The sequence below is a fragment of the Crassostrea angulata genome, chromosome 2 (assembly GCF_025612915.1).
Source record: "Crassostrea angulata isolate pt1a10 chromosome 2, ASM2561291v2, whole genome shotgun sequence".
Taxonomy (NCBI): domain Eukaryota; kingdom Metazoa; phylum Mollusca; class Bivalvia; order Ostreida; family Ostreidae; genus Magallana; species Magallana angulata.
The window spans coordinates 8,358,856-8,430,944 of NC_069112.1; the positions used below are offsets into that span (position 1 = coordinate 8,358,856).

Sequence of the window (72,089 nt, forward strand, 5' to 3'; positions counted from 1 at the left end):
TTAAAACGCAAAAAAACGTTGTCTGCTGTAGGGAAATCACAAAATCGTGCATTGAGATTATCCATTAAGTAATTGTGTTGCATAATTAATTACAATTTTTCATATTTTAATTGAAAAAACTGTCGTATGCTTTCATTTAACTTGCACTATTTGAAGCACGCGGAGGAATAAACCGAAAGTAATCTTTTGAACGTCATAACAGAAAGTTGTCAAACATCATTTTTTAAGCTAATATAATGCAAGAAAAATAATCATTCATTATAAACTCGTGTGGGATAGTGAAATTCCACCTAAGGGCCAAGATTCACGGTCTAGGACTCGGCAAAGCCTCGTCCTTGACAGTGAATCTTGTCCCCGAGGTGAAGCCTCGTCCTAGACAGTGAATCTTGTCCCCGAGGTGGAATTTCACTATCCCACACGAGTTTATAATGAATGATTCTACTAATCTTGGCTCGACGGACACAAAGTTGGTCGGCCAATTAAAACATTAAAAAAGATGTCGATACCGACCAAAACAACGACTGATGAACTGCCGACTGTCCCCCGAAATTCTAACCTTTGCTTTAAAAACCATCGGCCGGTGGTCATTTTTGAAAATGTGACTTGGGTTTAAGGTTCAATGTTTGCACTACATTATATACTTCATGTTTCATTTACGATGTTTATATCTATATTATTCTTTTATATGTTTGCAGTTCAGACTTGGAGCTTAAAAAGAAAGCTAGTATTTTATTTGGAATTCGATTCGATGATGACATGTATGAAACATTAAAAGAGCAACTAGACAAGATTTACGAAGGAAGAGACCTGGTCAGTCACACTATTATTTTTTTACGTTTAACACAAACAAGCATATTTATCTTTTTTGTTTACCTGTTTAACCCTTTTTTTAGTCAAACTCAAGACATGGCATTACATATGTAGGACCCCAATGTGTAATGTGACTTTTTAAAAGTATAATGACCACGCCAAAGTTCGATGGTCTGTGACACGCCAACTCCGATGGTGAGACACGCAAAAGGCTGATGTTTGTAATTAGACTATTAAAACAGAACTATTGTTTCCGTTGTACATATAGTCAGTATGCATGCGTCACGTTGAACTACAGTGAGCAAATACATAAGTGGAATATAAATACATTCAGATTAAAGGAGAGTAAACCAGAAAAACATCGTCTATTGTGAATTTTGGGAGTTGATTTTTAATCAACTCTCCTATGCAGTCACTCGGACAAACCGAAAGTGAAACAGTTTTTGGACCTCAGCACAAATCATTGCTCCTGACAAGACTTATTTCTTGAAAATAATTGATGAACTCGATGTAATGTATGCTAAGCATTGTTTTTCAAGGAAACTTATTTACAAATACCTTAAAAATAGTCAGATTTTAAATGGTACGAACAATTTAAATATTTTTTGTAGTCGTATGTATTCCTACGCCAGAGTTCAATATAGTCTCCGTAAACCCTTGTCGGAGATTTACGGTGTCAGCCGAGCGTTTGGTTGAACGAGACTAGAGTTCAATATTGCTTGAATCCATACAATTTTCGAGAAATATTTCTACCACTGATACATAGTTTGATTGAATTAATTTTATCTTTAAATATTATTTAACATGTTTGTCGACATTCTAGTCGAAAAAGTTTAAAAGTTCATATTATAAAAATATGCGTAATTCAAATTAGAAACTACGTATACATGTACTTGTCATGCAAAATAACATATCATTGATTTTAAAATAAACATCGACAAAATCAACTCCCGTCAGTTCTTCAGTACTTTGATTAAGTATTTTGATCACACAGCTCTTCTACCATGTTCACTTTAAGATCAATTCTATGTAAGAATCAAAGATTTATAAAATGGTCTGGCCACGCATAGCCACCATTTTTCCTTATATTTCATACATAGACACACCTAGGTGTAGAACGCAAAAAACCACCAAAAGTTGGTTGCTAGGGGTAACAGTTGCGATAGCAATCGAGGCTTATGATGGAAAAATAGCAAAACGTACCTTCTTTGAATCTATATTAAACTGTTTTGCCCACTTATATAAACTATCAAAGACATAAAACAGCCTTTGTCATATTCTCAATTAATTAATCATATCAAAAAATTGATGGAGAAACCGATACTTTAAAAATGTTACCATGGAACCTGTTACAAATTTTTGAAATCAGTTTTTTGCGGTTTTTTAATAAGCCGAAATGGGAAATAGGTAAATGTTCACATCCATATTAATGTCCATGCTCTCTCTCTCTCTCTCTCTCTCTCTCTCTCTCTCTCTCTCTCTCTCTCTCTCTCTATATATATATATATATATTATAAAAATTGACATCCGTTGCTATTGCTATTGCAACAAGGCCAAGAAATAGGAAAAACTGAGAAATTAAGGATGATTTTGATATGCTTTAATTCCCAATTTTTTTACAATTGTTTTAGTAAATTGTAAAAATATATCTAAATTTACATTATATACCACAAAAAGCTTTGTTATGTATAGAGAAGTGTTATTGCTATGGAAAATTAAGTAAAAAAGCACACAGAAACTCTTACTGTTTGAAAACTCCATAGCAACGGCAGTTATTTTAAGAAAATATCAGATTGTTTTCAAGTGCCATTAAAGTTAAGGACAAACTTTATTTTTTCTCACCATTTGATTTTATATATTTATTTGTTATACGTGAATAACATCCATTCAAAGATGCCTAAATATATTATATCTGTCCTTATTTTTAAGCTTATTACCATAGCAACGGTTCTCAATTTTCATATTTAAATTCTTAATTGCACAATCATAATTGTGTTTACCAAAAACTACAAAATTTGCACTTTTTATTCAAATTGATTTTAAAAAAAAGATTTTTAAATTTCTGTTTTGTAACCATGGAAAGGCTCTAAAAATATGCTTTTCTCCATGATTTTTTTTCTTTCTTTTAAAAAAAGACAACTATTTGTAATATTATATTCTACCCAGAAAACCTCACGTTCTGCACATTACTCACAATATGTTCTCAAATAAGCAATAAAATGCCATTTATACATCTTTATCCTTGGTTACCATATCAACGGGACCACATAGCAACAAAGAAATGGTGTTAAGCTTTTTTACTTACCAAAGTACATCAAATTGCAAAATAAAAAGAACATCCGTGACTATGTGTGGCCACCGAATTTTTCTTACATATAATTGATCTTAAGTCTGATCGTCATCGACTAATCCAAAGCACATTTTATAATCATACATTCAGTACAGGAAATGCATTTTTCTATGTTTGCGGTCATCTACCCCTAACTCTTTCCTATTACTGATACGCCTTTTTTAAAGTCTCGGTTCAAAGATATAAAAACTGCTCCGAAGTGGGATCGTTTGTCTCTCTTTTTCTCTTTGTTGCCATAACGTGTCCGCTGATTATCTAGATATCCTTCCATCTTGTTCATTTGGAGCGTTAGTTCATAGTTATCAATAAAGTCTTCAGGATGTGACGTCACAAACGTTGTTATTTTGTCACCATCGGACTTTGGCTTTCTTGGGTGCAACAAACTATTGGACTTTGGCGTGACTATCGGACTTTGTAGTCTTACAACTATAATGCGTAAAAAGCATATCTATGTCTACATACGAAGACTTTAGCCACAAAACAACCAGAACTGTTGATATACGTAATATGCATATTGAACGTTTATTTATGCTAAAAGGATGAAGATGTGAACAAACGCACGACTTTTTAATTGCAGAAAATTTTAATCGATGTCTTCCTGTTGATCGTATCAAACCTTTAATGCTACTGCAATAATATTAAACTGAATTTATTTGTTTTAATGTTTCAGATTGGAATTTTTGATCTTGACCAAGATGACCCACTGAAACTGTCAAACATTGTAGGAGAGGCGGTCGTTAGCTGCTGGTCAACAGAAGATCTTAAAACAGACGGTGAGAAAATGAATATCAATTGATATATTATCCGTTTTGAACATTGAATATAATTTTTTAGAACTATTTGATATGGTTTAAAACATGAAGACACATACTGTTCTTTTTATTGTAAATTTGATAATGCACACTTACGAGCTTCTTGTAAACATATAGTTCTATTATAATAACAGCAGTCTCAAAATGGTTCACCATGCATCTACTTACCTTTTTTGCTAGTTTTACACAATCAACCTTCTGAAAGAGCTGTTAAACCTGTAAAAAATGACAACTCAGACAAAAAGAAGTCATTAGCATGGAGACTTCTGCGTCCCAATTCTACCAGTGCGACATTTATTACCCCGCTGTTAGAGGAATTTAAGGAATCTAGACCCTACATCTTGAATCCAAAGTACTCTGCTCCTACTTCTCTTCCGTTATATTTCTTTTTTGGGTATCAGTATTTACAAGAGTCGTCGAATCTTATGGAGGAGTGTGGACCTGTAAGTTAGACACATGCTTCTATCTTTAAATAAACAATATTAATTATTTTTAAAGTTGTTTATGGTGTATACTGTGGTTTCATCAATGTTTGTTTCATAATAATGTTTGTATATTTCGTTGTTAGGGACGTTGTTTATTCAGGGTTTGAGTTCTGAAATCAGGATTGTTAAAAAGTTCAGTCTCATGAGTAAAATTTATTCTAAACACAAAAAGTATCAATGGTTTAAATTATTATTGACATAAAACTCGACATTTTTTAATGGAATTAGGCTCAAACAAAGTTTAACTTTTATCAAAACAGAGGAAATTCGAATTAATTTTTTTTAAAGATTTTGTTTTTCACTGAAATATTTTTGGTTGTGCAATAATATCAAAAGTTAAGGTTTTATGTGTAAGTCTACATAATTTTGCCTATTTTCTGTTGGTTTTATCTTGCGTTTTCGTTAAAATAATCATATGGCAAATCCTACAAAAATATTGAGAAATGTTTAAAAATTATTAATGACACCATATCTCAAAAGTTTGATCATTGACCTCATATAAATTTTATTCCAGCAGGGAAAAGTCATTATTCTCAGTTAAATACTATAAATGTTTGAGCATTATCATTCAGTTTTTTGTTTTATTGAATCAAAAATGGGTATGGACTTGAAAACTAAAAGAGAAAATTCGGACTTGAATGTCTATAAAAATTGTGAATGAAAACGTAATGCTTTGTATCTATTCAATGTTACAGCCATTCATAAAATGTATTTCATTTACTAAAGAGTTTTGCAAATTGAATTATTTTCACAATTAAGAAAATCTCAATCATGGTGTAAAATCTATATGGATTATTCGTGGGTATTAGCTCAAAAAGTAGGTCATTGACCTACTATTTTGAAAGTGAATAATAACACTTCTATGTAAGGTCTATGATATACAATAGTTGATTTTCATTATCATCAGTCCTTAAGTTGATCACCGAAATTAAATGTTAATTGAAGTGCACTTTTTTAACTTACATATGGTATCGATGGGATCATTGCCTACGAATTTCTGTGATTTTTTATTTATTTTATTTGAATAGAAATGAAACTACGGTATTTATACTGGTTTTCATAGAGTGTCTGATTTGTGGTCCGACAATATTATTGAGGGGAAAAAAAACTAATTTGAATAACTGGACACACTTTTAAAATATAGGTCCTTTTACTGGAGGCATTGAAAGCAAATCGTTGTGATTACGTAAGGGTTTTGCTCGACAGAGGGGTAAACTTCGATAGGAAATATTTAGCAGAGTTATATGAACAGGTTTGTTATCTTTTTTAAGTTTTGGTTTTATTTTAAATTTCTAAATGCACCACTTGAAGAACAGATGATATAGTTGTTTTTTTTTCAGACTGTATCTTGCCAGAATTGTAAATTCAAAAAAGACTGTCTCCATATGCAATGGATTTTAAGGGTATGTAGAAGTCATTATGTATTACGTACTGATAAAATAAATTGAAGTGATTTTATCATCTTGATGTTTAAAAATTCATCTTCATCAATTTAGAACTACTACGAAGACTACTAAAGAAACTGTAAAAAAAAAAACAACTACAATTTAAACAGTTTTAGTTTAAATTCTCAAAACGGTGTTGACAATGCGGCCAACCGCTCTAATGTAATAAATCGACTGCCAACATAGCGCCAAATTGAAATCCGACATTTTAAGATGCCTAGTGTTGTTGATTCTATTCAGTGCTTTATATATATATATATATATATATATATATATATATATATATATATATATATATATATATATATATATATATATATTGTTCAGCAAATTAAAGAACAAGAGGCAAGAAATGTTTGTCATACATACAAGTGCTTGCTGAAAAAAAAGAAGAAGAAGAAATTGAAAGATGACGACGAGATTATCTTCAACGGTTTACCAACCTCAGTTGCAAGTGCAGCTAAAAAACTGTGTCGATGTATCCTTCGTTACAAAGGTATATTTTGCATTCTTCTTTTTGAATCCTATGTTTTAGGACACGGGGGACGTTCCTTAATATTATACAATTATAGGGTATATTTTCAATTAAACAAATAAAAAGAGTATCATATAACACAGAGATATGATAATCGAATTACTTAATGAAAATCTTTACGTTGTGGGGAAAGGTAAAAAAAAAAGAAAAGAAAAAAAAATAGGTTGCGTCTGACCTTAATATATATGTACAGCATATATCATAAATATAGTTACATTTTTAAGTGCCAAACACGTGATACGTTCTTCAAATCGAACTGCATGGTTGATGCCATGCATTTAAATGTTATGTGAATGTAGATTTGTACTTCTTCGTATCAATCTTTTGTTCATTGTTTCCCAAAAGAAACAGTATGAATATATAAATATAATACATACAGAATACCTGTTCTATTTATATCCTGACCAGTGGTTCGAGAACTTAAGCATTCTATGCGCAGCAGTATCAATGTTTCATAAATAGTTTCCAATACATTCAATTTTAATAATAATAAGCATAGATTTGAAGAAATTTTTTGTTGATATTTTCTTTCAAATTTAAGTTTTCGTCTTAGAAGGCACCTAGGTATTGATTGCATTTTACAAGGTAAAAAAAAAAGAAAAGAAAAAAAAATAGGTTGCGTCTGACCTTAATATATATGTACAGCATATATCATAAATATAGTTACATTTTTAAGTGCCAAACACGTGATACGTTCTTCAAATCGAACCGCATGGTTGATGCCATGCATTTAAATGTTATGTGAATGTAGATTTGTACTTCTTCGTATCAATCTTTTGTTCATTGTTCATTAATGTTTATTGCATTCGTAGTACATTTTTGTAATTGCCTGTTTTGATCTAAAAGATTGAATACTGTACATATAGAAATAAACGTGTGAGATAGACGTTTTGTCGTTACTTAAACTATGTTCTGAACGTATCTTGTAAGGTTGATGTGGTAATGTTCATTGTTTTAAAGAATCAGACCAAACCCAACAAAACCAAATCAAACCAAATTCAGCCGAAGAAATACCTGTCTATACAGAATCCAACAACAAATCACCCAAATATTTAAGCATCTCTGATCTTTTACTATGGGCAATATTTGCGAATAGAAAGGAACTGGCTGAAATATGTTGGCTTAGAGGGACGGACCATCTCTGTAAGTCTTTTTTTACAGTATTTCGTGTTTTAGAAAAAGGTATATATATTAATGTTTGTCCGAGTGCGTGCGAACTTATCCAAATGACTGTTGGTCAAAATCCTGACAAACTCTCACATCATAAGCAAATTTTCTGTGAAGTAACCAATTCAAATGTTTCTCTCTAATAAATATATGGACCGGACATAATTGCACAGACAGAAAAATGACAGACAGACGGACAAGGCGATTCCTATAAACCTTAAACTTTGATTGCAAATGATATTAATATATAGTGATGCTACTGACGTAGAAATTTTTTTATTTATTTATGTAATCTTGTATGGTTTGTTTATTTTTTCAGTGACTGGACTAGTTTGTGCAGCAGTCTTGGGGAAACTTTCTAAAAAGGCTGGCAATGTTAAGGAACAGGTCTTGTCGAATGATCTAGAGAAACATTCAAAGTAACTAAATACAATTCTTGATCAGTTGGTTTGAACGATAATATTTCTATTTATATTTAATATTTTTTTAAACGTATATATGTTTCATTATACCAAATGTTAACGAATATCGGCAATTTTTACTGTTGTGTTTTAGCTCACCTGAGCTGAAAGCTTAAGTGAGCTATTCTGATCACATTTTGTCCGTCGTCCGTCTGTCCGTCCGTCTTTAAACGTTTTACATTTTAAACTTCTTCACTAAAACCGCTTGGCAAATTTCAACCAAATTTGCCACAAAGCATCCTCATGGTTAGGCAAATATAAATTGCTGAAATAAAAATACCGATCCTTAATCAAACCAGAAAAAACTGTAACCTGTAGAAAAAGGAAGTGCATTTTTAAAGATGGGGGTCAATCAATTTAACTTCAGGCACACTATTTTATATATCGAAAACCAGATAAGAGACAGAGGACTAGACTATGTTCAAAGCAGCCACGTTGAATGCAGATGATTTTGCTTGTTATGCAACAGTTTACATGCAAAGGGAATATTTTAAACATCCAAAATATATTTATTGATGTTTATGTGAAGTAAATTGAGTTGACATTTTCACTTGTGACGGTGGTTTGAGCTTGTTTTGATTTTCGTTTTTTTTTTTAATTGAACAGTTGACAGGAACTATCACCTGTATTTTAGAATTGTTACCTGTATACCGGTAAATCAGACAGCTGATTGTTTACATCTACCTGCGCAAAATATGATGCACTAGCAACATATTATAAAATACCATAATTATGTTGGTACATGTAATTCGGTACGTTCTCTACGTAATGGTTGTTTAATGCAACATGTTTTACTAAGATGATCCGCAATTTCAATCTACACGGAGATTATTATCGCTGCAAGAAATATATAAGTATATGTATGATGAAAAATAAATTGCGTTTTTAATTGTTTCATGCATTTTTCGTTTGTTTTAAATGTTTACAAATTTTCATTTACTAACCTGAGATTTAAGTGTCAAGTTATTGGCAAGATACAAAGCTTTGCGCACAGTGCTACTGTATGTTTTTACACAGAGCTGAGGTCATGCTTTAGCTCCTTTATATTTTAAATGCAGCTATGGTGAATAGGAAAAACCAAGTTTAAAAATATTAAACTATATAACTTCAATTTCAATCCTTATTTCCTTTTTTTCATATCAATTTTTTACATGCTCCCAAAATATATATAAATATATATATATAAATTCTAAAAATATTAGTCGCTGCGAAAAAAAAGTGGGGGGGGGGGATGCTACGTGCCTGAAAATTGTATCCAATAAAGGTAAATATGTCAAAGATTAAGTAAATGCAAAAATAGGTGTAAGATTCTGATCTTCATTTTTGGTTAATCTACCGAGGGCCATATGGCACATTATCCTTTGAACGCATATATAAAGCCAGTGTTGCTCAGGTGAGCAATGTGGCCCAATTGATCTCTTGTTTACGAATTTTGGTTAAATTTGGTTATATTTTTACGAATTGAATATGGCTGTAAAAATTAAAATCATTAGAGGTAAATAGTGATTTCAGTCCTTTAAGTATATATTATGATATGATTTTTTATTTACTTTTATTTCATATAAAATATGCCCTTCACTTATTCCTGTTAATCTAGTTAAAATCATTGTTATACACCATGTTCTCGTCTGGATTTACATTACCGTCATGGTAATTCAGGTGGAAATTGTACGTTCACGATGCATTGTTTCTGACGCATGTTTAAAGTAATGACTATATGCATAACAGCTCAGAAGGGGAAGGGGGCGATCACAGACACAGGTGATTCACTAAGGGTGTTACATATCTTTGACCCAATGCGTAATTGTGCCGTACAAAGGTACAGTGTAATACTTATAAACCACCACCATTCAACCAAAAATGTTTTAACATGATGATGAATTATACATTAACTTATTCTGCCCAATATAAGAGTAATTTGAAACAGATCGATTACCTGCGTCAGTTCGATAAATTGATACACACCTATCGGGAAAACTTAGTTATATCTGTTAACTAGTGAAAACATTCCGAATTAAATTACCGATATTCATAACAATACGATTTATAGTCTGTCCCAAGATATTTTTGCCGCATATTTTCTTAAATTATTCAATATTTATAAATACCTCTTGGTTCAGACGATGTTCATTCAATAGTATGAAAAAATCCCAAGATTTCCCCTTTGAAACGCCCCCTCTAGCTTGTCGGGTATCAGTACACGGCTAAAAATAAAAAGTCTACGAGGTTTTTCCATTGCCAAGGAGATGAAGACGCCCGGATGATAACGTTGAAAAATTGCGCGAGGGGTCCCGAGTATTTCCGAATGGAGAAAAGATGTCAATATTCCCCATTATAAATCTCCGTAGGAAATCTGTTTTCGATCCTGTGAATTTTTACGAGGGAAAAATGATAATGTGTGAATGAAGTTATTTCGGGAATTTTCCCTTTCATCGATTTTAATTGCACTTCAGTCACAGGTATGTGTATTTTTATTAAAAATCGTTCAAATATGCAGCATAATTATCTTGGGACAGACTATAGTTCTAGTTGCGACGTCTATCGGATAAGCTATACTTATTCATCTTTATCGTATAACATAACTTGCATACGTCGCAATACATTACGCATGAGCTTGATTTTATATATTTTGACGTTATAACTTTTTGGATAAAATAGAATTAAATAAGTAATTACTTTATCTAATCGATTGTGTTTACCGGTATAATAAGACAGGCAAAGCATTCCGTATATCGTCTCGGAAAATAAAAATATATAACCATGGAATTAAGAACTGGACTTGCAGACTCCCTCGATGGTATATTTCAATTTTAAATTGCTTTTCAGACCTTGTCAACATCTGCATTAAAAATATATAATCTACTGTCTGGCGAATTAAGATTTCAAACTCGGGCATTTTATAAATCTTAACTCTTTTAGAGAAAAAAGTAGAATTTTAGAAGGAAAGAAAATGTTATGCGCGATAGTTCTTACATTGTCTTACGTCGACTCGATATACCCCAGTGAACTTGAAATGAAAAATACCACATAGTCTTTGTCATCAGTTTTAAAATTTTACTGGAAATGGACATTGATGGTAACCTAACAACAAACTTTCTGATAACCGTGATGAATTCAAGTGTTCTATAGTCACCTTTCCTTACGTCTGTACCAATATACCTTCATCGCCTGAATATGGTGTTTCTGTCTCTCAGTTAATTAAAGTAAATAAGTAAGTTACGTAAATACAATCTTTAACCAGGTCGCATGTTGCCTGACGTTTTTCATAGTAATTGTTAGACAATAATATATTACCTAATTGTCTACAGACTTTTCGTTTTTCTCCAATTACGACAAAGAGTACTAGGCGGGTGTGACCAGTCAGCAGAGGATGTGCACTATTCTTTGGTCCTAATGACATTTTTACCGATATAACATTGCCCACTCCTCAATGGTACCTGATCCTACCTCTTTTGTTATCTTGTGTTTCTCTGTTCTTGTCCTGTAATATTCCTTTAACTTTTGAATTTGAGCGCTGTTAGTTATCACCACATGTCATTACAAACAATACATATTGTGCGAGAGTGCCCTCAGAAAAAAATACAACTACATATCACTACTAGTGATGTAAACAATATTGTAGGGTTATATGAATATAAAGCAAACAAAAATTGAATAAAAACAATTTTGTCATTTAATTTGGCGTCATTTAAGAAAAATGACATTTAAGTAGTTTTGAGTTTTGTTGGCATTATATATGATACAATGATTAAAAAAAAACATTTAAAAAGACTTATAGCAAAGCTGCTTTACTGGCGAAAAAAAACTATACTGGCCTTATTTGGTTGAAGGTTATTCGAACAACGCTGTCTAAGGATGATGGACAGTATGTACGAGGAGGATACCAAACAAGCCATTAAATTAATGGATGATGAGGCAAATGTTTGGGGAATAAACTCAAGTCCATTAACATTTGCTTATGAAAATGTAATGTATGATGTAGTAGCTCACACGTGCTCCCAAAAGTTCATGAACAAGCAGTGGTACAACAAGTTGGCCCCTGACCTTGTTCCTTTCTTAAAGGTATTTGAATTTACAGATAACTATATTTATGATTAAAAAAAATGCATTGCTCAAAATTTTAGCTCCCTTGCTTTTTTAGCTTGAGCCCCATGTTATATTTCTCATCTGTTTTCTTAGTAAAACTATCTTATGAATAGATGATTCCAATTGAAAACTAACTCTCTCTCAACTTCAGATTTGTAAATACATATCACACTGGGAAAATCAGATCTTTTATAATGGATTTGAAAAGAAAATACCTTTTTTAATATATAGTATTTAAATATATTAGAAATAACAACAAATGTATGATTGTTTTCGATGAATAAATATATTTGTTTGCTGTATATCACTACAAATAACCTGCCAATATTAATTGTATCTTTTTAGTCTGCAATCCACAAACGTAAGAAGTTTCTTTCTGCACCATTGACAAAATACGTAGTCAATTACGTAAGTAGATTAATTATGAAATGTATACAGAGGTCACGACAGTTTTAGTTGGTGTACTTTTTCATAGTTTTAATTGCTCCTTTGATTTAGATGCTGTTTTTTTCAATGCTTGTTATGTACAGTGCATTTGTACTTACAAGTGTTGACACCGAATACTACGTGCAGGATATCGCCAAAATTTATGAATACTACGTGTATTTCTGGGGTGTTGGGGATCTGATTGAAGAACTTATCAGCTGTTTCGTAAGTAGTAAAAATTTTACACAACTTACACGTAATAAGGTATTTTTAACTAATGCTGTGCGTATTCTTGAAATAAAAGATTGAAAGATATTTGTTTTCTAACAAGTACTTTTCAAACGTCAAAATTAAAATTAAATTAAAATGATGTTTTGTAATTATATAATTTTGATACATAGGACAATGTTTTGACATAATCCACGACCAAGTTAACCATGACACACATGTTTGAATATGCAAATAAGGAATCTCAAAAAAGCTTTCATTAATTCTTTTAAAATCACCATTCTTACTCTTAATAAAACTATTACTTAAGATATTAAAATCTTTAAAAGTACTGAAATTACCATGAATGTATATAAACACATTGTTTTCTTTATCCCCGACTACCGCCATATTATCATTTTTTAATTTCTATAGTTCTGCTGCCTAATATCCCTGAAAGAATACAAAACCAGTTTTCATCTTTAAGCGAATTCATGTATTTCATTGACGAAAATACGATATATTCGATCATATTTAAGATGGTTGACAGTTGTTTTTGTCATTTTTTCATTGGACTGACATATTGGTAGAAATGCATTTCGAAAATAACTCGACAACCATTGTCCTAGTAAGAAAAATACAATGATAGACGAAACAATGACAGAAGGGGCTAGAACAGGCTGTGCCTTCTGCCAAATATCATTCAATATGTTATATATTGTTTAAACTAAATGTCAAAACTAAACTAAATGACAAATGTGCAGGGGCACATATATTTTGAAAAAAAAGTTTTTTTTTATTGTGAATGCACCCGCCCACACACACACACACTTTGTATTGTAGTTTTGTCATCGCATTTCCCCGAACTATTTGGTTGATCGTGAATTTACTGCTTAGGTGGCAGGGGACAGTTTTTTTGATACAATTCATTGTAGCCAAGGGATGCATGTCTTCGGAACTCTGTAACTAGAATTTCCTCAGTTCCCATTCAGCACAAGACCTTTAATTCACTGTTTATAAGGCCAATCACCAATTTCTAAAGAAAATTACTAATCAAAACCTGTAAAATTCTCTACATACTGGTTTCTATGAGATTTTGACCCTTTCATATTTTGCTAATTTTTCATGATTTTTCAGCTTTTTAGACCTCCCCCAGCTAATTCCCTGCAGAGGGTTGATCTTCCGTACCGCGTGCATGTTGCACTATCACATGTCAGAAACTTACCGGTGTATAGTTTACAATGTCCCATCCGCCTACTTTTCGTGTTATTTTACCTCCCGTCTGTAACTTGCAATTTCACTGTGTAAAGTCAGCACAACAATCACAGCCGCAGGTTTCGCATTTTACTTCTGATTATCATGTACCTAACATAAGGGGCCGACATATTGCATATCAATTTCAACAAGAGACACCCCTCTAACTAATGATAATCATTACAAATCATTTCATGAATTTTAGCAACACTCATAAGCCTTCAAGTACAGCAACTCTCAATTTTACAAAATTATTGACGGGTACTTTATTCGAAACTGTCCCTTGCTACCTTATACTTCATAAAAAACTGTACGACTTACTTTATCTTATTAACGTTGTTGGATATAGATGTTGTGAGGTACAGGTCTACAATAAAACGCTGAATTTTGCATTATGTATCAAAATCAAACGTGTTTGATGTACAAGTAACGAAAGCAGTACTATTTGACCAATGCAATTCAAATAAAAGAATGGTAAAACTTCAAAGGGAACGTATACTACATGTAATACACCGAAAACCCTTATCTATAGTGACTTTTGTTCTATCAATCTTCTCTTTTTAAAAAAAAACAAACATTGCATATTCCATGTATTGATACTAAGTGCAACCTAAATTCCTCACCCGGAAAGCAAACCATTTCAGACCGGTATATAACCCAGAAGCCGGTAAGAAGAGAACATATATATATTTATATATATATTGTTCCTATCCTCTCAAATTGTCGTTTAAAGAGACAGTACGGCGCATCTTATCGAAAATCCGACTTTAAAAAACATTCCGATCGAGTTCGGTATTTTTGAACTCCTCAAGAACGTATAATTTTTTTGAAAATTTCTCCTTAAAATAAAATTACGTATAACATATACATATTTACATCGCAACGAGTTATGGGTTCAGTCTTATTCAGTCTTATCCTATTACGCATCGCAGGATGAAGCTCGGCCATTCAGCCAACTGATTGTTAACTGAATGATTTGGAAAGGTGACTGAATGTCTGCCATTCAGCCACCTTTCAGTGAGCTTATATGACTGAATGGCAGACATTCTTCCTGTGCATGCGTATGTATTGTAAACAAAACACATGTTGGGCTCGCAAAGATTCTTATGGACATGTTTGTTGATAGAAATGTCTTTTCTTCTTCTTCTAGGCAATAAATGTTAAAAGTTATTTAAATAAAAATTATTATTTTGTAAGCATGTAATTTTGCATGTTTATAATTGGAGTTTCTACATCCTTATTTCATTTTTAGCCGGGCTCTGCTGAAAGCAGAGTCCTGGCTATAGGCAGGCCAATCGCCAATGTTACTATAAATAGCACAAATAAATAAAAACCAAACAGCGTCAAGGTAAAGCTTCCGCTATACCAAATAGTTCCCCAAAGAGCCACGTTTTGTCAAAAGTGTTGGCATTTTGTATCTTTTTTAAAATTTCGAATGAATTGTCTCTCTTTTTTATTTTTCTTATTAATAACGTGTTTTTAAAACATTACTATGCATTTTGGACACATACAATGCGCATGAATTTCCATGAACTACTTTCCTGCACGATGAAGAAACGGGGATTGAATATATAATGCTTGTTGCAAAATTCAAGGCAGCAACTGTTGAACTTTTTAACTTCTACTAGACAGACTTATTTTTTGTTTATAGCCGCTTACAAAATTTGGTCGCTCTCTGATGCTTTGCCGACATTAAAAGCATGAGGGAGAGAGAGAGAGGTTTTCAGTCTTTACTACACAATATGCAGAAAGACACACAAAAGAGCCCGGCTTTCAGTACTTCAGTACTTTGATTCTAATTGAGCCCCACTGAGGGTTTTTTTGACATATTTATGTCTGTTTGTTTTAAAATGAACCAAAATTGATAAACCATAAATAAAGTATCGAGAAAGTGATGATGTGTTCCGTTTAGAAAGTTTCTTTTACCTCGTATACCATGATGACCGTAGTTGAACGAAGATCTTGTTGTTTTTAGCATGTGTCAATTACTGTCAATCGAAATCCATGTGGTGCAAATAAACGATATAAGATTATTCCGGTTTGTAAGACCCTTAAATTTCAGGAAGCACAAAATTACGTTAATTAGGTATGTGAAAAGGACTTGTGTGTATTTCAACTTTTACAATCAACGTTATTTTGTTTTTCCTACCGATACAATAGGTAAATCTGAAGTTATTTACACATGTGTTTTCAGCTGTACTGTCTCATTAACTGTGATTTACCTGTATCATGGACAACCGTGTGGTACGCGGCCAGCGCTCTAGAGTCCTTTTGTCAACAATAGCAAGATTTTCGTCTTGCCTAGATGGCCGAATTGTTAGAGCGGTCGCATCTTTTTTTAATGAATTCATGTCAGTTTTGGTATATTAATAGGGTTTTAAAAGTGCCATACTTGGAGGTATGTTTACTATTTCAGTTGATTAAACAGGCATTATTTCTGCTCTTGTTTGCGTTATTTGCTTACAAGCATCACGTATATAGAACTAAAAATGTAGTGTGTTTTTTTTATCTTCTGACGACAGTTTTAGTCATTTTTGGCAGAAACAAGCCAAACGTTATTTTTTTATCCTCAAATGTACAAGATGTTTTAATTGTTTAATGGCTGAATATATATAAATATATAAGTAATGAGGATCTTAAGAGGTGATAATTGCTTTCGAAGCGTGACCAGATCTATTCTGGTCCTTCGGGCTTGATTGGATTTGATCTTGCCCGACCAAAGTGATCCACTAATAATACTTACCGAACGATTCCTAATTCATTAAGAGGGTATTTTTGGCTGAATTAATTGTTTTAGTACATGTACGTTTGACTTATTGTTATATCTAGGGCTGTCTTGAAGCACATGGTCGTTCCCACAGGAGCAATTATTCCCGGATAAAGAGATACCTTTATGACTTCTGGAATCTAGTGGATCTGCTGTCATATGCTTTGCTCGTATCGGCGCTGTTTGTACGTCATTTTTATATTGATGAAAATTTTGTCATCGCCAGACGCATGTTTGCCCTTTCCCTACTGGTCATGTATCTAAGATTCTTGGAAGTGTTTTTAATCCATCGAACACTGGGACCTACACTTATTATGATCAAGGAGATGGTAAATATATTTAGGACCATTTGCAAGGATTTAGAAACAAATTGAGTACGAATTTTGAAACATTTTTTTCCATTAATTATGTTTTGAATAGGTTATAGGGATAAATGTATGTTTGTCCATGTGCTATTATTGAGAATATTCCTAAATCAAAACATATACTGGTAAAATCCATCATTGTAAAGATAAAATCATAAAGCGAAGCATAATAAAAAAAAACATTCGGCACTTTGGTGAACCAAGGACACTTGGGCACAAGTCTAGAATTTAAATCATTATTTTACGGGAAATATCACTATGTTAAAGCCCAAAATGTCGAGAATGCGCAGTTCGATTTTTAAATAAATTTGATATTCAGCATTTATGAAAGCGTCTCTATCGTTGAAAAACAACACAAATGTGTAAATACAAAATAGTTGGGGAGAATTGTGTTTATTCAAGTGAAGAACGGAAAAAAGGGCTGCCCTTTTGATATGCGACTGGCACTACGAGTATACACTCTTTAAACAATATTGCAGTGTGTCACATGAATATAAAGCAAACAAAAATTGAATTAAAACAATTTTATCATTTAATTTGGCGTAATTTAAGAAAAATGACATTTAAATAGTTTTTGGGGTTTTTTGGTAATTATATATGATACAACAATTTATTTCTTTAATCATGAATACTGTCATCTGTAAATTCATATACCTTTAAGAAAGGAACAAGGTCAGGGGCCAACTTGTTGTACCACTGCTTGTTCATAAACCTTTGGGAGCACGTGTGAGCTTCTACTTCATACATTACATTTTCATAAGCAAATGTTAATCGAATGGAGTTTATTCCCCAAACATTTGCCTCAACATCTTTGGTCTTCCATTTCTGGAAAAAACTTAAGATAAGCAAAAACATAATATGTTATTTATCGAGAATGGAAGTGACGTTTATAAAAATGACGTATAGTTTTCTTTCAAATTTTGTCTAAAGTAAGATCCAAAAGATTATAATCGAGGAAAAGAATAAAAGCCTTTGCAAGGTGGTCTTCTGTTACAAACGAAAGACCTTAATAAATCTTAAAAAGCGTGTGTAAGTCCCTTTGAAATTGTTTTTGGATTAGTGAAATAAAAAAGAGTCATGTTATAAACACCGTGTACCTTTTTTGTAGCTGAAAGATCTTCTTAGTTTCCTGATTTTAGCCGTCTTTGTTGTATTGGGTGTTGGGATCTACTACCATGCTAACTTATGGCCAGACCATCAAACAATATGGAACGGAGATTGGACCGATTGGAGAATTTGGAAAATAATATACTATCCATACTGGCAGCTATACGGGGAATTAAATCTTGAAACCCTTGAGGGTAACAATTTGTTTTTAATTTCTGCCTTAATATATTATATATTTTGGTTTTTGTTTGCATTACGAAACAATATATATTTACTTTAAAATATTGATCAAAAGAACTTATTCAAAACTTTATAAATTACCCGTGCTAATAAAAAAAAATGTTTATGAAAAATAGAAAGGCAGCAGTAACTTACTAGAAGGATTCCAATTGAGGCCAATGACATTATAATGTGATAGTGTTTTAATAGCAAATATGAAAAGGATCGATTTTTATTCAGGAACGTTTTGTAAATAAATGTTTTAGCGCAATACCCATTCTTCTCTTTTTTTTAAATACCAAACAACACTTTATGTCACATGAGTCACACAGGTGACCTATTGCTATCTGTTTTGTCCGTTGCCATTCGTATCTTTAATTAGCTTCTTCGCAGGTAGCCCTGAACCAATTACAAACAAATTTGGTATATGAGGAAGAGTGTCAGTTTTAAAATCATGAATTTTATGGCCCCTAGGTCAAGGGTTTTTATGTTCTAAATGTTGGGGCCCTTATGCTTTTATAAAGAATATTGAAAATATTTGAAATTATTTTCCTTTGCTCCTGAATATAAAGCAGATTAACTTTAAAGCTATACACGCTATAATTTGCGTCAATTTTGAATGAAGTGGAAAATGTATGTGTTTGATTACTAATAAAAGTTACCTTTATGCTGTTAATTATAATGCTCAATTCGATCACGTAACAAATACATCATATATTAAACAATAAAAAATATTTATTTTCCTGCCAGGAAAGTAAAGCCTCCTCGTGAATATCAATCTATCACGTGATATCGACAGCTGAATTTAGTCTATGATACCAAAACTGGTGAAAGGTCAACATCTTCATAATTGTGATAGTTTCCCAAAGGAAAGGATATTTTCAGTAAAGCATAAATTTGTCCGATATACGAGTACAAACAAAAGAAAAATAATACAAGCCTGTGAGTAGATATGAATACTTCCTTTAAAAAATGACGTAGACCTGTGTTTTCCCCTGTGTGCTATTTATAGATCCTATAAATGTTAATGCAGAAGTAAGTATATCGTGAATGACAAACGTATTTTACTTATTATACATGTATGTATTTCAAATTAACAGCTGTTAAGCATATTAAAAATCAAGTTGGATATTTAATTAGGCAAACAATAACGACCACCTAGTTCTCTGCGGACATGCGCAATGAGGTCGGTTTGCTCTTCCTTCATCAATATTCATGAAAAGGTATATTTTCCTGGCAGGAAAATAAACAATTAAAAATCTATATCTTTGTAACGAGATGGAATTCACCATTGTAATTTACAGATTAAGGTTAACTTTTATAAGTAGACAAACACATGCGTTTTCACTGTCATTCAAAATTGAGGTAAATTATAGCGTGTATAGCTTTAAGAACATAGTTTTAAATTTTACAAACAAATTAAAGTAAACGATAATGCAAAACTTTATAAAAGAATAGCGATTTATCAAATTTGAATCGATCCCGATTAAAAAAGGAAATCCTGATCAGGTTTTTTTTTTCAATTGAAATTTCACCAAAATATTAAAACATTTTCAAAAGAAATAGAGAAAATGTTTTAAGATATTTCATTGTTAATATTGTTCATTGATGCAACCTAGATTATATGAAAACGTATGTTAAAATCTTATAATTTAAGAGAGTATTAAATACTTTTGAGAATTCAATTCATACATGTAATAAAACATTTTGATATTTTTAAAATTGAATGATACATGAACTATTGTTCAGGTGAGCGATATCTGGCCCATGTGACTCTTGTCTGAACTTCTTTAACATGTTTACAAACAAATGTGTAAATGTATACATGATATCTCAGACAGTTAAACCAGTTTGTGTATATATATATATATATATATATATATATATATATATATATATATATATATATATATATATATATATATATATATATAGTTGTTTTTTTGAAATATGATAAAAGGTACTGGACCAAAAAACTGCACCCTTGTAAAATCTGAATGGGAGGCTGACTCTTCCGTAGAACGATGTCCCGATCAAGACTGGACAGTCCTGGCTGTGGCTGCCATTTATCTTTTGTTTTCCAACCTCCTTTTGGTCAATCTAGTAATTGCCATGTTTAGGTAAAAATGATTTGAAAGCAGTGTGGGTTTATTTAATGTAATACGGAATAAAATACATGTAGCACTATTATGACTATCAACAAATCCATTTGAAAGTATATCATGTTAAGTATATATGTGTGTGTATGTTGTTTACGTTTCATGTTTTCTTTGTATGTTTTCTAATCATTTTAGCTACACATTTGAGAGAGTACAGGAGAACTCAGAAAAGCTATGGCGGTTTCAGAGATATACAGTCATTAATGATTATGACTGGAGAATCCCCTCTCCCCTCAACATCGCATTTCTTCCCTACCGTCTACTTTGCTGTCCAACAAGGACTGATTGCTGTTTACATTGGTGCAAAAGTAAGCTCATTTTAAGATATCTACAACGTAAAAGTTTAAGTTTTTTGATATTTTATTCAAGCACATATTCAAAAATCTGGCAGAGAAATAGTGTTTTGACGATTTTTTGATATTAAAGAAATATATTGTTATCGAAGAAAACGAAGAAAAACGTTCAGCAATAAGGTACAGAACAAGTCTTTATAAAGCATGGTAATATTATTATGATATAAGAGATAAAAATCAAACATTGAAATATATGTATAATTTTACATGATCATTCAATTGTGTCTAAGAAGGTTTTGAGGGCTATAAGTTATTATATAATAGCTGTATGTATGCTACAGTTATTTCTTTGAAAAGAAGAATTTTGTATAAAGATAATAAAGTCTGAACTTTAAGGTCAAGATCTAGTAAAGGATTCCAGAGTGTCTTTTAGGTGCTATAACCATTATGACGTCATTATTGATTGAAAGAATCTTTTTCCCGTACTTAACGGCTTGATAGAAATTATGTAGAGAATGAAACAATTTTTTGACATTCTATGGTAAATCATGAAAAAAGTAACCCTGATACCTATATTTGATATCATTTTAAAGAGGAGATCAGGAGCTCGTTTAATTTCGTTTTTGGAGAGACTGTAGGCATTCTAGATAAATCTCATTAGTAAACAAGAGGCCAGTTGGCCTTAACGGTCACCTGAGTAGCATATAACCCAAATACAAACTTGTCGAGGAGTCTCATATATGCATCTAATTAATTAGGTTTTATACTGGAGTAAAATAGTAGTTAACAATTATATATTTGTAATAACGACGACGTCCCTGCCTGAAATCTTTCAAAAAGAACTGTGAAACCTATAATTTTGGCGAAAAACTGAAAGATCTGGTCTACACAGTTATGAATTCAGTTTTCCTTTCAGATGTGTGGGAGTAAAGAAAAAAATTATTTAACATTAGATGCATAAACACCTATAAATCCATTTTGGTCCTGCCCTAGAGTCAAAACCATTCCTTGAGGGGACATGAAAATTAAAATTTCAGTAGAGGACTTCCTGGTAAACATAATTATTAGTCAGTTTTTTTTTTATACAGATGTGTAAGAATGAAGAACATTTTTACACATTATATGCATTAACACTATATTGCCATATCCCCCCTCCCCCTCATGTCCTGAACCCCTGATCCAGGGGCCATGAATTTCACAATTTACTTAGAGGAGTAAGTGGACATCATGACCATGTATTCAGTTTTTTGCCCACATATGTGGGAGTAGAGAAGAAGGTTTTCTAAGATTTATTACATTTTTACTATATGACCATATTGGCCCCACCCTAGAGCCTGAACCCCTAATCCAGGGGTCATGAATTTCACAATGGTAGTAGGGGGCCTCATAGACATCATAATCATGCGTTTAGTTTTTAACAAATATATACGGGCGTAGAGAAGTAGACTTTCTAAGACTATGTGGCCATATTGGCCCCACCCTAGAGCCTGAACCCCTGACCCAGGGGCCATGAATTTCAGAATTTTGGTAGAGGGCTTCATGGACATCATAACTATGCAACCATTTTTTTCGTCATATGTGTGGAAGTAGAGAAAAAAATTATAAAACATTTTGCTCTTTTTTTTTTTTTTGCATATTTGGCCCCACATGTGGCGCCCGGGGTGATATGAATTTTACAATTAAGGTTACTCTTACCATAGAGATGCCTCACACCAAAAATGGTAACACTCAGCCATGTAGTTTTTAAGAAGATGTTAAAAATGTAAGTTGGTAACGCACGACGAAGGACGAAAACGGATAGCAATAGGTCGTCTGAATTTACTCAGGTGACCTAAAAATGGAAATTTGTTCCGTATTTATTTTATATTTCATTGAAAAATACAGTTCAAAGCAAGATTTTCTATTGTGTTTTTCAAAAATGTTGGCCCTGCTAAACCCAATCAAACAAACCTATTGTTATGAAGCATCACTGAAAGAATTTATATTTCAAATGTTATAAACTTGTTGGCACTTTTCATTTACTAAATCTCTTGATCTTAAAGAAAAAAAAAATGAAATTCTCTTTGAAAAAATTGTCATTACTAGAGACTTTTCAAAAATCTAAGAATCTAAGAAATCTGTGTAATTTTTTATGCAATATTAATTCACTGCAGCAACATTTCTGTGTTGCATTCTAATGATTTTTTGTGGTATATAATGGCTTTAGGCATATGTTTAGAAGTTCCAACAAAAACAATAAATTAAATTGTCTAAAATCAGTAGTTACAGCATATCAAAATCACACTTAATTTTTCAGTTTTTAATCTTTTTCTTAGTCTTTTTATCATAGCAACGGGTATCAATTTTCATAGAAAAATTACCAATATCAACTAACTTTTAGTTTCTTTTTGCATTTAACACCTAGATACATGTATTTTCAGGTATGAAAACTGGTGACTATGAGTAGTCAGACCCTTACATACATCTTTGATTCTTACAAAGAAATTGATATTAAGCAAATTTGCAAAACGAATTGGGTCTGTCGTCCTTAAAACGATTTTTTTTCAGAACAATGCAACAAGAAGAACCATGATGAAAAAATGAAGAAAAGAGAGAAGAAATTGATTTTCCGGAGAAACTTTCAGAAAATAATAGCATTTAGAAATCACAACAAAGTGTAAACAAAATGTGTTTGTTTTATTACTTGACATATTGTATAATTTTTATACTGTCGAAAAACTAGAAGTAATGTTTAAGCAATCAAAACAATATTACAATGTTTGGAGAAAAATGGTGTTTAACAATTTGTCTTATTAGAGTACCTTGTTTTGCCTTTTTTTATTAACCCATAGATTGCGTGAGGTATATTGTGGCGTATGTGTTAACATCTTTTTCTGTGATTTATGCTGGACATTGATCTCGCGTTGATATAGTTGAAACTCTATCGACTTTCGAAAGTTTGAAAGTTTTGCAGAACCATTTAGTATAATCATACTATGTACCACATGCTAAGTGTTAATCTATGAATTTTTTTTTAAAAATATAAAGCTATTCAATTTTAGATGATAATTAGCCGTAAAAAAGATATAAGATATTCTATGTGACATTTGTTTATTGGTTTCTTGTGATTATCAGTTTATCAAATCTGAGTGTTAATGACCTCAATGCGGCTTCAATTGATAAAAAAAAATGATGACGACGTCTAAAATTGTTGAAAAATACATAATCTTGACTACTTATACGGTCAAATAATTCGCTGAAATGTGCTTTGTTTATTTGTCTTAAAAGAAAAGTAATGGTAAATGACTTGTATATTTAGGGACACTTTAAAGCAATGTTCTTGTTTGAGGTTTGCGAACTGTTTTTAGAGGAATATATGAAATCTTTTCCTCTCTTACTTTAACGTTTAATGACTTTTGTTTGACGTGACATATAAATAATTATTAATTTTTGTTAAAATTGTGTTTTATTTTTATATGTAATTGCTGGCCATATTCAATTATTCGGTGGCTGACGAGCGACGGTCAAGGCACTCGTACCATCGACTTTCGACCTCACGGATTTATGTATACGAACTTTGTCGTTTGTTACACGTATACGTAGATAAATTGGTATGGATCTAATATCAGCACCAAAATAATGACATTGTGTAACTCAGGTAACGTTATACAAAATCAAAGACACATTCAAAGTTATTTGTTATGAAGAAAAAAGACATTCAAGTGAGGACTCTTATTTATTGGCCTATAACGCCTTCCAATTTTACTATTTTGGATATTAAGATATTTTTCTTTGGATGGTTTGATTTTTAAAGTGCAAACCTTGTAATTAGGTAATCAATTTGACCAAATTGTGCAAATTTATTAGACAATTAAATTCTCGTGAAACCTCATTTTATCTCTGACATATACAACGGGGGGGGGGGGGTTCTTGTGAAAAAATGCATACGATTCTAAGAAAATAGTGACAATGCTTTTCAGCCATCCTTTGTCATCATACATCTAGTATTTACCGTAAATATGCCATTTTTATCAGATCACCAATACGTTTGTCTTGTAGAAATATTGGGCCCCTAGACATTTGCACAATACATTCAAAAGTTTGATTTTCAATAATAAAACTCTATCACCAGTAAAAAAAATGTGAACGATTTCAAAAATAGTTTTCTTGTACAAAGTGTTCTTTTCTTTCTTATGAAAACAAGTCTCGATGATAAACATAGTAAATATATGTTGTGGCGAGCGCAGTACGAGTAGACAATCATGTAATTGTTCATTACATTTCATGAACCTGACACACCTAAAATAACATTGCTTCTTCCCAAATACTTTTACCAGAACCCTAAGTAAGCAACTAAAATCTTGATTCCAAATTGTCAAGCCATAGACTATCAAGTAACACTTTCTCACAGAGTCAACTTGCACAACATATAACAAGAGGCCAATGGGCAACATATCGCTTACCTGAACAATAGTTCTTGTACCATTCTATTTTGAAAAGGGTTTATTCTAAAGTGAACTCTAGAAAAAAAATATTTGTGAAAATCTAATATGCATCAAGATTTTGTCATACATTAAACACTAAATAAAAAGAAGAAAAAATCATATCATGAGATATAAGATGATTTAACTGACCAATCTTAATGTCCTAGGTATCAGGGCATTATAAAGATAATACAATTCTAAAGTGAACTATAAAAAATTATCAAAAGTTTAAGCATGTCACTGCAATCCTTAAATGCGATATGAAATTATGAGGATGCTTACAGAGAATTTTTTTTTACGGAGAATAGTAATATTAATGTATTTTTTTTAAATCAATATTTTAAACATTTTCCCATATTATTCTACGAAATTTTAGTTTTTCTTGTAAAATTAGTTAAAAAAAATATTGATTGGGATTACTTTTTTTAAATCAGGATCGAATTTCATAATTTGCTTTTTCCTATAATTTTGCATTTGTTAATTTTAAATTTTTCCTAAAATTTTATGGTGTTGTAGCAACAATTTGCAAATTGAAACTAGGGACGATCTCGTTAGAAGAAAGAAGTATGTCTTCTCTGCGGCTTTTTTAATTAAATGATACCATGAAATATTGATACAATTTCAGAATTATACCCTCTTTTAGTAGATGGATAAAAATTCTCAATTACGGTAGATACAGGAGTGTCAATGATTTTTTTTAAAACAAATATTGAGCAATCAACAACTTTGCTTTTATATTGCAAAACAAAATCTTTGTCATTTTCAAGTTTTTTGTAATATACTTTACGAGTTTTTTGAACCCTAATTAAAGGGAGCAGACCTTTTTTTCTTTATTTTATACGAAATTGTTTACGAATGCTAAACAATTTTATTTTTAAACCCATAAAAAATTGTTGTTCATACAGACCCTGAAACGTGCTACCACACCTCTAAAACGAACCGGCGGCCGTTCCGTGCAAGAAACGAACCGTACCTTTCACAAAACGGAACGTAACGTTCACAAAGCGAACCGTACCGTTCACAAAGCGAACCGTGCTGTTCACAAAACGAACAGTACCGTGCAAGATAATTTTTGCAAGACCCGCCCCAAAACGGCCAAAAAAGCGTGCAACTTCCATACACGGCTATTAACTTAATGTTTTTCGATGAATACGGACGGAGATTATCGCTGATCGGATAATTTCAATAGTTTGCCAGATTTTTTTTTATACGGGATTAGATAACATCTTAAAATTTGAGAGTGTTATTTTTATTAAAAGCGTTACAAAAATGTTTTGATTATTTAATTTCCATTCTTTAACTGTAATCATTTCTTTTGTTTTCGACTAAATTGCATCGCCGATTTCTTAAACATTGTAAATATTAATGTTCACACAATTCGTGGTAATGCTACATGTTTTTTTTAATTATTGTTATGAACTATTTTAAACAGTGTGTACATTCTGGACTTTACATAGCTTTAAGTTATTCTCGAGAGAGAGAGAGAAAGAGAGAGAGAGAGAGAGAGAGAGAGAGAGAGAGCAGCTGCAATTCATATTACTATCTCTAAAAATCGCGCATCGTTCTTGTGCATTGCAATAATTTGGATCGCATTAAGTGGCATCTGAGTATTGTGCATGTTCACAATTTTGAGGAGATGCAACGAATGCGAGAGCTCGTGCAACGTATGGAATCGATTGTGTAAAGCCAAAAGATTTCGATTGCAAATTGATGTAAAGTGCTCGTGCGCTAATTATATATAATTGTGAATGGGGCCTTACAAATGTAGTATGGTTAATAACCTCCCCTGTTCCCGAAACACTCGATACCCCAGTGTTAAGTCCAAACGATCAATGTTAAGCAATCGGTTAATGAAATAGAAAATTTATGAATTTTGACATCGATGCTTACTCACGAAGCAGATATTAAAATAATAAATATCGCGCTTGGACAAACAATACATGTGTGTAGTTCTTTGTAAATGATTTTAAACTTAAAACAGATTATAATTATTAGAAATGATAATCCCCTTGCACCCTGCCGTAATTATGTTTTTATCAAATGTAAACATCCAGACCTTTTGTTTTAACAGTGTACATGTATTTCCCCAATGTTTAGATTTGTTTATTTCAGCCTCAAACACATATACACAAGCGGTCACTTTTCACACCTTGTCGCATTCACTCGATCGTGTGTATAGTTCTGTGTGTATACTTTAGAGGTTTTTCTTGATCCAAGACAGACAACAGATTTTCATCTGTACACATGCACAAAAGAAGGAGAAAGTACACCGTCTATAATAAACATGACTTTTTAGCGTTGACTTCCAATCAGTAAAAAATCAATCATTAAACAAAGAATTTTAAATCCTTTAAATCCATATACATTATCCCGAAATTAGAAATAAATATGTTATTTTTGGACGCTAAATGTACATTTAGCTGCTGGTCACATTCTTGCATGTTACCCGTAGTAGTTCTAAGTGTTAATCTATGAATTTTTTTTTAAAAATATAAAGCTATTCAATTTTAGATAATAATTAGCCGTAAAAAAGATATAAGATATTCTATGTGACATTTGTTTATTGGTTTCTTGTGATTATCAGTTTATCAAATCTGAGTGTTAATGACCTCAATGCGGCTTTAATTGATAAAAAAAAATGATGACGACGTCTAAAATTGTTGAAAAATACATAATCTTGACTACTTATACGGTCAAATAATTCGCTGAAATGTGCTTTGTTTATTTGTCTTAAAAGAAAAGTAATGGTAAATGACTTGTATATTTAGGGACACTTTAAAGCAATGTTCTTGTTTGAGGTTTGCGAACTGTTTTTAGAGGAATATATGAAATCTTTTCCTCTCTCACTTTAACGTTTAATGACTTTTGTTTGACGTGACATATAAATAATTATTATCTTTTGTTAAAATTGTGTTTTCTTTTTTATATGTAATTGCTGGCCATATTCAATTATTCGGTGGCTGACGAGCGACGGTCAAGGCACTCGTACCATCGACTTTCGACCTCACGGATTTATGTATACGAACTTTGTCGTTTGTTACACGTATACGTAGATAAATTGGTATGGATCTAATATCAGCACCAAAATAATGACATTGTGTAACTCAGGTAACGTTATACAAAATCAAAGACACATTCAAAGTTATTTGTTATGAAGAAAAAAGACATTCAAGTGAGGACTCTTATTTATTGGCCTATAACGCCTTCCAATTTTACTATTTTGGATATTAAGATATTTTTCTTTGGATGGTTGGATTTTTAAAGTGCAAACCTTGTAATTAGGTAATCAATTTGACCAAATTGTGCAAATTTATTAGACAATTAAATTCTCGTGAAACCGCATTTTATCTCTGACATATACAACGGGGGGGGGGGGGGTTCTTGTGAAAAAATGCATACGATTCTAAGAAAATAGTGACAATGCTTTTCAGCCATCCTTTGTCATCATACATCTAGTATTTACCGTAAATATGCCATTTTTATCAGATCACCAATACGTTTGTCTTGTAGAAATATTGGGCCCCTAGACATTTGCACAATACATTCAAAAGTTTGATTTTCAATAATAAAACTCTATCACCAGTAAAAAAATGTGAACGATTTCAAAAATAGTTTTCTTGTACAAAGTGTTCTTTTCTTTCTTATGAAAACAAGTCTCGATGATAAACATAGTAAATATATGTTGTGGCGAGCGCAGTACGAGTAGACAATCATGTAATTGTTCATTACATTTCATGAACCTGACACACCTAAAATAACATTGCTTCTTCCCAAATACTTTTACCAGAACCCTAAGTAAGCAACTAAAATCTTGATTCCAAATTGTCAAGCCATAGACTATCAAGTAACACTTTCTCACAGAGTCAACTTGCACAACATATAACAAGAGGCCAATGGGCAACATATCGCTTACCTGAACAATAGTTCTTGTACCATTCTATTTTGAAAAGGGTTTATTCTAAAGTGAACTCTAGAAAAAAAATATTTGTGAAAATCTAATATGCATCAAGATTTTGTCATACATTAAACACTAAATAAAAAGAAGAAAAAATCATATCATGAGATATAAGATGATTTAACTGACCAATCTTAATGTCCTAGGTATCAGGGCATTATAAAGATAATACAATTCTAAAGTGAACTATAAAAAATTATCAAAAGTTTAAGCATGTCACTGCAATCCTTAAATGCGATATGAAATTATGAGGATGCTTACAGAGAATTTTTTTTACGGAGAATAGTAATATTAATGTATTTTTTTTAAATCAATATTTTAAACATTTTCCCATATTATTCTACGAAATTTTAGTTTTTCTTGTAAAATTAGTTAAAAAAAATATTGATTGGGATTACTTTTTTTAAATCAGGATCGAATTTCATAATTTGCTTTTTCCTATAATTTTGCATTTGTTAATTTTAAATTTTTCCTAAAATTTTATGGTGTTGTAGCAACAATTTGCAAATTGAAACTAGGGACGATCTCGTTAGAAGAAAGAAGTATGTCTTCTCTGCGGCTTTTTTAATTAAATGATACCATGAAATATTGATACAATTTCAGAATTATACCCTCTTTTAGTAGATGGATAAAAATTCTCAATTACAGTAGATACAGGAGTGTCAATGATTTTTTTAAAACAAATATTGAGCAATCAACAACTTTGCTTTTATATTGCAAAACAAAATCTTTGTCATTTTCAAGTTTTTTGTAATATACTTTACGAGTTTTTTGAACCCTAATTAAAGGGAGCAGACCTTTTTTTCTTTATTTTATACGAAATTGTTTACGAATGCTAAACAATTTTATTTTTAAACCCATAAAAAATTGTTGTTCATACAGACCCTGAAACGTGCTACCACACCTCTAAAACGAACCGGCGGCCGTTCCGTGCAAGAAACGAACCGTACCTTTCACAAAACGGAACGTAACGTTCACAAAGCGAACCGTACCGTTCACAAAGCGAACCGTGCTGTTCACAAAACGAACAGTACCGTGCAAGATAATTTTTGCAAGACCCGCCCCAAAACGGCCAAAAAAGCGTGCAACTTCCATACACGGCTATTAACTTAATGTTTTTCGATGAATACGGACGGAGATTATCGCTGATCGGATAATTTCAATAGTTTGCCAGATTTTTTTTTATACGGGATTAGATAACATCTTAAAATTTGAGAGTGTTATTTTTATTAAAAGCGTTACAAAAATGTTTTAATTATTTAATTTCCATTCTTTAACTGTAATCATTTCTTTTGTTTTCGACTAAATTGCATCGCCGATTTCTTAAACATTGTAAATATTAATGTTCACACAATTCGTGGTAATGCTACATGTTTTTTTTAATTATTGTTATGAACTATTTTAAACAGTGTGTACATTCTGGACTTTACATAGCTTTAAGTTATTCTCAAGAGAGAGAGAGAGAGAGAGAGAGAGAGAGAGAGCAGCTGCAATTCATATTACTATCTCTAAAAATCGCGCATCGTTCTTGTGCATTGCAATAATTTGGATCGCATTAAGTGGCATCTGAGTATTGTGCATGTTCACAATTTTGAGGAGATGCAACGAATGCGAGAGCTCGTGCAACGTATGGAATCGATTGTGTAAAGCCAAAAGATTTCGATTGCAAATTGATGTAAAGTGCTCGTGCGCTAATTATATATAATTGTGAATGGGGCCTTACAAATGTAGTATGGTTAATAACCTCCCCTGTTCCCGAAACACTCGATACCCCAGTGTTAAGTCCAAACGATCAATGTTAAGCAATCGGTTAATGAAATAGAAAATTTATGAATTTTGACATCGATGCTTACTCACGAAGCAGATATTAAAATAATAAATATCGCGCTTGGACAAACAATACATGTGTGTAGTTCTTTGTAAATGATTTTAAACTTAAAACAGATTATAATTATTAGAAATGATAATCCCCTTGCACCCTGCCGTAATTATGTTTTTTATCAAATGTAAACATCCAGACCTTTTGTTTTAACAGTGTACATGTATTTCCCCAATGTTTAGATTTGTTTATTTCAGCCTCAAACACATATACACAAGCGGTCACTTTTCACACCTTGTCGCATTCACTCGATCGTGTGTATAGTTCTGTGTGTATACTTTAGAGGTTTTTCTTGATCCAAGACAGACAACAGATTTTCATCTGTACACATGCACAAAAGAAGGAGAAAGTACACCGTCTATAATAAACATGACTTTTTAGCGTTGACTTCCAATCAGTAAAAAATCAATCATTAAACAAAGAATTTTAAATCCTTTAAATCCATATACATTATCCCGAATTAGAAATAAATATATTATTTTTGGACGCTAAATGTACATTTAGCTGCTGGTCACATTCTTGCATGTTACCCGTAGTAGTTCTCATTCAAATGCTAAAACAGTTGTCATGTACAAATTTTGATTATTAATAATCTAATTTTTTGTAAAAGACAGGTTATCGTGTCAAAGATTTTACTTTATTTTGTTTTTCTTCTAAATTTTATTATAATCATAATACTTTCTCACGGTTAGAATATGGCTATTGTTCAGAAAAAACTTTTGTTATAGTCTGTCCCAAGATATTTTTACCGCATATTTTTTTAAATTATTCAATATTTATAAATACCTCTTGGTTCAGACGATGTCCATTCAATAGTATGAAAAAATCCCAATATTCCCCCTTTGAAACGCCCCTCTAGCTTGCCGGGTATCAGTACACGGCTAAAAATAAAAAGTCTACGAAGTTTTTCCATTGCCAAGGAGATGAAGACGCCCGGATGATAACGTTGAAAAATTGCGCGAGGGGTCCCGAGTATTTCCGAATGGGGAAAAGATGTCAACATTCCCCATTATAAATCTCCGTAGGAAATCTGTTTTCGTTCCTGTGAATTTTTACGAGGGAAAAATGATAATGTGTGAATGAAGTTATCTTGGGAATTTTCCCTTCCATCAATTTTAATTGCACTTCAGTCACAGGTATGTGTATTTTTATTAAAAATCGTTCAAATATGCAGCAAAAATATCTTGGGACAGACTATAGGCTCAAATGTTGGTTAATCTCATTTACTCGTTTATCTAAATTCATGATAGTAAAAACGTCAAATGTCTTAGAGTTTTAGATAATTGAATTTCCTCACCTGCCATCTTAATTTTGCTAAAAGCATTTACAGGCATTATATACTTCAAAGGGAATTAATTGGCTAGGTATTTTACTTAGGGATTAACCCAGGTGTCATGGTCTGAACTATTATTCATTTATCGTTTTATACATGTTACATAAGTTTTGTTTTATATGTAACCAAGCAGTAAGGAAATCCAAAAGACAGCCGTTTTATTTAACATATTAATTTCTCTGAATATGGCCAACTCTACTGCACTGATAACACAAAGGTGGGGAACGAGAATAGTTACGATTTTCCCTTGTTTGCTGGCTGGTCCCGCAGTCTCTGATCAAGCCGGTTAGAGAGTCAATTTGCTTTTGTTGCGCTTCAATGATTTTCAATAGCTGGTCAGTTGTAGGTGAGTCGGTCGTCTGGGTATTTAAATTCTGTTGATCGTTGGTCGTGTTCGGTTTAGTTGAAGTAGCGATTGTATTGTCTCCGGTTTCCTCTTCTTCGCTGAATACGATAATTTCATCTCGAAAGGTGTGAATTTCTGTCAAGTTTTGTCCTAAGTAGTTTCTGTGCTTCTTTTCTGAAAGACAAATCACGTAAGCCATTAGCGAATTTTTCACACAAAGTAAGGTGTTTGTTCGGAAAAACACTATTGTCCTTTCTGACTATGTTTTAGTATAACTCCAGTAAGGCGTACGAATAATGTCTAATGTTTCTGAATCATATTGATTTCTTTCAAAGAATTTCTGTTGTAACGAGGTAACTGATTCCGGATTGCCAAATGCCGAACGGAGACACTCCAATATGGCGTACGGGTCCTGCCGAATATCTGGGCGAAATTTAACTTTTTCTTTTGCTTGGCCTTCTAAGTGTGTATAGATAAGATCCACTTTCTGCAAATCTGTGTATCTTCGTGCTGAGAATACAATTTCAATTTCATCTATCCAATCATCAATAGAAACATCGGATTTTGACATAGGGCGGCCACAAAAAGTCTTTAATTTTCTTGTTTCAGGTATAAAAGTTTGTTTTTCAATTACTTGTTTGGATTGTGATCTGTGTTTTGCTTCTAATAGTTCGATTTCTAATTCATGAACACGATGTTGCAATTCCGCTTCCATACCATTAATAGTACTCACGAACACAATTCACTCCGCGGAAAATATAAGGACTTTAACACAGGAAATCAATCAGCCTGATATTTACTCACTGCCACAATAGAAAGTTCTTGGATAAATTCACTATTACAGATACTTAGCTGCATATTTGGAAAATAAATTCCTACGGTGGCCAATGCTTGAAGATGTTTTCTAGCAGCGCCATGTGTAACCGAGCAGTAAGGAAATCCAAAAGACAACCGTTTTATTTAACAGATTTATTAAACGTTTTAAAGCATTGACCTATAAACAAAGAAAAATACATTAGACAAAATACAATTTTACATGTACATTCAGTATGTTTTAGTTTCGAAAATTCGTTGATAAAAATGCAACCGTTACTTCAGTAGTCATTTGAATAGTAAAAAAAAACCATGTTTTGTAGCAATTGAATATTAGAACTTACAAACAAGTTTCAGAAATTACAATGGCAAGATTAACTGCAAAAATACGATAAAATATAAACCTTCCAATTAAAATAATAAGCCCTAATCACTACTATGGTAATAAAGAAATATATAACTAAATATAATATTAACATACCACAAGACGTAGCTGATATTGACTGGATTGTCCGACGTCGTTGAAAATGAAATACTGCCCAACTTTACTTAGGTTGAACGGTTACTTAAACTATTAGAGAATCAAATTTATTGGATAATAATATGAACCAATGAAATTAAAAACCATACGCGCGCAATTAAACTTTAGATGAATAATATTTAAGAATAAACTGCACAAAACGAAAATAGAAAATCCAAAAACGAATAAATACATACGAAATAGATAGTAATAAATCTGTTCTACCACATATATACTGTTGAAAATCTTTTGTAATTTAGTCGGAATCGGCCAGCCGTCCCGATATCACCGATCTGTATCAAAATTACTGTCAGATCCTTAATAAATGTTGAAACGCTGACTGGACTTTACTCGGTTACTTTTACCAAACTGAGGGCTACTACCCGAGTGTTGGTCGGGTTATAGTACAGCCAAGTGTTGATCGAGTTGTACAGTGGGCACAGTTGGTGGATGAATCCTAAGGCTAACAACAACGCCTGGGGGTGCTGCTACACAAATTTAATACAAAATTGTTACAGGGTCAATATGGGGTCAACTCAATAGTGTAAGTCTGACAAATGAAAAAATAACTTTTGCAATTAAAATGACAGAAACTTTACCGATGAGACAGGATAGGTAACGATGATAAGCTTATTCAAATATTAATAGATGATGATACAGTATGCTAGCAAAAGGAGATCACTTATTTAGAAAGTGAAAGCAATGCTTATGTACATACCGGTGTCTCATAATATTGTGCTTCAATAATACTTACTATACATGTATAATGCTTACCTGTTTTGGTCAACATTATAATGATAATCCAATTAGAGCACAAAATAAATCCCTTTAGCTGATCATCACAAAAGAAATGTTTATGCATGTTAACTAATCCTTTTCTGCATGTGAAAAACACATACATGTATGTATACACCATGTGACACCCATCTAATTGAAGAGCTGGGTAAAACTAGTACCTGCTATTGAGACCTGTAGACCTGTTGTTGTGTACGTCACCTCATACAAAGATCAGTTACTTGTAACATGCATGTATTTTTATGACCTATTCTTCAAAACCCTTTGCACTGTTTTATTAGGTAAATAACAGCTTTAAGGTGGTGAATGACACCTGCATATTGTCATGTATACTTCCTATTGAAATAAACAATAAAGTATAAATATAATATTTCCCCTAAAAAATGTTACACTGAAGCGCAATGGGTTAGAGCAATCACATGTCTGTAAGAGCATTGGAGTCCGACGTGTATTTTTGGTAATTTTACTATTGATATAAATGAATTTTCATTGGGGGGGGGGGGACTGGACCCCTCACTCCCACCCTTTTTCTAAATCCGTGCACATGATTATGTACATGAAGGCACACAGACGCAAATCAAAAGCCGGTGTAATGAAGAATAATGACCCCCGTAGAATAATGACCGGGGGTCATTTTTCTACGCAGAATAATGACCCCCCGGTCATTTTTCTACGCAGAAAAATGACCCCTTTACCTGAAGAATAAGTGTCATTTTCATAAAAATGAGCACACTCCACCTGAAGAAAAGTGACCCCTGTAGAATAATGACCCCCTTGTAGATTAAAGTTTTTCAGCATATTTTTTTTATTATTTCTGAAATGGTCTTTACACTATTGTAATTTTTCTGCTGCAGTTTACAGAAAGTAACAGAAATTATAATTCATATTCAAATAAACTTGTGAAATAAAAGTGAAAGAAGGGGTATTATAATATCTTAGAAAATAAAAATAACAAGATATTGACGTATTGCATCGGGGTATGGTTGTCATCTTAACAATTACATTTACATATATCTATGGTGTTCCGGAATGGCCACTTCGACCTAATTTGCAAGGGCGATAGTGAGAAGGCGAAGGAGCAAAAGTGCGAAGATGTGACGACGAAGCGCGAAGATGTGATGCCTAAAGTGCGAAGGTGCGAAGGCGAAGGAGCGATACTATCGCTCCTTCCCAACTTTGCACTCTGGCCTTCGCATCTTCGCACTTTCGAATTCGCCTTCGCCTTTGTTATTGCATTCAGCAAGTCTCGGTCGATTACATATAATTTAATACAGGCACCGTACTCGCCAAGGTTTTCCGATTAATCCATGCTTTTATTGGTACGCATGCGCTAGGCCATCGCGCTTACTATGAATGTTAATAAATATTTTAATGTGTACATGTAACATATATGTTTACCAGTGCTGGCTATGCCTAATCATTATCTACTCCACACAAAATTTAATGTCCGCCATAATGTGTACATATGCACTTTTAGACTCCTGTCACTTACCAGCCGTCTGTTTACCGTAGACCAAACACAGTAACATTCTAATTTCATTATGCGACACTCCTCGCCCATGCATGGATCTAGAGGGGGAGAGGGGGTCCGCCCCCCGGAAAATTCAATATTAATAATTTTACGCAGTAAAACGGTAGAGGGAGTCCGGACCCTATCCCCCTGGATAATTTATTAATTTAAAAAAACAACAACCAAAATATGCCTCGGAACCCTTTAAACGATGGAGAGCTCTGCAATTATAAAACATAGTTAACCACAGATTACAAAGCTCACCGAGACGAGGCATCACCTTTATGAGACCACCTTATCATATTATATGAAAACCATCCTTTATGATCCTGGATATTCATGGAGTCTATTTTGACACAATATCGTATATCATCTGTTAAAACATTGTATGATAATCATATGTTCATATGTCAATCAATACTATAATATAAATCCTACTTACAATATATATCATACAATACCATAAAATACCGTAAAATACCATAAAAAAGCCGGTCAATATCAAAAAAAATATTGACCGGTCAATATTTTTCGGACGAGCTAAGATTACAATTATTGACTATTCGTCTATATGGAGTTATATAGTGAGAATATATTACTGAATATAACAATATACAATATCGTATGATACGATATTTTATAATACTGTATCATAAAACTCAATACTATACATAACAATATCACGATACAATATCATATCATAAAATATAAAAAAAATGATACAATATTTCATCGTATCATATAACGTTTTACAATATAACATATGGTATTATATTGTATCCTATTAAACAATAGTGTTTCAAATCATACAATACTATATCATAGGCATCATGTTACATCATATAACAACAACCACATCTATCTATCAAGCACGTTTGAGTGAGGTAGGAGATTTCTCTAGCATCCTTGATAATTGAGATCAGGCTCTGCATCTAAAGCAACCTCTGCGTTTCATTTATAATATAGTTAAATCAACTATGCAAGCTATCATCTATATAACATGTGACCTGTTCCAAAAAACTAAACCTCATCAAGAATCATAAACCTATGGCTCTGATTCAGCATTCAAGCCTGTCAGGTGCATCAGTATCATAAGACGCACCATCCATACAAGTTTAATTAAGTTAGGACCAGTAGTAACTAAGATATAATCAGTAGAGGGCACCTGCGACAAAAACTTTAACCATCCATGCAAGTTTGGTGAAGTACGGACCAGCAGTAACTTAGATATTGCTATTAAAGGGCACCTGCAACAAAAACTTTAACCTGCTCCAAAAACCTTAACCTCCTCCAGCATCTGAAAGTTAGGAACCAGATCCAGTAGGTCCAGATGCATCATTCGTGTAATTTTGGTGAAGAGAGGACAAGTAATTGCTTAAACGCCGACGCCGGGGGTATAGCATATGCTCCCATTGACTTCGTCTCGGTCAATCTAATTAAAATTAGACCTTTCATCTCACTCTCTGTTATATATGGATACCGCTCTTTCACGAGCGGTATATCCATATATAACAGAGAGCGAGATGAAAGGTCTAATTTTAATTGATTGCTTCTCGGTGAGCTAAAAAAGCGAAAGCGCGAAGATTCGAAGGCGAGAGTGCGAAGTTGCAAAGGCGAAGAAGCGATAGTAGTATCACTTCTTCGCCTTCACATCTTCGAGCTTCGTCGTCGCATCTTCTATATTTTTCATATTGTTCATGCATTATACTTGCATTGAGGATTTCCACAATACAAACTGCTGGGTATACAAGTTCATCACCGAGAATTAATGATGAAACCAAATTTATGAAAAGTTTACTCCACTGTTAGGCATTATAACCAAGTTGAAGTTAGTAGGCACTGACAGCAGCCATTACGCCAGTAGAAGTTAACGGCCAACAAGGAAAATCGTCAAAGTACTGAGAGTACTCGTACAGAAAATATATTTTACTTTATCCTCGGCATACTTTAGCTTAGTTGATATCAAGATGATTAATGCTTCAATAGTTTGTATGAGCATTGGTAACTTTGGATACAATAAAGATCGTGTGATCAAAATCAAGGGGGTTATAAACCCCTCACATGGGCCCTAACCTCTTATCAACGCTTTTAGAAACAATCTTTTCTTATTATAATCGATCAGTGTTTATTATCTATTAAGATTTATTATAGTCAGGTACTCTTCACAAATTTGTTCCAAAAGAATAAAGTCTATTCATGATCGCAAAACAACATTACAACAAATGTTTAGAATTTTGATGTTCATGTATTACGTAGAAGAAAACAAAACTAACGCGGAATTATTCTTTAAAAAAATCACTTTCCCCAAGAAATGTAATTAAGAAGTATTCATAATCCTACGTTACCTGCCCCTTAGTCTTTTTCCATAAAGATATATACATGAATCATTCTTCGATTGACAATTCATTCACCGATGCATATTCATGATATTGCTTATATCATTACAAAAAATTATCCTCTCATAATTATTGTTCGTTAATTATCACACGATATCCTCATTGTGTATGGATTTTACTTTATATGCGCCATTTCCCGCCGTATGTCGACGAGAGAAGTACCGTAACTACGAAAGCCGAGAAGGATCATTCGAGATTCGAGATTCAAAATACGAGATTCGAAATACGAGATTCGAGATTCGAAATTCGAGATTCAATATCTAAATTAACCAATCAAATCAAGGATCTTAAAATATGTATCCTAGCGACATTAAACTGTTCTAAATAAAAACCATACGTATATGCTCTTATATACAAATAAATGCTATGTTCACTTCTCCCTACCTAACTAAATAATTATTTGTATTTAATTTAACACAGAATATCTAAGTAGACTAGTAATAATGCAGTGTGCTTCGCGGATCTAAGTGATTTTGTTTGCCCTGGTGCATTTCCACCTGATGCGTTTGAACCCTAAGGTATTTCACCACCAGTAATAGTTTAAAACCCGGGTTTATTCACCCCTTTTGTGTAAAAATGCGGTTATGGTAGAGAACTTCATAAGCGGAGCTAATTTTTTCTGTAGGGGGTCCTAGGCCAATTTAAAAAAAATTTTACTATGTAAATTTAATAAGCTCCAATTTTCCCGAGGAGGGGGTCCAGATCCCCTGACCCCCTCCTTTTTAGATCCCCGCATGAAGATTAGTACATGTATCTAAATAATCTAAATATAAATAATCTGTCCCGTTTCACTAATAAATATAAGCATTACTTATCGTTTTTATGTATGCATACAGTGATACACTAGTACTATGATTATAAACAAATCATTGAGATATTATCACATCGTACGGAATTATTAATAAATACAATTTTTTTTCCTTTTCCTCAGTAAACAACTTATTATGAGTCTTACTTTTGGAATTGTTTTCAATATAGAAGGATACCTACTCTCTACAATTAAAGGTAGGGATGATAGGGTGCCAATTTGTTCACATTGCCGATTTCTTGTGCAGAGAACAGTAAAACTTTTTATTTGATTGTGCATGAATATTTCAAAATTAATTGTTGTACATGTATTTTGTTATAATTCACTAGACTTTGACCCGTGCGTGCACATTGCATGATATGATATCGGACATTTACAAAATAGAAAATACTTTATGCTGAGTTGGAATAATCTAACTGTGTCTCGGGAAATGCCTTCATCACAGTTAAAATGCCTCCCATATACCCGTAATGTAGCAGAAAATTGCAGAATCGCTCCAAAACGATTTTCGATTTAGAGTTATCGAGAAAATTAATAAAGTTGCATTGAAAATAACAGTCAAATTGATCACAACAAACCATTTTGAAGCTGTATATACCTTTCTTTGAAAAGTTTAATTCTATAATTGCAGAATTCAACATATTTCATCAACGTTTTTTTACACGCCATGTTGACATTCGAAACTCTCGGGAATTTTTATAGTAAATGCACTGTCTTAGAGTTATTTTCCGTATTTTCTTTGATGAACAGAAAAAAAATGTCCAATGAAAATTAGCACACATTTGTTTTATCGTTTCCAAGTTTATCCACGCAAATGTGATATTGTAGAAACATAAAATAAAGAGCCTCCCGTGATTTAGTGTGAATGTAATGCGCACGCGCAAGATTGTAAAATCCAAAAAATTCAGATGATTTCCGGAATTTTTTTTAGAAATTTTCGTTGATTATTAATTTATGAAGCTTGATTTAGAAAAAATAAAATTAAATTGGTAATCTTCAAGTACCAATTATGTTTAAAATGTATAAAACAAAAGACAGTACTCTTCCGATTTATCGGTATTAAAGCTAAAAAATTCGAGTCTACTATTTTAATATAGTAGTATAGATTCATTGATATATCAACAAGAAAGAATAAAAGCATATGTTTCACAGCCAAGTTAAGTTTCTCTGTAGTTCCCCCCCCCCCCCAAAAAAAAATTGACAATAATTACATATAAGTCATACAAATGTTTACTTTTTTTGTAAGTAAATCTCTAAAGATGTAAATAAGCACTGCAAACAAAGATGTGTGTATTTAATATACTACTACATTACACTTAGCCAGATTAAATGTAATCAGGATGGAGCTAGAAGGGGTGAGTGCTGCAAATTTACCAATTTGTCGCCATACACACAGAACACCAAATAAAGAAACTGTGAGTGGTGTGTGGAATGCATAAAAGATGGCGGCAGATTATCTCAAATAATCAGTGCAAAAACCCACAAATAGGCTGTTATTTGTTACATATCCTGCAAAAACATTGATAAAAAATGTTATCGTCCCATAACATAGCCGATTAAGTTAATGTGTACATATGGTCAACGTACATGTAATTCTAATATACAAGAAGGCGGACGTATCAGGCGGGGATCCAGAAAATTAAATTTCAAAAATGATCGGTTAAATTACATTAAATGCTTTGAAAATTGTTTTAAACTACCGCACGGGTCAAAATGCATGATAGAAGCTATGTACAGTGTAATTGGAAACTTTCATTTTATATCAATATGTAGTATTACCTATTATAACAAATGAGAGTATAGCACAACTGCCATATGCAATACATGTTCCTTACCGGCACCACCTCCCTCCCCATAAAAAATGAAACAATTGTCGTTTTATTTGCTAAAATGTGTGTGGTTCAAGATTTTTTTAAAGGACATACCCGATTAGAATTGAAAAAGAGTCGTAAGTTTAAAACTAATTTTGTCAAATTTTTTAGATTCATTTGGTTATATTTTGGTCCATTTGTGTAAATATATGCACCAGCGCAGCTCTAATTTATATATAATCAGGCCATAAATTCAAAATATTTTCAAAATAATAGCTTTAAATCCAGTGGATGAAAAAAAAAGGAAAGCAAGTCGAACTCGATGAGTGCTAATACCTGTGTTGAATGAATGGTACAGTAGGATATGCGCAAAAAAGTCCCGTCTACTCTTTCCTACCCTATATTTATTGGAATATTAAATCCGATTAAAAGAGTCAAATTAAAAATCAAGTACGGATATGTACCTGTTTATCAAAAGTAAAACTACTCATAATTTATCTACAGTGCATCGTTATGGAGCTACACAGAAAGTTTTATATTAATTTGCCGAGCCAAATAAAAAAAACCTGGAAAACGAAGAGAAAACAAAGTGGGGACAAAATAACTGGCAAACTAATTAGGACTATATAGCCCCCCCCCCCCTCTTGAAATGTACTGAGTATATACTGAAAACAGATTATTGGCGTACAACATCCGCACACAATTTAAAGAAAAATTCATGTTTTTTTATCATTTTCGCTAGCTAATGTAAGACATCACAAATACCCCAAACCCCCTCACGGAAAAGGAAATGCTAGGTGATGAGAGAGAGAGAGAGAGAGAGAGAAGAGAGAGAGAGAGAGAGAGAGAGAGAGAGAGAGAGAGTCGATGTCAATCACAGATGCGCTAACACCTTGCTAGTTGGTCCGCCCTACCCTAGCTACCTCCTCTCTTTTCTCCTTTTAGAAGCTTGTAACAAATCAAATCAATTTCAAATTCTAAATCAAAACTGAATTTGACACTACAAAACTCTCTCTGTGTCTGTCTGTCTGTCTCTCTCTCTGTCTCTCTCTCTCTCTCTCTCTCTCTCTCTTTCTCTCTCTCTCTCTCTCTCTCTCATATCGACAATAGCATTGCCATACCCTACAATACACAATTCTTATCTGGATTTTTGTCTTTGAGGTTGTAAATCATTATATCTTCTATGGTTTAAAACTTTATCATAACCTATATTTTGACATGTCGATTATTTCATTGAGTTTCGTTTCATAGCTAAAACATTTAGATTAAACAGATCTTTCTTCGCGAGCCGATTTTTACACAGTTGGGGCGAATACACTTCGGGTTAAAATTGTTCGGGGGGAAATACATACAGGGCAAACAAAACCACTTAGATTTGCAAAGCCAACAGTGTTATTTCTAATTTAATTGTTTATACTGTGTGGGGTTAATTCATCAATGTTAATTTAACCATTTTATAACCACTATATAAGAGCTATTAAGACATTTATTTGTAGGAAAGAGCATGTACGAATGGTCTTTATTTAGAACAGTTGATGTTGCTAGGATACATGTTTCAGATCCATGATTTGATTGGTTAATTTAGATATTGAATCTCGAATTTCGAATCTCGTATTTCGAATCTCGTATTTTGAATCTCGAATCTCGAATGATCCTTCTCGGCTTTCGTACGTAACTGTTAACAATCAATTTGTGGCAATGTCAGAGTGTTTTGCGTGTGCTTGCTACGGATATGAAAAACTATATACAGCGATTTATTTACAATTTCGGTGTTTATAACTTCAAAATCAGTTTGACAGAGTGAAAAATTGCGTAATTTCTAAGTCATTTTTTGGATACGGGGTAACCAATTTCTATTCATGTTTACGGGAGGGGGGGGGTCATTTTTTATGGGGGTCATTTTTCTTCATGTTTAACATGAAGAAAAATAACCCCTGGGTCTTTTTTCTTCAGAAAAATCCAATTATTCTTCAGCTAGGGGGGTCATTATTCTGCGTAGAAAAATGACCCCCGGTCATTATTCTACGGGGGTCATTATTCTTCATTACACCGGCAACCGTCGCGGAGGGGGGATGTAATAATCATATAGACTATTATACTTTCTATGACATGAAATGTTAAGATTGTTGATTAACTTAAAATTCACATACAGACAGTTCAACCCCAAATTGCACATAAAGTGCTGTTCATGTGTATTATCACATGGGAAGGGTTATGAAAATTATGATTTTTAAATGTATTACCGGAACTTGCATGTGGCCTTCATTTTTAATACAAAACAGTGTTATTTAGGGGCAAACACTTGGTGCGGGTATTACTGACTAATGACAGCATCTAGTTTATTTTAAAATCAACTTATCTTGCATGGCAATTAGTTTCTAGTCTGTATTTGAATTACGCACTTTTTTATAATATGAATTTTAGACTTTTCCGACAAGAATTTCTAGAAATCCCATATGAATCATGATGTGTAATATTCAAAGATAGATTTCAAACTATGTATTAGTAATCGAAGCAGTTCTAAAATTCTATGGATTCAAGCACTATTGATATCGAACTTTAGTCTCGTTCAACCAGACGCTCGGCTGTCTCCGTTAATCTCCAACAAGCAAGAGATCTCGAGCCTCTCTGCTTGTCGGAGATTTACGGAGACAGCCGAGCGTTTGGTTGAACGAGGCTATATCAAATTCTGGTTTAAGAATACATGAGACTATAAAAATATCTAAATTGTTTGTATTATACAAAATCTGACTATTTACAAAGTGTTTATTGGAAAGTTTCCTTGAAAAACAATGCTTCAGCATACATTACATCGAATTTTTTTATCTATTATTTTCAAGAACTAAGTCCTGTCAGCGGTGATGATTTGTGCTTAGGTCCAAACACTGTTTCACTTTCGGTTTGCCAGAGTAACTGCATAGGAGAGTTTATTTAAATCAACTCCCAAAAATGACACTGTTTGGAGGTTTTGACACGCATACGCCTGTTTAAATCAACCTATGCCAAGTATTTTTAAGCATATTTAAGGGTTACAGATCAATGTTATGGTGACTATACATTGTTTTCAATAATTTAGAAAACAATTATGAGATTTGATGATATTTTAATTTTATAGTATCTTATTTATCCTCATTTAGGCACTTTACCCGCCTTATTCGCTCCTTTTCTTTAGAGTTATAACTATTACCAATTTGCATGATTTAACTCATTTATGAATAGGATTCAGTAATTGTTATTTGGTCATCTTTCGTTAAACTGGGTCCAGAAAATCTCTTATCGTCCTACAACCCTCTAGTAAGTTACCTGTAGCTGTCCAGTGAGTTTTTACTTATAAGACGGCCACGACTGACATACTGGCCTTTAGTATGATCAAACACCCATCCGCGTAATTAAGCATTATATTGTTTAACTATAAAAATCGCGTATTTAACTACCAGCGCAAATAACCACTTTTGCAGCGAACCGTAAGTTTGGTAAATCAAGCATCCGCGTCTTTAATATCAAACGCGTATTGTTTGACTATAGAAAAAAGGTCTTTTAAACCACCAGTGTAAATAATCATTTTTACATGATCATGAGGACCTTGTTTACTACAAAAAAATATATTCAACTACATGTAGTTACAATAATAGCATAACTAGCTTGAATGTCAATGAATCTTATCGATTAAAAGTTATAAATTGCATATGTACACATATAATTACAATTGTATTTCATATTACTAGGAATAAATGGGTTATCGCGTACGCAATTATCTAAAGATTTATTTTTTTAATTAATGAGTACATATAATTTAATTTTTATTTTTCAAAAGTACATATCAAATCGGTTATGTACGTTTGAACGTTTCATTTAATCTTACAAAATAGATAGATACTCAGTACTCAAAACACGTGGTTACGTTTATAGTTGTGTTCATGGCGCATGAATTAGCAAAGTGTATTCATAGGAAAATATTTATATACATCTCCCAAGTATTATTCCCTCTATTTCTTACGGAAACTTATAGTTAATTCATAGCTCTGTAGAAACAGCCAGACTGAAATATACACGCCCCATTTATCGATTGGTTGGAATCTATAGCGGCTGAAATTCAGACAAGAAAATGACAGGACAGAAATCTACACGCCCTGTTTATCGATTGGTCCAAACCTATAGCGACCTAGGAAAGATCACGGACTGCACGAAATAATCATGACGATGTCAGACTCAAAGTCTTACAGGAGACGATTTGGCTGTTTCTTTTAGCTAACTTACTTACGTACATCAACAGTAATTTAGTGAATTTTACTTACTTTTCCTATTCAATTTATCGATTAGCTTAAAAAAAGATGTTAATATAAACAATAAAAGGCATTTTTCGATGATTCATTCGGGTTATGAAAGTAGTGGTCATTGCAGAAAAATTTTATATAACCCGCTAACGCGGGTTATGTATTTTTTCTGCAATGTCACTACCTTCATATCCCGAATGAATCACCAAAGAAAGCATGTTATTGTTTAATTGAACGTCGCAGATTTTCAATGTAAACTTAGGGGAAATATACACTGAATGTAAATATACATGTATAATTATCAACAATGATAAGACAGTTTAGCTTACCAGTCAAAGTGTCATGTCGTGTGATATATCTATACACACAGACGTTTCTGTTTTCATGTGTCGTGACCCAGAGACGGTGAGTGCTAAAATCGTAACTTAGGCCCCATGGTGTGAATATCCCTGATGGTCTTATCAGTAGATGTGACAGGAACCGTCCGTCACTGTTTAAAATCTGCACTGTACAGGTCCTAATATCACACAGCAGGATGTGTGATAATGCATCAGTACAGATGCCCCTAGGTGTTATTGCTTTCCCAGATGGATGTCTTTTGTAGGTGAATCGGTATTTTCCTCCACCTGCCGTTACCACTATAGAACTATAGTCTGAAACAAAAATATCCCCATTGGTGTTTTCTGCAATGAAGTGGGGATATTTAAACAGCTTTGTTTTTGTTTTGCTGTATTCTATTTCCTGTGTCAGTTTCCCAGATTAGTTGTACCGCATTACTTTGTCAGCTAGTCTATTTTTAATTGAACTTTCTTTAATTGAATACCTTATATACATTCCGACTGGTAGATCCCCGGTGGATAAGGAATAATGCAAACTTAGTGGTTTCCATTTCATAGATTTTCTTTTCACGAGTACGGTTGTCATAATCATGTCTGTTGACAGTTTAACAATGTTACGATTTGAATCAATATAAATCAGTTTCATCTCATTGTTCACTGTGTGTAGTCCGTTACTCATCGTTTTGTCACCATCGCAGAAATCTTTCAATTGATGAAGAGTGTAACTTGTAGTTTTTGTCAATGTTAGATGATTTTTATCGTCACTGACCCAGGCCCTGTCTGATGTCATACAAGATATATGATGACCCCGTCCAACCTTTCACTTTCAGAGATTGATGCAACTGGGGAACAGGCATCAGTGTCAGCCGAGGCTCAATTTTTACTCGTCGTTTTCCTCTATCTGCAATTTCAATTACCCTCATGGATTCCCCCACATCCTTCTTGTTGAATGATTTAGTCATGGAGAGCTGGCAATGGTGAATAAGATGAGGGATGTCATGTACCTTTGGGAAGTGGGATTTCATTTTTAGGAACTGTACCGGTCTAACGGCTGAATGATCAAAATTGTGTTCATATTCTAATATGCTGTCAAGATACCCGGCCAATACTTTATGTTGTTTTGTACACCTGTGTTTGTAATTGAAGTCACGTAACACATTTTTAACTAAATTCATCATTCTTCGATGCTTTGTAATAGCATCTGTGTTCGAAGGAGGGTAAATTCAGAGATCCTTTTTTTTTATTATCATCTTTGATGAATACCAGGAGAACACTAGTAGACAACAGAGTTTCACTCCTGATAATGTGAATTAATTTTCTTAGGTGTTTTTGCTCTGATATATTTCTAGCATAGATTGTACTGTGTTTATTTTGTTTTACGCAATATGAACAATCATACAGTTCACAAAGTTCACACCATTTGCCATTAACGTTGGAAGGCACTCTAGCATATATTTCCTGGTTTGTGATGTTGTCATATTTCCCAAAATAAACTATAACATTATGATCTATTGTTTTGAGATCTTGTACATGGTTCTCTTTGCACTGGCCACACAGCTCGCATGGACAGGATGCGCAGTAATATTCTGTGTCCCGTGGACACTTGGAGCACTGACGCACTCTACACTGGATGTCTGTCGTGTCCATAATGCCAACGGTTTAAGTCTCAAACACACATCCTATGAAAATACAAAAAAAATGTTTCAAAGAATATGAGACATTATTAATGGAGACAATGATATATTTGTTATTCAAAGTCTAGTTACTTTTCTTCATAGAATTAGATTGATCATACAAAATGGTTGTTATGAGTACATGTAATTTTACGCTTCTAGAAAAGTTAGGGAGAAATATTTCAAAATCAATTCAGCAATAACCATGTAACTAGATAACATATGAATTAATAAATGTAGTCTACAGAAATTTATTTAAACAAAAATTAGAAAAATATCTAGTTTGTATGGAATGTTTTGAATAAATCTTTCAAGCAGTACTGTACATGATTCATGAACGGCATTGTCTGCCATTGTCATAGATGTGTTTTAAATGCATGTGTGTCCCCATACAATTTCTTTTAAACTTCAACTGTGCCTGTAACAGAACTTAAAAGGTTTAGGGATAGTTAAAAGATAGTTAATGTATTGTAGGATAGTGACCTGCTATACTCTCAGCAACTAACTTCCTTATCAACAATTGCAGTGTCATTCCAATGGCATTTAAATGAATAATAAATTTGTCTCTAACACATACGATGCATGCAGCCACGTAGCATCGTTTTTGAAAGGGGGGGGGGCAGACTCATCCAAAAAATCTTGACAAGCAAAAACAAAAGGCAACTTTCCAAAATCTCCAAAATCCTTATCAGAATAATGGGGGAGGGGGCTAGCGTAGTATATCTTTAACTTCAATTTCACTCTTAATTTTCTTATTTTCATTCCAATTTTTTACCTATTCCCAAAAACGTGGGTGTGTGTGTGTGTGTGTGGGGGGGGGGGGGGCACACAACTCCATAATAATTCAATTTTTTATATACATACTTATGAAATTCAGTTCCTGTGAGAAAAAGGAGGGGAGCCCCCCCCCCCCCTCCCCCGATGCTACGTGCCTGGCATGCATTTTCAAAACAATTAGCAACGTAAATATATAATATACAGCGTTTTGTGTCCAGAATGTGAACAGTTATTTTGCATGATCATTTAGCCTTCTTATTACCTCGGGTTTAAATTGGGACGAGTATGGAATGAGTTTTGCTGTTATTTCCGGTGTAATGAAGAATAATGACCCCCGTAGAATATTGACCGGGGGTCATTTTTCTACGTAGAAAAATGACCCCCCGGTCATTATTCTACGCAGAAAAATGACCCCCCGGTCATTATTGTACGTAGAAAAATGACCCCTTTGCCTGAAGAATAAGTGTCATTTTCATAAAAATGAGCACACTCCACATGAAGAAAAGTGACCCCTGTAGAATAATGACCCCCTTGTAGATTAAAGTTTTTCAGTAATTTTTTTTAATTTTTGTGAAATAGTCTTAACATTATTGGAATTTTTACTGCTGAAGTTTACAAAAAGTAACAGAAATTATAATTCATATTCCAATAAACTTAAAGTGAAAGAAGGGGTATATCTTAATAAAAATCCTTCCGTTATAACAAGATATTGACGTATTGCATCGGGGTATGGTTGTCATCTTAACAATTACATTTACATATATCTATGGTGTTCCGATAGGGCCACTTCGACCTTAGTGCGAAGATGCGAAGTTGCAAAGGCGATAGTGCGAAGGCGAAAGAGCAAAAGTGCGAAGATGCGACGACGAAGCGTGAAGATGTGATGCCTAAAGTGCGAAGGTGCGAAGGCGAAGGCGAAGGAGCGATACTTCTATCGCTCCTTCCCAACTTTGCAGTCTGGCCTTCGCCTTCGCCTTTTTGGATTGCATTCAGCAAGTCTCGGTCGATTACATAGAATTTAATACACCGTACTAGCCAAGATTTTTCGATTAATCCATGCTTTTATTGGTATGCATGCGCTAAGCCATCGCGCTTACTATGAATGTTTTAATGTGTACATGTAACATATATGTTTACCAGTGCTGGCTATGCGTAATCATTATCTACTCCACACAAAATTAAATGTCCGCCATAATGTGTACAATGTCATATGCACTACCAGACTCCTGTCACTTTCCAGCCGTCTCTTTACCGTGGACCAAACACAGTAACAATGTAATCTCATTATGCGACACTCCTTGCTCATGCATGGATCTAGAGGGGGATAGGGTCCCCCCCGGAAAATTCAATATTAATTATTTCACGCAGTAAATGGGGAGAGGGAGTCCGGACCCCATCCCCCTGGAAAATTTTATTTTATAAAAATATAATTTCCAAAATATGCCTCGGAACCCTCTGAACGATGGAGAGCTCCGCAATTATAAAACATAGGTAATCACAGATTACAAAGCTCACCGAGACGAGGCATCACCTTTATGAGGCATCACCTTTATGACACCACCTTTATCATATTATATCATAAAGGATGGTTTTCATATAATTTATATGAAAAACATCCTTTATTATCTTGGATATTCATGGATTCTGTTTTGAAACAATATCGTATATCATCTGTTAAAAAATTGTATGTTAATCATATGTTTATATGTCAATCAATACAATAATATAAAATAAAAATTGCATCCTATCATAATTACAATATATATCATATAATACCATCAAATACCGTAAAAATTTTGAGATATGATATTGTAACCTATGATATGACATTGTATTGTGTTATACATTATTGTATTTGATCAAACAATACAATATCATAAAACATAATACAATATAGTATTATATGAAATAATATCAAACTGCAATTTTAATACATCATAACATTGAAACATATGATATTATATTGTATAATTAAGCATTGAATCATTATTGTTTGAAAGATGTGGTCTCATAACTGCAACGGTGTGTGCATACATACGCATTATGAAAATTTGTTTGCACTCATTGTTGCAGTTATGAGACCACATTTTTCAAAAAATAATTATTCAATGCTTATATTTACGTTTTTTAAACATGTATTTCCTTCCCGCAAATATGATTTTTTTTAAAGGCTATGTCTTATTCAACAAGTAATGCGAAATTAATGGCCACTGGAACAGCCACAATATGCTGACAAAAATAGTACGCAGTGTTTTAAATTCTAATAATTCTAATAATTCTAATTTAATGAATTTACTCTTGGTACTGTATCATATTTGATACATAATATGATATTGTATTATATAATACAATATAATTTGATAAACATTGTATCATATCAAATGAAACAATATCATGTGATAAATTAAAATATTATAATAATACAATCATACTATACACATTGTATCATATGAAACAATAATATACATGTATATTAAATTATCATAAAATACAATTTCATGTGATATGATAATATATCATATAAACCAATATCATATTATACGATATCGTATGATACGATATTTTATAATATTACAATATCATAGGGATAATGTTACATCATTTAACAACAACTACATCTATCTATCAAGCAGGTTTGAGTGAGGTAGGAGATTTCTTTAGCATCCTTGATAATGGAGATCAGGCTCTGGATCTGAAGCAACCTCTGCGTTTCATTTAGTTAAAGCAACTATGCAAGCTATCTATCTAGCTATAAAACATGTGACTTGTTCCAAAAAACTAAACCTCATCAAGAATCATAAACCTATGGCTCTGATTCAGCATTCAAGCCTGTCAGGTGCATCAGTATCATAAGACTATATCAATGCAAGATTGGTGAAGTTAGGACCAGTAATAACTAAGATATCGTCATCAGAGGGCACCTGTTTCACAAACTTTAACCAGCTCTTAAAATCTAAACCTCCTCAGGCATTCGAAACCTGTGGCTCAGATTCAGCATTTAAGCCTGTCAGGTGCATCACTATAATAAGACGCATCATCCATACAAGTTTAATGAAGTTAGGACCAGTAGTAACTAAGATATTATCATTAGAGGGCACCTGCAACAGAAACTTTAACCAGCTCCAAAAACCTTTACCTCCTCCTGCATCCGAAACCTATAGCTCAGATTCAGCACTCAAGCCTGTCTGGTGTATCAGTATCATAAGACACACAACATAAAGTTTGGTGAAGTACGGACCAGCAGTAACTTAGATATTGCTATTTAAGGCACCTGCAACAAAAACGTTACCTGCTCCAAAAACCTTAACCTCCTCCAGCATCTGAAAGTTAGGAACCAGATTCAGTAGGTCCAGATGCATCCTCCATGTAACTTTGGTATAGAGAGAGGACAAGTAATAGCTTAGACACAGGGTCTGCAACTAAAACTTTAACCAGCTCCGAACGCCTACGGGGGTGTAGCATATACTCCCATTGACTTCGTCTCGGTGAGCTAAAAAGGCGAAAGCGCGAAGATTCGAAGGCGAGGGTGCGAAGTTGCAAAGGCGAAGAAGCGATAGTAGTATCACTTCTTCGCCTTCGCAACTTAGCACTTTCGTCTTCGCATCTTCGCGCTTCGCCATCGCATCTTCTATATTCTTCATATTGTTCATGAATTATACTTGCATTGAAGATTTCCGCAATACAAACTGCTGGGTTACCCGGTATACAAGTGCATCACCCAGAATTAATGATTTAACCAAAATTATGAAAAGTTTACTCTACTGTTAGGCATTATAACCAAGCTGAAGTTAGAGCCATTACGCCAGTAAAGGTTAACGGCCAATAAGGAAAATCGTCAAAGTACTGAGAGTACTCCTACAGAAAATATATTTTACTTTACCTTCGGCATACTTTAGTAAGTTTAGTTAATATCAAGATGATTAATGCATCAATAGTTTGTATAAGCATTGGTAATGTTGGATACAATAAAGATCGTGTGATCAAAATCAAGCGGGATATAAACCCCTAACATGGGTCCTAACCTCTTATCAACGCTTTTAGAAACAATCTTTTCTTATTATAATCGATCAGTGTTTATTATCTATTAAGATTTCACAAATTTGCTCTAAAAGAATAAAATCTATCCATGATCACCATTACAACAAATGTTTAGAATATTGATGTTCATGTATTACGTAGAAGAAAACAAAACTAACGCAGAATGCTTTTTTTAAAATCACTTTCCCCAAGAAATGTAAATAAGAAGTATTCATATTCCTATGTTACCTGCCCCCTTAGTCTTTTTCCATAAAGATATATACATGTATTATCTTCGATTGACAATTCATTCACCCATGAATATTGCTTATATTATTACAACAATTATTCTTTCATGATTATTGTTCGTTCATTATCACACAATATCCTGATTGTGTATGAATTTTTCTTTATATGCGTCATTTCCCGCCGTTTGTCGACGAGAGAAGTAACGTAGCTGTTCACAATCAATTTGTGGCAATGTAAGAGTGTTTTGCGTGTGCTTGCTACGGATAGGAAAAACTATATACAGTGATTTATTTACAAGATCGGTGTTCATAACTTCAAAATCAGTTGAACAGAGTGAACAATAAAGTAATTTCCAAGTCATATCTTGGATACGGGGTAACCAATTTCTATTCATGTTTACGGGGGGGGGGGGGGGGGGGCGTCATTTTTTTATGGGGGTCATTTTTCTTCATGTTTAACATGAAGAAAAATAACCCCTGGGTCTTTTTTCTTCAGAAAAATCCAATTATTCTTCAGCTAGGGGGGTCATTATTCTACGTAGAAAAATGACCCCCAGTCATTATTCTACGGGGGTCATTATACTTCATCACACCGGCTTTTACATTCTATAATACAAACTGTAAAAAAAATAATATAATCCTTATAATTCGATATAAAATAAATGCAATGCCAAATTGGAAACAAATAATTGTTTTATATTGATAAGTCTATAGTTTGATACCTGAAATTTGTTGTCAATCTTTGTCAATTTTTACTTCACATTGGTTGTCAATATTGACTTCCTTGTTGCGCTTTTTAAAAAAAAAAATATTATTTGTTGTGCGTGTGTTAACTAATAACTCAAAAAGACATACAAAAGACTAACAATACTGAATGAACTGAAATTGTTATTTATAAATGGCATTATATATGTAGTAACTGTTGCATATCGCATATTATTTGACCGTTTGTTATTGTCATCTGTTCATTATAAAACAGGGGTAAAGTGCGTTTTAACATTTATTTCAATGTTACCATAAATAAAGCAAGGGGTCGAACTCTGACCCAGAAAAAAAACTACATGCTCGCTTAAAAAGCCTAATAAATCAATTAATTTTTAAAATATTGGCAATATGCATGTAGTTTTTAGAAAAGAGATGTCTGAGATACACTCAAGCCGAATTTCAAGTTTATGGGCCTTAAAATAGCGGAGATATATATACGTCATTATTCTCTCGAAGTCGCCAGTTTATTTTTACTCGGACATTTACCGGTCCAGGGCTCCCGGTGGGTTTTTGCCTATGACAACAACAGCATCTCGACAAATGGAGAAACATTCGCACCAATCTTTTAAAATCTCATATCAAACGAACGCTAGTTAAAACGGGCTTGGCCCCTGTGCATTATAACAGGATTCCCATACAAATATGTACAATCATGTATGTGATGGTGAGGACCGAATGACAGGTCAGGGTCAAATTTATCACACAGTCATTTAGGAAGGCTGTGCAGTCAACAATGGTAAATTAACCATTAGATCTGATTTAAACTTTGACATATGATATGTTGGGTCATAAACTAACATTTAATTAGTTTAAATTTGCAGTACTTGTTAATTAAAGGTAATAGCCTTAAAATTAAAAGGATGCTCCCGATATAGCTCGGACAACATTGAAGTTCAGAATGTGAAATGATTTATTGTCCAATTCGTGAATTGTGCGGCGCCACAGCATGAAAAAAAAGCATTATCCTACAAATTTTGCACACAGTTCTTCTACATCAAAGCAGTTTTCTATACTGTTTCGCCATTTTTCACGTATTACGCACAGCGGTAACAGGCAAATTCAAAAGAATTGTGTGTGTTATGGGGGATGCTAATCCAAAATCTTGACACCCCCCCCCCCCCAAAAAAAAAATCAAAAAAAAAACAAACAAAAAAACAAACAAACAAACACCCCCCCCCCCCCCAAAAAAAAAAAAACAGCGGGGAGGGGGTTCGCAAATTATCAAAATCCTCAATGATTTTAAGATTTAAAATTTGTATTAACATTTTGTTCATGCACTCTAATGCTCAGGTTAATTCGCTCGCATTTTAACAAATTGTGTGTGGGTTTTGTTTTCTTTTTTTTTAAATGATTGATTTCTTTATTACATATGATTCTGTCTATCTTTGTATAACCCCCACCCCCCTCAAAAATTAAAAACCAATAAAATCTAAAAAAAAAAAAAATAAATCTGATATTCTCAGGTCATTCATTTAATTGAGGTCTTTAGTGCAACCCTAGCATACAATGTATATGGTTTTACTAATGACCGTCATCAGAGGAAAGAGATAATATGATTCATTTATGATTCATTTTTTTAAATGTCCGTATTTGTGGTCATAGAAACTTTGTAATATAAATACATATATTAAAATAAGTTTTAATATTTTAATTAAAATTTAAGTTTGCTTTATTTTATCTTTTTTGTCATTAAGTAGTTATATTGCTCCTTCCAGTGCTAAGCCACTCTTTCAGGTATTTATAGTTTCACTTATTTGCCGCGCTTTCGTTTTCGGTTTGGAGTAAAAACAACAATAACAACGTGGTAACGTTAGCTGCGATGAACGAGTACCGGATTTTCCTGACGGGGGACGAGGCCAGCACGTGGCGGCGGCTGGTGGGCCGTTACTTCTGGTTACCGGACAGTCAGATCATCTCACACCTGGTGCAGGTACACGGGCTGTCGTGTAAAGATTACTGCTCACTGGACAGGTACGCCGTTCCGTGTTTGTTGTTGTTGTTGCCGTTAGTTGTTATTGCCGTGTTGGTGTTGTGTCTGTTTACTGTTTTACGTCATTACGATCACAGGCCTCTGAACAGAGACATAAGTTATTTATGTCTCTGCTCTGAATAACTACATGTATCAGTAAGATAGATATGGTACACATACATGTATCCCTCTATAGTCCTATTCATTTACCGGCTTATTAATAGATATTCAGAGGCTTGTGTGAGACTCTGGCCTATCAGTGTTGGCAGATTGGCACCGTAAAGGCACCCCATTTGTGGTATTTTTGGATAGCCCCCCCCCCCCCCCTCCTCCCCTCTCCTTTCGAATTAACATCCTCCAAAAAAACAAATTTAGGAAGAGTTATCTTCCTTACTGAAACTGATAACACAAAATTACATCCCCACAAATAAGCTCAAAATCTACAATCCATTAAAACTGGCCCACAGGAACATGAATATTTCAACAGTACATAGGAGATCTGAGTTGTCCAACATTTTAATGATTATCATGATAGACATGTCTGTTTGTTAGACTTGACCCTGAGTTCAAATTTAGGTTCTGCTTCTTAAATCTGGGTCTGCTCTGGGTCAGCCTGGTCAGCTCTGGGTCTGCTAAAGCAGACTCTTAGCAGACACAGAAAGACGACCAAAGGTTTTGTTGTGTCTGGTCCGCCGACAAGTCAGTACTGTACATTACTGAATTGATATAAAACCCAGTTCCTTGAAAGTACCATTTCATGTGTGCTTTGTTAACGGCATTACATCAATACATACAAATATGATATTATATTTACATTCTACTGTGTTTTTCCATTAAATTCCGTGATGTTTAAATGCCCCTAAATGCAACAAGTAGTCAAAGGTCAAATTGACGAGTTTTATTATGACGTCACAAACGTTGAACGCTGTAAACTGCAACGTCACAAGCGAAAATCAAAGTTCACGCTTGTGGCTGTTACTGTGGCTCTTCCATTAATATTAACTTACCATTTGGATAAGATAGGAATTTTAAGGTATGAATCACATTTGCAGACAAGGCAAGAAGTTAAAAAAATGTAAATATAAGCATTAAATCATGATTTTCTGAAGTATACACTCTCGTAACTGCAGCAGTGTGTGCATACAAATTTTCATAACGCGCTAACGCGCGTTACTCAATTTGTATGCACACACCACTGCAGTTATGAGAGTGTATACTTCAAAAAAACATGATTCAATGCTATAATATATGACAATATTATAATTTTCAAAATTTCATTTGCTGAAACTACATCACGTTTTATTTCTGATATGGATGCAAAAGTGCGTCAGCAGAATAAAATATCACACAGCTCAGCACTTGAGTAAGAATGATGAGTTATTGTATTATAAACGCATCACTACCTATTTAATAACGAAATATACTGATTATTGTTTTTGAAACAGCACATAATGTAATTCATTTCCTTTTTTATTCTATTATTATTTGATATACGACTATTAGTACAGTACAGAAATTCAAATTATTGATATCATTCTATATAAAGGAAAATGTCGACTCGACGCCTTTGTGGCCGTTCTGGCCTTTGATATTCTTTATTAACCATATTCCGTAAACTAGATCGTCTACTATTTGTTATGTTAGTGCGTCACAAAGAGATAGACGATGTCATTGTAAGATGTACAGATAGATTAGATCGGCCTCTCGCTTTTATTCAGAGTGCAGCAATTTAGAATAACTGACATTAAACGTTGGAAATGATTATTAAACATGTAAATGAATGCATCACTCAGTGTGGAAAAAAAGGAATAAATTTAAAAATTCTATATTTTTTGTCCATGTCTTTTAGATATGAATATTTTTTATTCTCAGAAATGTAAGCATTACCACAATATATTCATTTGATTGATTAAAGAGAAGGACTTGGTTATTGTTAGTTGCATTTTGTGTACAATCAATTTTGATTTTGTTTATTTCAGTAGACAAAATTTGACATGCTTTCAGGTTGTAGAGTGATAACACAAACTCATTTATGGTTTTAATTTTTTTTTTTTTTTTGTAGAAAACTTGAAACTGAAGAAAAAAATGTAGAACAAGGTAATAGATGAAAATATTTTCAATTTTTTTTTTCTAAAGTAAAACCTAATTGTACTTCCTATTTGCTGAAAAGAATGTTTATGTATGTTTTTTTCTTCTATTTATGAAGATTCATTAAAAAGAATCATTTTGATTTATGATGATATTTATTGGGTTTTTTTCTTCAAGAAGCAGCTGATCCATTGGTCAGTGAAGCTGTAGGTCAATACAGAAATGGTGGATCACCAAGCAACGGGACTGCAGACAGTGAGAGAACGCTGGGGGTGGGTTATTTGCAGTAATTAGTCACTTATGTTTATAACTGAGACAGATTTGCCTTATTTAAACATAAACGTGATAAATACATGTGGTTAACAGCACAATGTCAAAAAAAAATCACCAGGCTATCAACTTGGCTTCTGTATGATCAAATCTTCTATTTAGGCAAGTTGAAAATTAGAAAAAATGCTTTAAGTTTTAATGCATGGAAAATTCTTTCACAGAGTTAAAAAATAATTTCATGATCATGATATAATTATAAATCATAATTCAATTTGATCAAATTGCATCACATTTTCTTAAATGTATACAGTGAAAACATTAACAGGGACCAAATTCTTACAGTTAAGTTTGTTTCATTTTTTTAACTATGATTATAAACTACTGTAAACCAATTTTTATTCGCGGCGACTTTATTTAGCGATTAACTGCCGATAAACTTGTTCACGACGACTAATGTTAGCGACCAAGTCTTATCCAGACCTGTATATAAACTCTATAGACAAAGGATTGTTCGCGGCGAGAAATATTCGCGACAATAAGGCTCTCGCTAACCTCGCAAAAATTTCTCGCACGCAAATAAAAGCTGCTTTACAGTAATATAAGGAACCCAAATTGATGATATCTGACAATTGACTATGACTCTTTATTTCTGTATTTGTTTAACTTAGCTGAGATTCAGTTGTTCATGTAAACAGTTGGGTTGATATGCTATAGTGACAAACCAGTACAAGTAAATTGCACGATTTTAGCAAATAACAAATTTTAGCCTCGCAGTTCTGTCCATCCATTTTTCTTTTTTTTTTCCTAACTGATAACTGTATTTGTAACTCAAAGTTCATCCTTGTTTTTATATTTAATAGGGCAGCACCACTATACAGATGCCAAAGGTCATGGAGGTCAATGAGTCCTGCTCTCCGAGATTCAGCCAATCAGATCCTACGACAGCCAGTGTCAGTGACCAACAGACGCATACTCCTACTGTAGAAGACATGGTTTGTACATTGGAAGTTAGTGGACTCTACAACTAAGGATGGGACGATCCACCGATGCACCGGTGCATCGCGGTATTTTTTTTGACGATATTTGGATCGATACATTTACCATTAATACAACGATACTTTACCGAACTTTTTTTATTTTTCAAAAATATCCGAGCTTCATATATCGGCTATTTTAAGTCTGCGCGCCCAATATGAAAGTACAAAGATGGCGGAAACCTCGTAAAGTTGTCAAAACTGTTAGAAAGCTAAATATGGAGTGTGGAAATCTTTTGGAGTACTTGTTTATGAAAAACTAGTGTACACGAGACTGAAGTAATTTATGAATTGTGCAACGCTCATTATGAATATAACAAAATAACTTTGGACATGCGGTAATACATCGGCAGGTTGAATAAATTTTAAACTTTTATTCATGTTTTCATTTGATTGCAATGTATCGTGATATGTATCGTATCGCATCTCATGTATCGTGATATGTACCGAATCGGCTCATTACAGTATCGTCCCAGCCCTATCTACAACTCACACTGACCCCCAGGGGTTGTGTGAAGAGGCCACCAATGAAATTGTGCATGCTTCTTTGACATCTGTTGAATCTGAACTCCCGCAAATAAAATAGTGCAACTCTGCAATGATCAGACCAGAGAAAGCTAATAAATCATAGAATTTTGCCAAATTTTTCAAAAACTTCTACTTGTCAAAGGATTAAAGGTAAAAAGATGGTGCCCTCAAGTGTTGGTGAAATAGATTTACATCAAAGTTCTAATTTGAATGTATCAAATTTAAATCTGCAGTCTACAGTCAGCAAGGAGGATCATCAGTCTACACCCACCACTCATCCTTTTTCCCCAGTGATAATCAGTGTAGAATCACTAGCTAATGCCAGTAACGAGGATAGTTCACCATTTCATCAGTCAGCAGCTAATGCCAGTTATGAGAATTACAGTTCTTTGGTTCGTCAGTCAGCAGCTAATTCCATTAACGAGGACAATTCATTGCTTTGTCAGTCAGTGGCTCTGCCTGCCTCTAGCATGGAGGTGTTGGCCAACAGTAAACCAATCATGTTCTTGGTTAAAAACAGGCACAACTGTAGTCAGATGGGGACACAGTCTGCTGGGATCAAAGACAAGGTAACAAAGTTCATAGCTCTAACTCCACCCTAATACATGAAATGACATGTAATTAGTACTGCCTACTTCTACTCTCTCTGTGGGAATGACTTGTAATGAATGTAACAGCTAATTCCAATTAAGCATCGATGGTTTCTCATGTTAACATTATAAATCACATTGTGTTTATTGAGTCACTGCTCACAATCATTTGACCACCAAATTTTTATCAATTTTTGTGTGTGTAAAGAGTGCATGTCTGATTGGCAAGTTTTTAATAATATACAGTTCCCATGGTGATGTTGGTCCAGTCATTCTTCGTTGTATTTTTTTATCTGACCAGTTTTGTTAAAGCGCACAAACAATGAGCATAAAAAACATAAGTAAATCCCTAAAATACATCCAAAGCACTCATTGTTAAATGCTAAGGAAAACGCAGTGTCTTCATCATGTTATGGTATTACTAACTATAAATAAATCAAATATTGGATGTTTTGCACTTTAAACAAGTTAGTAAATGCACAATTCTATATGAACAGTTATTTCCCTTTGTGCAAGATTAAAAGAAATGCATATAGCATTATATTTCATCATATTTTTTAGGAGCCAGAAAATTCAGAACCAGGAACACAGGGAAGTGAGCGGGGGCCCAACACTAAATTGTCTTCAACAGTCAACAACATTCAAGGTGAGATTCAGTCAAATAAAGATCTAAGGTCAGAAAAGTGGGGATAAAAGAGTGCTTATTTACAGGTACCGTATGTAAGAGAAAAAGGAAATTGTCTATACTGACCAGGCCCCGGGGGCCATAAAACTTAGACAAGCTTACTTTTGATCTCAGTCTCACTTTCACAAAAGGAATATATAGTGGAAAAGTGAGACTGAGATCAAAAGTGAGCTTGTCCAAGTTTTATTGTCCCGGGGCCAGAATCTCTCCGAACAAAAGATTTGAAATGCAATCCAAAATAAGATAGGAAAATTGGGGAGTACCCCCGGTACGTTTTCTTGTCTATGAGTTCATAGGAATCAGATATTTGCATGTATTTGAGAAAAGATATAAATATTAGTCTGGCACAGGATTTTATGTCTATCTCATTGGACTTGACAGTGTTGGTCTAAGGTTAGAAAGATATGTTGTAAACTGATATCTCTCTTTCCCTCTCACCCTCTCTTTCTCTTTGTCTCCCCCTCACCCCTCCCCCAGCCCCCTTCCCCCCAAAATACACTTCGATACAAATCATGCTATTGGATGTGTTTATAAGGTATATGTCTCTGTCATTGTTGGCTTAATTTTTATGTACGTATGATAAGTCACTCTATGTATTTTAAGCCTTCAAACTGATTATGGCTTATATTTGACAGGATCTGAAGAGGTACCCTGCCCTCCCCCAACGGTGGACCAGTCTGATTCATCAGAGTCTGACCCTGGCTACAAGTCTGCTGAAGGTACATGTGAAGTACTAGCTAGGTTATAAGTAATTGAACATTTATGTTTTGAACAATGTTCTTACATACAATTTTTCAAACCCCATTAACATGATGTTCATTAGGGGAACAAGACTTATTTTGTTAAGAGTATTTGATAGTGTTTTCTCTCTGTTCTGTCTTGTTGTCTTGATATTTATATTTCTTTCAACCCCTCTGTTTCCCCTCTGTTTCTAATTTTGTTATCTCTCTTTCCTTTAGTATCTTTCTTTTGATGTTTATGAATATGGACCTTTCTATTTCATTCTGTTATCTATTATTTTCCTCTCTGAAATGAACTGTAGTTTGATCTTTGAGAACATAGATTCACTAACAAGTGATTGAGACCTCTTTCTGATTTCATTTCTACCTCTTACATTTAAATGATGTAAAAACAGTTTATTTTTTTTTATTTCAGCACCACACCAACATTCCTCACCAGTAAACAAACCACTGAGATGTAAAACAACAGTCCGGTAAGTAAACATACATCATTTGGATTTTATGCTTCATTGTTTTGTAGCTATCCAGGTCCAATCAAGGATGTACAGGGATTTTACCTGGGTTGAATTCCATACACCCTGTAGCCTCAGCGTGTATAGAATACAATGTGGGATAAAAACCTGTACACCCTTTATATTTGGACCTGGATAACAATTTTTTTTTCAATGTAAACCAAATAAATCTGCTTCCCATAATCCAGTCAAGGGTGTATTACGTCACTTTCAAGATATCCCATTTATGCATTGAATGCATTGTGATGTCACATTTAATCATTGTGACATCACATTTAATGCATTGCGACGTCACTTTATTTACCTCCAGGTCAAGTTGCGTGTACAGAAATGTACACCCAGCTTATTAGCCAATCAAATCTTGTGTTACTAGCTTCATTGGAAACAATGTCTAATGTTTCTGTGCACATCTCTTGTATACAGTGTAACCAAATTATGAATGAAATCAGCAATGATACCTGGTTATTAAACTATCATGGTAGTTCCTGTATACCTTTGATGTTTTCTAGATAACTATAATTATATTGTATATCAGCTTTAATTTGCAACATCTTTATTTCGTGAGATAAGGTTTGGTTGCTGCAACTAAGTTTTGCTATCACCGTGTTTTATTACAGCCTCAGGGCAAGGGCAAGTTCACAGTGAGAAAAATTTGTGACAATGAGGCGCTCGCTAATCTCACGAAAATTTCTCGTTCAGGAGTAAAAGTTGGTTGACTGTAATTGTAAAAAAGTTTTTAACTGCTTTACAGAAGCACTGATTGGTTTATATTTGCTTGGATAGGTTGGAATATGGTACTAAAAATCCTTCAAAATGTACAGTCACTAAATCCAAAGAAATTAAGGAAAAAGAATCAGAAGAAACCTTTGGAAAAAAGAAGGACAGTAGAAAGGTAGAAGAGCTTAAGTATTATTATGTATTTACCATTGGGCTGATCTATTATTTAGTATTGAGAAGTTTTTTTGAAGTATTAGAAAAGAGAAAACATATATTTAACGTTCATATTTTTGTAAATATGTTAATCAACATGGGCTTTTTTTCAGAGACCAGATAGATTTTGTGTTTATTGTCAAAAGATTGTCAAATGTGGAAAGCTGAGCCGCCATATATCTCTTTCACACAAATTGGAGCCAGAGGTGCAGGCCATACTAAAGAAGCCATTAACCACACGGATAAAATTCTTCATTGCCAAACGACGTGAAGGGATTTACCAATACAATCTCCTGTCTATCAATGGTAATAAAAAAAAACCATTGATGAGAGAAAGAAATACCTTGCGTAGAGACAACCCAATTAAAGTGTGCACGGACTGTAAAGGCTTCTTCTCCAAATCCTGCTTCTTCAGGCATAAATGTGTTGGGGATGACATTTCCCCCGAGTCGAGGAGACTCATGGAAATTTTCACAGAAAACATGGAGGAAGATTCAGATTTCCAAGACATCCTCACTGTGTTTGTTCAAGGGGAGATTGATGAGTTCTGGAGAAGCAACAACCTGATGAAAACCATTGCATATCAGTATTATAACACTCACCACAGGAAAAGGGGAAAAGAAGAGGAAGTGAGACGGACTACAATCAGAGATGTGAGGGAATTAAGTCGGCTGTTTTTCCAGTTTCGTGTCATGTGTGCTACAGGAAAGGCAGTAGAAGACATGTTTGACACAGACAATATGAAGGACTTGATGGAGGCCATGAAACTGTTGGAGGCCCTTAATGGATCTAGTCAATCTCTGGAAGCTGAGTCATCTCTACATAATGTAGTTTTACGATGTGTGAAAAGCCTTGAGGATTTCTATACACACACCATGCAGTTTAAAATGAAGAAGGAACTGAGGAAATTCAAGCTAGCCTACACAAGTAAACACATATATTCATTTATTGTAGGAACATGATCCATGTATGTGTAAGCATTGTGTAACTGATTTATATGACTAATTGATTGATGCATTTGGATTTTTTTTTTTGGGGGGGGGTGTCTATAATGAAATTACAGCAGCCTGTATTAGGGTTAAAGTTTATATGTTAAACATCAAACTGTAGAACTGTTGAATTTTTTTTTTGTTCAGTGATCACGAGAGAACAAATATAGAACTGTATATTGTAACTACATATTAACTGTTTTATAAATACAATTGAACCATCTAGTTCAGTGTATAATTATTTTGTTTAAATTCCAGAGATAAATCCAAAGGCAATCACAAAGAAATGTAATAGGAGGAAGGAGCTGTCTGTTTGTTCAGGTACAGTGTCACTCCAGTATAACTTGCAGATTTTCTTGTAAAGATGTTCTATCTTTTGGAACAGAGTCAGAGATATTTACACAACTCGAAAAGAGGGTTAGAAAAAAAATGTCACTGGACACACACTTCCAAAACTTCATCAAAATGTTGATGATAAAGTGTTAGTAATGAAAAAAAATTATGAAAATTGATAAATTGATATCTGCAGAATTAATACTCCTGTCAAAAATGCAGTTTTTTTCTCCTAAACATTAAACATTTACTAGTATACTAAGACAATCAGGAAAAAAACAAATCCTGTTAATGTAATTTAAAGTAAACACAAGTTATCGTGATTACAAGAAGGAAATGTAATCTGATGTAATCAATTACCTCTTATATTGAATGTTATCAGCTAATAGTCGATTACTTTTAGTATCCAAAATAACTAAATTAATTGATTACTTTTGAAAGAACTCGACATCATTTTCGCTCTTTCAGAGGTGAAGGGGGGGGGGGGGGGGTCAATGTATGATAAAATGAGAAAGTGGATCAGTATATCACATCCTAAGTAATTCACCAGGGGTTTCGACCAATGAGGATTCAATATTTTGCAGCATTTTTTCCGGCTTATTTTATTGTTTTATGAAAATAAATGTGTTGTATAATCTATTTTCCCTACATTGCAGCAGAATAGGGTAATTTTGACATCTTAGGTTAAGGTTTGATCGGTAATCATAAATGGTAACCCATTAATTATGAAAAATCCAATCTTATGAAAACATACAATTGTTTTTATGTTATCAGGAGGTAGACATGACGAACATTATGATATGTTTTTTTTTGTTACAGAGACTACAGTCGAGGCAGAGGTAGGAGAAGGCAATAGCTCGCCTGATCTAGTCACCAAGGAAACAAGAACTGAACAGGGTCCATGCAGTGATGTATCAATGAAGAAATCCGGAAATAAGGAAGAGGCTGTCTATGAGGGTGAATCAATCAATACGTCATGCAGAGGATCAGCAAATGTACAGGACTATGAGGAAGCTAGCTCTGATTGTCCATCTGATGAGACATCGAGAAGGAAATCAGGAAGGAAACAAGTCTCTAAAACATTTCCTGATGAAGTGAATGGTTCGGCCAAAAAGATCCGACTGGATAATGTCAATAGTGAGGCTAAGGCACTGACAATGAAAACCAGGGGTTGTTCAGGTGAGAGAGATCAGTGCAATATAAAGCCTGCTGTTCTTTTACAGATGTGATGTAGGCAAAATAGAATGCCCATGTAGGATTACAGATTATGAAATATTATACTGTAGAAGTGATTTTTTTTTAAGTGTGTGGGAAATCTAAACTTATTATGCGGTAAACTTAAAACTGTGTAGAATCCCCCCATGCCTATGGTGAAAAAATCAAAATTTAAGTGTGGTAAATACCCCCCTGTGGGTAGGATGGGTTCAAATTGGGGAAAGGGGGGTTTAAATAGAAATATCTTTAAAAATCTTCTAAAAACCCATTGGCCTAGAAAAGCTGTAACACTAATGAAAGCAGCTATAGGTAGTGCAGACTGAAATGTGTTAAAATCAAAATCTTAAGAAGTAGGGTGTGACCACATTGGTGATCTAATGTAAGAAAGGAAAACATTTTATTTTGAAATGTTATAATATATAGTTTTACTTATATGGAAGCATTTTGACAAATTGCTGATTATTTAACATTGTTTAGACTTTGGCCCCTTGATGGTTCTTGGGCCTCACAAGGGGTCAGAGTTTGATATAGGTTTATATCCCATCTGTAAACAATTTTCTTGGATCTTGTTGAAAATTGCAATGCTTGAAATGTGATATGGCTATAAACTCATCCTGTTTGAAAAGAGAACTGATTATAAACATAAGAATATCCAACGGGGGATAATGGATATTTATTTAAACTAAATAAACATGTATTATGCTACATTGTCCACATATTTTGCATTATAACTCCATTAAGCTGATTTTACCATGCCTATTGTTGCTCAGGTGAGCGATTTGGCCCATGGGCCTCTTGTTTAAATTGTGGCCCTAGACTAATTCAAGGACTCCAAAAGAGGTTCAATGTTAAACTTTGAAATATATTGGGAAAATATTTAAAAACTAAATCAATGATCTGTTGTTTAGGAGGGATATGTGGCCCATGGGCCTCTTCTTAATCACTAGGGATAACACGCACATTATTTTAATTGCTTTTGCAGTAGCTTTTTAATTTTTTGTCCAGTTTTATATTACCCCCCTCTGGTATTGCCCTACTTCAATCAGTCAATTTACACAGGTCATTGTCACAGCTAATCTCGTTGAAATCAATGTCTTCTGTTATTTGCAATGGCATGTTCTGGCTCAAATTTTACCTAATACAAATATAAGTGGCTTTTATCCAATGAATGGCCATAGATATTTCATGCCTTGAAATGCAATGGTGTATGGAAAATGTTTAACATGTTTACATAAAATTTGTGAGTATCTATAGATGTGAAATGATAGATTCTTAATTTTTAAAACCGGGACTGCAGACCTTTACTGGATATCCAAGATGGGTTCAAAAGTTCAACAAATGTATGAAGGAAATTTTAAGAAATGTTCTTCTCAAGAAAATTTTACTTATTTTGCAACATATTAACATCCTCATATTGTCATGTAAAGGTCATAGTGACCTTCTCTTAATTCTTATGATTATTTATATTTCATTGAATAATTTGTTACATTTAACATGTTGAGGCCTTGAGCAATAACACTGATTAATTAATGTACTTTAGATCTTAGATTCTAATGTCTGCTACCTTTATATAGTTTCATGTTTAAAATTTTTGAAATAGAATGATGCAACTGAATAAATTTTGTTTAGGTGAATGATGTGGCATATGTCTCTCCTGTTTTCTTTTGTTTCCTTTCATAAACGTGGGATCAGTGACTTTTGCCACCATATCAAAGATGTCTAGTTAATTAAGATGTTTTTTATCTTGTAGTAAAATGGTCTAGAGAAGAAACCCACCTGTTGAGGCGTCATTTTCATAGCTACATATACACACAGAATGATAAAGATGACAACACTGGTAATCTACCAGGTAAGTATTTACAGGCTTCCTGCATAGAAGACGTATTTCAAAAGACTGTATCACACCACATTTCATTTGTTACAACTTGTACATATAGAAGTGTAATGCTTCGACTTTCCATCAATTTTTTTTAATTTAATAGGATAATATGCATCACATATGACTAAAGAAACAAGCATATTGAATGAAAATTTATAACAGGTTGTAAATCATCATGCATAAAATTGTTCAGTGTAGTCTTTGTGTATAAAGGTTAATATATGGATGATTGATGTAAATATATTTACTTTGGCCTTGTTGTCGGATGGTGAATATAAGACTGGGCAAATTCAATAAAAGTTTTTAAATAGCTACATTGATTAGGACGAGTTGCTATTTCTAGCTGTGTGATGGGCTGAACCAATTTGCAACTGTTGAAGGGCAAAATAGCACGAGGCGAAAATACTCTTTGTTTACACAATAACAAAAACAACAAATAGGTCATAGAAAACATTGCATGTATATATGGAAAAGGAATTCAACCTTTACAAGAGATTTGAAATTTTTTTAGGTAAGAAAGAAGTCCTGGCGTTTGTGAAGGCCCACACTATCGGCTGTATTAACGAGCTGAATGAGAAAACACAAGTTCAGAAAATCAGGACCAAAATTTTCAATGAACGAAAAACATCGCGGGAAAAAGGACGAAAGAAACTACGTGAAATGGAGGCTTTAAAGCTGACTGTTACCTGAGTAAACACAAATTATAGACTCAGGGACGTTAATTGATTCAAGGAAAAAATCACATTCTGAACTCAAAAGAAAAAGAAGATATGAAAGGGAAAGGACCTTTAAAAAGTTAAAAACAGAGAAAGATACATGTAGAGAAAGAGAGTTAACCACCTTGTGAAGAAGAGAATAACTCCCCAAACTTGAACTTATGAATCATTTTATATATACTGAAATGAAGTCTGGTATACAGATTTATCCTATTAATATCTAGGTCAAGTACCCTTTAGGGTAAGATCGAGCAATTTTTGACAGAATTATGCTTCTTGGACTTAGAAAAATTCCAATTACTTGCAATTTCTGTTCATGTTCTTCGCAAAATGTTTCAAAAACATGCCTTGTTTAGGAATATATTCTGTAAGTCTTGTCATATCAAAAAAATCTTAACTACTAATTCACTTTTGATTAGTAAAAATGTGCATTATTTTGATGATTTTGTGGAATGTTTCAACAATATCTTCTATAAACGATATATATTTCTTTCCCAAGCAAGAACTTCAAAGTTTATGACTTAATAAAGGTTTTTTCTTAAAAATATGTATGATTTAATGTCATTAACCATTTATGTGCCACAGGGCCGATTTGGGCCGATTGTTAGAAAACAAGTGTCTGAATTGAATAAACATTTGGTTTTATTCTTTATTGTAAAGCTTACAGATGCATATATTTACTTTTTCTTTCTAGTTATAATGATGAAGAATTTTACTAAAAAACCAAAACGTCAAAACATTGGTAAAATGACATCATAATTCACGCTATTACGTCACAAAGCGCCACGTAGCTATATCATTAAAGCCGGGTTAAATGATGCAGAAATAGTATGTAAGTCACAATCGTAGCTGTATCTATAAAGAAGATATGAGAACATCAACAAAAATATGGATGTAGATTCCTAATCAAACTCGAGGAATCAATATCCGCGTAAAACAACAAGAGACATGCACATCACGAATTTAAAAATCTCGTTTTCATTTTTTTGACAATTACATTAAGCCACGATAAAAATTTGGCATTCGCGATTTTTTATTATCGCAATTTGGTGAAAAACGACTGAATCGCGGAATTAAGTACTCGTTAAATAAAGATTCTACAGTATGCATCATTCTCTGGAGTAAGAATAGTTCAAATGTTAACAACGGACGATCGTTATGGTCAGTAGTCAACGTATTGAATTAAGTGTAAAAAGAAAAAAGAAAAAAAGAAGATATTTTTGGTTACCTATTCAAATAAAGAAAAATTCAAAAGAATACCAATAAATACGTAAATATTTAAAGCTGCGTGGTCCGATTTTTTTGGCTATTTATGGGGTATCAAAAATTTTCCATAACAACCACCTGTATATTAGAAAGTTATGGACTATCGCCTATTTAAACCAACAGAATATGTCTCCTTTCAAAGTTATAAATATCCAAAGTAAACCCCAAATTCATCATTGGAATGTTTAGAAAACCGTTTGGTTTCGTCCCCGAATGATTGTGTTTATTTAACCCACATGGTTATGCATCGATTGTATACACAATTTTTCAGAAATATTAGTGAACGAAATGTTCATGCACAAGTTTATATTTTTGATTTAATTGCCAAAACATTTTGACCTTACGATGACAAAATCGTAATACAGTCGTACCCGCTTCGAGCTCGACGTCTGCAGCGAGCAAGAAATGTGATACTTTTTTATGTGGTTTGTTTTGTAAACAAATTTGTACAACATTTTGACCGGGAAAACTACTGCAATGTCTATAATTATACACATACTTAGCATGACCATCGTTTAAAAGCGAACTCACAACCTATTATGAAATCGGACCAAGCAGCTTTAAAATGTTTCATGATAAGCTTATCATTTTATTTAAGAAATCATTTATAAAGTCATTTAAGGGTATTCTGAAACCCCCCTTTCTGAAACCCCCCTTTCAACCGGACACCATGCAGCTCTCGCCCCCCAGAACATTCAACTTATTAAATTAGATAGTAAAATCTCGGAACCCAACCCCCAACCCGATACTGCACCCACCATGGAAAACAAAATTATCCCTCGGACACCCCCTGAAATTTTTTTTCTTGATCCGCGCATGTATGCGATTACCAAACATACACTCTTTCAATTTTCTTCGCGTAATAAAACAAAACATAATTACATGTAATGAGAAATGAACATTTAACAGCGTTTGCATCACACAAGTTCCCTTCATCGAGGATAGCAAATACATCAATTAAATCATGAATTAGTTATTTAAAATATGTTTTTTTTTTCAAAACTCTGTATTTAAAAAAATCTTATAATACTGGTAATGACTGTGTGATGATTTATTATACCCCCGCTCCGAAGGAGAGGGAGTATACTGGTACTGTACCAGTTATCGGCTAAGACCAGTTATCGGCTAAACTGAGAGTTCGGGTTTAAAGCACGCAACAATCCAAGATCTTTTAATTCAGTTGTCTTTTTCGTATAAAGAAAAGTAAGTTTGCTTGAAAACTTTCTTGAATATGTTTTATACATGAGCTTAAACGATCACTGTTTACCGCTGAGTTTACATCTTTGCACTTTCAGCAGTGGGGAAAGTGACGTAATAAGTGTGGTGTTCGTGGAACCATTCCTAGTACGAGCTACCTAGTAGCCATGACGTCAGACGGCGGGAATCTGCTCGTGCAGGCTATTCTAGAAGCTGACAGCTACCAGACAAGATGTATAGGTGAGTTCGGGGCAACCCACGGTTATAATATAGATAGTGTAGGTAGATAAACACCATATTGGCGCCCAACTCGCGGCCCTGAACTCACGGTATATATTAGACAGGAAAATTTTTTTCCCGCAAAGTGTCAAAGCTGTTTATTAGGCGTTTTCGTTTTTTTTTTTAGATATACGGGTGTAGCCGCCATTTTGGGGGCCCGCCACGTGCTTAGGACTGTAGGTTTAATTCGTGAATTTACTTTCACCTTTGCATATTTTGTGCATAGTTTTTTCGTTTAAAGTTTTATTGCATTGTTGATAGGTATTGTTTTTTGCATTTAGCACACATTTTTGCATTTTCTCGCATAGTCTGTGTTGATTTTGACTTCGAACATTTTTGTGTATTGCACCATTCGCTCGTCATGAATGTTTCGTTTGAAGAGGCTTTGCAAGCCTTGGGGTTACACGACACTTTAACTCCCGATGAGGAGTTTGGGCATATTAGTGGCAGACATCATGGCCCAGATAATGTCGGTTTTAGAACTCCGGGTGATATGGGTTACTGTGCTCCGAGCACTGTTAGGGTAGGTCAGGCTGCCGGCCCATCCCGCTTTCCAGGGGGGCAGGCAGGCTATCCCCAGTGTGGGAGGGGGGTTTGGCAGGGTACAGTAAGGGAGCCAGAGGTCACTGTGGCACACTCTGTTGTGCCTGGGCCAGCCAGTAGTATTCAGCCGGGGGTGTCCCCCGGGTCTTCGGTTAGATGCAGTTCACCAGTTGGTTATAGGGAATTTGTCCCGCCCAGCGATTATGTGGGGGTCCCCATGTCACGTCGTTCCCATGTGGCCCTTACCCGTCAGTGTGACCCAACTGTTAGGGATGTTCCTGTCGACCGAGGGCCTGAGGATACCATTGGAGTCACCCCGCTGCATCCGCCTCATGTTCAAGGGGACCTGAGACCCCACCTGCTAGACCTGGATTCCCCCATTACCCCTTCCCCCTCCAACCCCATGCCCGGCGGGCCTGTCAGGCCTGCATACCAGCCCACACCCCAGCCCTGTAGCTATTGCCCTACTAGTTCCACCACCCATCCCCAGGACCCTGCTAATGTAAGCCAAGGGCAGCTTGTGGATTTGCCACATGCACCCCATATTGTTGATTTTCAACCCCAAGCTTCACTTGCTCAGCCTACCCCTGCCCCTGGGAATAGTCACTCAATGTCAGGTAGGAGGCCCCCTCATGGGGTGCCTCGCCATCCTCCCCC

General features: G+C 33.8%; 2 protein-coding genes across 2 annotated transcripts; both read left to right on the forward strand.

The window, feature by feature from the left end:
- The first annotated feature begins 7,425 nt into the window (after nt 1–7,425).
- Nucleotides 7,426–24,241, forward strand: LOC128171951 (transient receptor potential cation channel subfamily M member-like 2). Its single transcript, XM_052837724.1, has 10 exons — nt 7,426–7,580; nt 7,924–8,023; nt 11,896–12,127; nt 12,497–12,559; nt 12,650–12,802; nt 16,868–17,134; nt 18,279–18,471; nt 20,457–20,616; nt 20,791–20,963; nt 23,496–24,241. Exons 3-10 carry the CDS (start codon nt 11,921–11,923, stop codon nt 23,606–23,608), a joined length of 1,329 nt encoding a protein of 442 aa, XP_052693684.1. The 5' UTR covers nt 7,426–7,580; nt 7,924–8,023; nt 11,896–11,920; the 3' UTR covers nt 23,609–24,241.
- Nucleotides 24,242–55,425: 31,184 nt separating this feature from the next.
- Nucleotides 55,426–68,692, forward strand: LOC128171953 (uncharacterized). Its single transcript, XM_052837725.1, has 14 exons — nt 55,426–55,640; nt 57,701–57,735; nt 57,904–57,998; nt 58,857–58,988; nt 59,792–60,127; nt 60,710–60,794; nt 61,469–61,552; nt 61,989–62,046; nt 62,869–62,977; nt 63,129–63,942; nt 64,263–64,325; nt 65,157–65,516; nt 67,303–67,401; nt 67,943–68,692. Exons 1-14 carry the CDS (start codon nt 55,489–55,491, stop codon nt 68,119–68,121), a joined length of 2,601 nt encoding a protein of 866 aa, XP_052693685.1. The 5' UTR covers nt 55,426–55,488; the 3' UTR covers nt 68,122–68,692.
- Nucleotides 68,693–72,089: the final 3,397 nt, after the last annotated feature.

Bases quoted from the DNA above. Each gene is read 5' to 3' on its own strand.
- LOC128171951 (XM_052837724.1), top strand. From the start codon at position 11,921: ATGATGGACAGTATGTACGAGGAGGATACCAAACAAGCCATTAAATTA. The intron at 12,560-12,649 runs GTAAGTAGATTA...CCTTTGATTTAG, and splicing joins CAAAATACGTAGTCAATTAC to ATGCTGTTTTTTTCAATGCT. The intron at 20,617-20,790 runs GTAAAAATGATT...TAATCATTTTAG, and splicing joins CTAGTAATTGCCATGTTTAG to CTACACATTTGAGAGAGTAC.
- LOC128171953 (XM_052837725.1), top strand. From the start codon at position 55,489: ATGAACGAGTACCGGATTTTCCTGACGGGGGACGAGGCCAGCACGTGG. The intron at 61,553-61,988 runs GTACATGTGAAG...TTTTTATTTCAG, and splicing joins TGGCTACAAGTCTGCTGAAG to CACCACACCAACATTCCTCA. The intron at 62,047-62,868 runs GTAAGTAAACAT...TTGCTTGGATAG, and splicing joins AGATGTAAAACAACAGTCCG to GTTGGAATATGGTACTAAAA.